The 72,089-nt window shown below is 42.5% G+C and overlaps 1 pseudogene; it reads right to left on the minus strand.

Moving 5' to 3' along the window:
- Nucleotides 1-39,180: 39,180 nt before the first annotated feature.
- Nucleotides 39,181-41,066, minus strand: LOC147671998 (uncharacterized; annotated as a pseudogene).
- Nucleotides 41,067-72,089: the final 31,023 nt, after the last annotated feature.

The raw sequence follows: 72,089 nt of genomic DNA on the forward strand, positions 1-72,089 counted from the left end.
CGGTCGAAATCCTGAAGTATCCTCATCAACTAAAGGTTTCCTTAAGTGACTTTGTGACACCAAGTACATTCTCTGATGATTGGGACTTTAACAGTATTAATGACATGATGTCTGATTTAGTAATGTCAGCTAGATTCACAGATCATGATTATTTACAAGGTTCATCTAGTTATGAGCAGTTATTCTGTTACACCCACTATGGGGATCATTACTTGCATAAATCTGCACAGCCTAGAAATGTTTTTATGTATAATCAATGGGAACATTGTTCTACACCACCTAAAAGCAGTTCGAAAGCATTTTTTGAGAAATTCAAATACTTTTCAGGTTTTAACACCAGTGATGCAGAAACGTTTTATTATAAACTGTTAGATAAAACAGGAATGAAAACAATGCTGACAAATTCTAAATTGATATATTCAGAAACATTTTATGACAAAATGATGACATTTGGTTTTGATTATTGGAAAAATAATATTGAAACGAAAACCATTTGGGGTACAAAAGATTGGCAGGTGCAAGGCATAGAAGCACTATTTAGAACCTGCATGATACCAGAACAAATGTTATTTTTAAATGACACAATACACCAAACATCTTGTCTTGGCCTAGCTAAGATCAAAGACCTTAAAACACCGTCTATACCAAAGCCAATACCAGAAAATATAACTGCAGATATTGAGTTAGACGTGTCAAACATTTTACATTTCAACAGAACACATCCTGATTGGAAAAAGTGGTTAATCTGGCCTACAGACACAAATAGCTGTCAAGATAGGTTCCTGAATAAAACACAGGGGTTAAAAATGACCAGATTAGACCCTAGATATTCCCAGAGGCAACATCCAGGGATTATAACAACATACAGTGTAGGGAAACTCTGCCTTGAATGGCTAACTACATCCACACTGGCTGAAATTAAACAACACTTGTCTTTGCTAAAAGATGGTGCTGATTTGCGCGATTTCATTCTTGGACCACGCAAACAACGTCAAAAGCGTTTCATAGCGACCAGCATCTATGCTGCTTACAACGAGGCTTGGAAAGTAAAGCAAATTGAAACTGCTGAAAAAATACGAGAAATTGATCGTATTAATTTGGAGAAATCACTTTCTGTGGTAGACAATGGGTTAATGACTCTGTCTTCCAGAATATATTCGTTGGACAATATTGTATCCTCTGCCTTTGATGTGATAGACAGAGATTTGCTAATGTTACAACATGGCCAGTCTCAATTACGCTCTATTATAGAATTAGGCTGGACGCTGCAAAATCTTCGTTCAGGCTATGTGCCTTGGCGTTTAATCAACACAACGTCATTATTTTCCAGTTTTAACCTTACTGATAAACAGATCAGTTTGGCAAAGAAAGGAGCAGACTATACAATCCTGAGCATCGAAAAACTCGAGAGATTATCATTGACAATGTCAGAGAGTCCTGTCATTGAATGGATAATACACGGAATTATCACAATTCCGATAACAACTTTCCGATTTAGATTGGGTAAGGGATATGTAAAATCCGAATGGAAATTACCGTACACTCATTCTTGCTATAGTGACAGTGACAAAAATGTATTTCTTAGTGGTGACAACTGTAAACACTCACTAAGCGGTATACTTTTGTGTCAGGGTATTAATTTACACGGAGCATGTGATGGAAATTCAAACAACCTTTCATGCCACCAGCTAGTCACACCTGCAACTCAGATAGAGCCCTTCTTTATGCAACTCGCAAACGGGAGTTACAGTCTTAGAACGGATCACAGGTGTTGTGGCCTCGCGCCAGGGAAAAGTTATCTAGTACAAGTTACGTCCATGGTCAAATGTTGTATGCAAGCATTGTTCCCGAGCGGGCCTCCAGACATAGTGACTCCCCTCTGGCCTCGTCTGAATCTCTATTCTATACGAATTGATACATTAAGCAAAATGAAATCTGTGCTTTTACAGACAACAGTGCCTATAACGTCATCTAGAGAGACGTATGATCTTCTAGTCGCAAGGACGGCTACTGAAGTCCATGACCTTTTATCAACAAATTGCCTCGTGCATTTCGTAGAAATGTTCAGCCAACTCCTTAACATGTCTAGTGCGACAAGCATCCCAGGCATATTTAAGACAGTCTTTACGGGACTGCTAACACCCTTCCAGGCAATTTTGGGAATATTTCCTAATTTTGTACACTCCATTTTTGGCGGCATACCACTATTTTTGGGACTCGTCGCAGGGATTCTATTTTTGACCCTCCTGCTACGTTATGGCAAGCCTCTGCTCAGACATAGCTCCCATGGGAATGGAAGAGACAATTCTAGCAATGCGCTACAGGGACAGGATAACTAACGTCCTCGGATTGGCCAGGCTGAGAGATCTAAACATGACCTGGTTCCTTTCATTCAGACCGATATGGCAAAATTGCATTTTACCTGTGCTACGGTGTATGCTTTGCGGCGATGAATGCGTGTTGGACATCTGTCTTTCACTTCCATCAGCAGTACCAATGGACGTCGATACTTTGCTCAGTCCAATAACGGCTCACGCATTGTGTTGTCCCCAGCGGCTACCAATCCTGATGACGGCATTCGTGGAGACTTATGTACTACAGCCAAGTGGTAACAGTGGAGCGGGTGACAAAAGCAACATCATCCAGGTACAACGTTCTGTGAGCATTGCTGGTCCTGCCTTCGATGACAGCAATCATTCTCACACCTGCCAAGTTACAGCGCTATCTAATTTGGTTGAACTACCACCTGAATTTGTAGACCAATTCTTTGCGAGCCTGTCTGATACGATGTTCTCACCCATAGAGAAACAATAACTTTTGAGAAGCTTTCCGACACACAGCGTTCCCATGAACTCTGAATTCGGCCTTCAGTTTTGATCAACAAAAACTGCCAGGAGCTTTGGAAATCTATTCCTTTTTTGAATTGGACATTTTTAATAATTCACCCTTTTTGGCACGAACAATTCTTTGCTTAACGTAAAAACTATTCTTAGAGAACAGAAGCTTCGCACTTCTATTTCTAAACACATCTAGAGACATAACAACATTACACCAGCCTCTAGCACACATGTTATTACAATGCATTTTTATGTGATGATTTATCTCGCATTTCTTCTGTCAGAGATACTTCATGTGTAATTCTTTATGCATAATCGTTCATTGATTTCATATGCAATAATTTTTTGAATGATTACTATGCTTTAAAAAACGTACAGTACCTAAATTCCATGTATTACAAGTACGCCTATTTCGAATGCATTTATGTATTTTGGGGTGGGCAATGTTACACATGCATCTTATTGCTTAGTTTTAGTAATTTTGATGGACATGAAAACGTGGAGTGGGTGTTGCGTGCTTATCTAGGTTCCTGATCGATACTGTGACCTTATGCCCCTATTTGGCTATAAATCCCTTTATTCCCTATATTGGCATAACCGTTCAAGTGCGATTTTCTGAAAAGTCATCTCTGGCCTCACACGAACAGAGCCACATTCCAGCATGACTCTCTGCTACTTCCTTTGCGACCAATTAGTGCAATGACAGTGCAGCAGTCACTATCTGATATTCCTAGATAACACTCCGAGTTCTTCAACAAGATAAAAACTTAGCAAACCTGGAAATCCCCGCTTGCCATGTTTTGATTAGTAATGGAACTCTAATGAGCAACTGATAACTGTCACTTCCTAGTGACATCTTTAATTGACGTCTTATGTCCAGCAAACTTGCGTCAAACCCGGCACCTGTCAGGTATAAATATTACCAACGTTGCCTTAAGCAATGTGAGCTGTGAGCTGCAAGCTACTGTTGCTGATGCTGGCTGCCTGCATGACCCTGTGTTGGTAAAAACTAGCACTCTGTCGCTGCAGCCTGCTATCCTGTGGTGGTGAAGCTGCTGATTACCATTATCGCCGCTACAGCGCGGACTATGGTGCAGTACGCTTAAGGAGCTGAGCAGCCGTCCTCTGCGAAGACAACCAGCCGATTCCAGCTGCCCGCGGACGCTGTCCCCCCTCCTTCCTCGACGCGCTGAAGAGAGCCGCTGCCTTTCTCGTGCAGAGAAATCCAGTCCCGGCGCTTCCGGTTTACCCTCGCGGGTGACTGGGATATCGAGAGAGACCCCTGAAGGAGATACCAATCCTCCATCATTCTATTCAGAGGTATGGTGTTGACTAAACCCTTAGACGAGAATTCTTGAAACAAACCTTGGCAAAACCAACTTAACTTAAGCTACTTACTTACTCCCCTTCTCACGTGTTAGGCTTAGGTCAGGCACACTGGGGTAGGCTTAGTTAGAAGCACCAGTTGAGTATGTTAGCCTAATGTATATATGACTGTATATATGTTTTATTACTTTTAAACCATTGTATGGCTAAGAAACCATATCAATGCTTTTACAGTTCTATTTCGCAATACTTTTCTTACTGTACGTACTTTTTATAATAACAGTTATTGCAATTGTGGCAATACATTTCTCTTGTACGAGAAGAAAGACTGTTCAATAAATGTTAACCCTTTATTGACAAACGCCCGTCTCTCTATTCTCTACATCTGTGAAAGTAAACTGCACCAGACTGACTGAGTGAAATCTATGTCTATTGTTTCACACGACCCTAGAGATTGACTCTTGATCTGAGGAGCAAAGTTGTCATGTTGCACCGTTGTTGGAAAACTGAATCCCTTCTTGTCTGTGCCAAGGAAGCTGATCACTTCCTAAGCAGAGAAGAAAGTTTCCAGTGACCTCTGAGCTAGTTGGTAACACAACCCAATTAAGTTTAGCATAGTCAGTGGAGGCCTGGAATATAAGCAGTTCCACGTCGATACTACTGTTTATGTTATTCCAATGCGCAGGGCCTAGTGGGAAACTAGGAACTACACTACAATTTTTGTAATGTTGAGTAAATATTTGTTCCTGTTATTTCCCATTTCAATATTGTCATGAAATGTACCTATTATTTTTGTCAAACATATTGAAATATCTTTATCACAATTTTTGGGGCATTCTAAAAAGTGTTTTCACTCTCTAACTTGAAGCTTCCTAAGAAAAATACTGACGCGCAGTTCCTGGTGTCTCCTAGATCATTTAGCTTTCTCACTAAACAAGCACAATATTGATTTGAGAGAGGTTGTTATTGTAGTCATACGCACTGGGGTTAGTTTAGAAAAGATAAATATAGAACTTCCTTTATCTTTAGAAATATTAAGTGCATAAGTTTATGTTCAATAATTTCAGATAATTTACAGATAAAGATATCAGATAAAGATCCCCTCATTTCTTATATCGTGTGGTATCAAACATCTGCTAGAATTAACAGACTTCTCTTCTAGAAAAATCCAGGTTTGAGAAGGTATTAAATGCGATTATCAACTTTCTGTTATTTTAACACATTTTCTCAGTGCACAGAGTATTTTCCCTACATAGATCACAACATTTCATGCAATGGTCTGTGCTTGAACGTACAATGAAGGGGTAAAAATGTATTTCTACCACAATCCAGAAACCCTTGGGGCTCTGAGGATTACTGTTTCAAAATGAAGCCCTAGCTAAGATGAAATATCCCTTTAAAAGGACGATTTCCCTCACCCACCATAGTTGGCATGCTTCCTTATTGGGAATCTCCATGCACCGTGATACAACCCCCTCACCGAGAGGGAGGAGTTCAGGCATGTTTTGTCGTAAAGAAAGGTATACTAAATACCAAAATAATGAGCTCAGGGTAGTGTGGGCAGCAGAGTTAAAGTTAAAACTTGCTAAAGGGTATGTGGTTTCCATTATTTGTACGCCCCTGGGCCAGGATTAAAAACAGGGCACTGTGGGAGATATGCACTGTTAGAGTCAATAAGAGGTCAACATGTTTCAGCCTATTAACCCTCCAAAGAGGTGTTTGCAGCATTCTTCAGGACTTAATCAAAAGTTCTGCTGCTCAATGTACTCATTCACTAACAAGCATTGGCATAGCCAATAGGTCTCGCCTTTGAGGCCTTATAAGTGTTTAGTCATGCAGATCCAGCAACAATGTAAAATAATTTCTATTAACAAAAAAGAAGACTATAAACTAACTAAGCTAGACGTGAGTTTGTAACTGGTTAATCGAACATTTCTGGGGGTTTAGTATATATAAACAACTCCTTTTTTCTATGGTGTGTCATAAAATTGATGCTCTTAATTTTGGTAAAAGTACATAATGTCAAAAAATTCAATACTGCTTTTAAATCAATTTACTTTTGAAAGCTTGAAGTGAAAGACAATTCTAAGTAGCATTTGCTTATGAGTAGGCGCTAATGACTATTTCCGGATGACAATGCAATTAGCATTTTTTGTCTAAGCTGTGTTAAAAGTATGGGTAGGGAAAATGGCTATTTTGGCCAAAGGCTCCACTTTCTATATGCATGCTAGTTCTAATTTGTACACAGAATCACAAGTTTTTATGTGGTACGCTGTAATGTTAGATGAATCTATTTTACCCTTATGATAAGCAAGGGATGACGATGTACCGTTTTTTCGTCCCTGGTTTTAAACGTATTCAGGTTGGAGCAGACGAGGTGTTGGTTGACTTTGCCTCAGAAAATAGTTGTTTCTTGCATGCTGCTTTCATGCGACTTAAATCCCTTCAGTGGAAGAGGCGGCTGCATGCCTGCAGATCTGGCCAGATCAGTACTCGGCTGTTTTGGTTCTCCAGTTGGGCTAGAATAGAAGCTGGTAAGGGCAGGGGCTTAGCTTCCTTTTAGTGCAGCAGGTGCGGTGGCACCAGGTCCCAGATGCCTTAAAGGCCCACTGAACCCTGATAACTGCTGTTTGTCACAGTTCAAACAGAGGCCTAAGGGGCCAACAGAACAATGAATATTGCTGTTTTCCATAATCCAAACAGAGGGCGGGGGTCACATTTCCTTGCTTACCTTGGGACCCAAGGCATACTGGCTAGGCCACTGGTTAAGGATGCAGAGGAGAAGAGGTGGCAAGATAGATGGATTATTTAAACAGCTCAACAATGACTTCTTGCCTGGATATTAAAGTATTCATCGCAATTAAAGACTGAAGCAGGAATAAATCTCATAATATAGGAAGGCCTATGTAAAAATGCAGCTCGATCAGACAGGTCAGAAACGCCTAATGGCTTTGAACTTGATAAAGCCACATTAATCACTGGTCTTGAAATGCAAATGGCAGCATTAGGCACGCAGAGGTGTAATCTATGTAATCTCATTATGTTCAGGATACGGGAGAGTGTTTAGGGAATAAAGCACTTTGACAAAAACATTTCCGCTACCTTAGATATTCAATCTTCCTTGTCCTACCCTAGTATACAAGTAGTACCACATTCTTTGTATACCTGAATTAAATAGGCACAGAAAATGTACCACATTTAAATATCCAGTTCAGAATTACATGGAAGGTGCACTGTCTCAGACTACACAATGGTGCAGTCTTCGGCGGGTGCTGTCATCCCACACAGGGGGAGTAAACCAAATTATGCCGGAAAAAACATGTGGTGCCCCAACGTAGGCGCAGTTGTAAACCACCAGTCTGCTTACATAGTAAAGCGCCTGGCAGCTATGAGATGAGGAGGCACGTTTCCCCTGCAGGAGGTTGGGGTCTGTCACCATCCTGTCAGGTGGGGGGTACACAATCAATGCGCCTCCTTACTGCTTGTCTCCCTCGGCCACGAAATTTCATCACAGATCTTGTCCCCTTTTGTCTACAGTAGGGTTTTTCAACACTGCCAGTGCCAGACCCTGCTGCAATCCGAACAGGTCTCCCAGTTCTTTCATGGCCATGGCACATAAAGGCAACGTCCAGGACATCATGCCACTGCGTGACCTGCCTATACAACTAGTGCAGCTGCAAAACCTCTTTGTGTCCTGCCAGACACTGACTCACCCTATTGTAGGCAGTATCCAACATATTCTCCAATGAATTAGATTGTGCCAGTGGCAGACCCCTCTCCCTATTCCACCCAGACTTAACAGTGGCGACGGATGTATCACTTCTGGGATGGGAAGGCCATATGGGAGACAGAGACTAGGGAACCCTCGTCACCGGCAGAGACCCAACTCCACAACAAGCTGTTGGAGTTGTGAGCATTTCACTTGGCGGTGAAGGTCTTCCGGCCCACCATCACCGGAGGGCTGGTGCAGCTTCTCACAGACAAGACAGTCAATGACGATGGTCTGATTAGGAAGTGTCACATTTGAACTTGTTTGACAGCGAGCCGAGGATTCACCTGCTGCAGTTGTTTGGTCCGACGAACGGGCGCTGGAACTGCTTAGTTGAATTTGACTTCCTCCCAGGACGCTGCCCCGAGATACAGAAGAATTCTTACTGGGTTGTATTGAATATAGTTGAGAAGCATATTGGAGAGGCGGCGATCTACCATCCTGATGAGACCATGGTTATTAACTGGAACAGTCGAAATATTAACTATACAGGGACAATTTCATATAAATTAAGTCTTCCAAGAATCGCCTTTGCTTAACTTGTATTGTACAAAAGTATTTTCAGCCCTGTTTTTGTGAACAAAATGTGGATCGGACTGTTTTATCATCATATCACTTTCATCTTGAGCACTGCGCAGTCATCACTAAATGCTTTATATATACCCTTGCTGCTGAGAATACAATTAGAATTTTTGGAAATGAAAAGGCCTCATCTGAATTCTAATCATGATAAAAATTGTGAATTAATATCTGCCCAGGGCCTGCATATGTGATACAGGCCTGTGAGATAATTAACTCACAGACCCCTGTATTTGTTCACAGTGCCCATGGGAAGTGCTTCTATGCGTCTACGCTTGTCACTTCTGGAGCAGAATGATGTCGACACTGAGCTGCATGATGTCTCCTACTGCATGCAGCAGGACTGCTATTAAGTTTGAGGGTCCAGTCCGGCGTGTGGGGAATATTCACAAGGTGAGGAATCTGCAGGTAAAGGAGTATCCATCAGAAAGAGCGTTACCAAAGGCAAGTAACTGGCTTGTTATGTTTTCCTGCTGTTGTATATTATCTAATTCTGGGTGGTGAACTCAGCAGAGCTCGCAGGGTTCCTAAAAACTCTCCTCCATGGAGCGTAGCAAGGTTTTTTTCAATGCTCACGCTCTTCAACGTCATGTGCTGGAGCAAGGCAAATCCACCACCTGATGAGATTTTTCCTTGCTCGAGCTCGCCAAGGTCTAGTTGGCAAGCAAAATCAACCTCCTAGCGAGATTTCTCAAAGCGGGTCGTCGGATTTCTCAATGTAAGTGGTCGCGGCCGGTCACAACCGCTCGCATTGGGAAACCTTCCTTCGCATTGACAAAGCTGCTGCTTGAGTAGAAGCAGCTGCACCCTCTTGCGCTACACATGGTGCCTTTCGCGATTATTTTTACAGAGCGGGACAAACACCCCTGGATCAAAATCACCACAAACGGTATGACCCTTACGCACTCCGCTGCTCGCGGAACTCCGAGTAGAGCGCCAGAGTTTTTTTGTCACTTCGCAGAGTTCTTCATTGAGGAACTCCACCTAAGCTTAATCTTATCATGAAAATATATATATCAGTCATATGTTAAGAAACAAAGGTGAGTAGAAACCTTTTGGGTGGAGTAAAATTTAAGACATTAATATTTTGATTTTTTTGGCAATTAGTTGATTTTTGCAAGCACTAACACTTCTCTGTATAAAGTAAAGACATTGAGAGTTTTGTAACTTTTAGATACTCAAATTGTGGATTTTGTTGAAATTAAAAAAATTTTAAGGCCTGAAATTTATTTGGAGGTTGCATGCGGGCAGCCTAAGTTATCCTGCAAGAGTTTCTTGATGAATCCTATTGCAACTAAAATATGTGCTCTCTCATGTAAAATCAGGTTGTTAGTAGCTTTTCTGCAACTCAAGATACGCCTTACTTTTCACCTGGTGTGGATGCATGTCTCATGTTTAGTGAGATCTCCTTTCTGAGTAAGACGTTTCTGGCTTTCCCCTCCTGTATAAGGCTTTAGTCCAGCGCGAATTCTCTCATGTGAAATGACATTGTATTCAAGACTAAACATTATCTGACATTCAGAACACAAATAAGGTTTTTTCTCCCATGTGAGTTTGCTCATGACAAGTGAGAAGTAATTTGTAACCAAAACTTTGCTTGCATTTTGAGCACTCATAAGGTTTTTCCCCCGAGTGGGATCTCTCATGAAGCATAACTCTGTCTTTCAGATTCAAGCTTTTATGGCATAAGGATTTTCTTCAGTGTGGAGCTTCTAAGGGTGAGATAGCGCTTTCTCTGCAGCTTTTCTGGCATTCAGAGCACTCAAGGTTTTTCATCACTCTTGCCCTCCAGCACAGCAGACACTGCACCACATGACTGTGTGGAAGTAATTAATACAGTGACGAAGCCAAGACAAGACTTGACAGACATTGCACTACCAGACCCAGACCTGACACTTTATGTGGACGGTTCATGCATGAGAACAAGCACAGGAGAGTTAGTGGCCGCATATGCAGTGACCACCGATACTGAAGTCATAGAGACACAACGAATTGACACACTGTCAGCACAAGCAGCAGAGCTCATCGCTCTGACACAAGCATGCATACGAGCCAAGAACATGAAAGTAAACATATACACAGATTCACAGTATGCCTTCGGAGTCGTTCACGACTTCGGAGTTTTGTGGCAGGAGAGAGGTTTCCTGACCTCTCATGGGGCCAAAATTCAGCATGGTCCCCTTATTCAGGCTCTGTTAGAAGCTATACACTTGCCTACAGCCATAGCCATCATGAAATGCAAAGCACATACGAAAGACACAGACACCATTTCCCAGGGTAACGACCTGGCAGATCGAACAGCTAAACTTACAGCCCAAACTCCAACAGACATTCCCACAGACACGACAAAGACAGGAGTACCATCACTGACAAATTGCATGACAGTCAGGGATCCCTCACAAGATGTACTCGACATACAGACGCATGCCACTCCAGACGAGATAAAGAAATGGACCGAACAGGGAGGGGTCCAGACTGACCAGGGGTGGATGACTAAAGGCAAAGGTACATGGTTTCTTCCTGACTCCATGGTTCAAGTTATCATAAATACAGCACATAGTCCAGCACACTTAGGAGAAAAGGCTATGTTAGACAGTTTACAGAATATCTGGTTCAACAAGCACCTGCGTGCAGCAGCCAAACAGAAAGTGCGTACCTGCATGATCTGTTGCCAGTTCAATCCAGGTAAAGGCATTCCCGTGGAACAAGGTGGATTTCATCCTCCTGACCACCCTTTTGAGGTACTCCAGATGGATTATATCCAGATGGACAGATGTAGAGGATACAAGTATGTCCTAGTAGTTGTATGTGCACTATATAGATGGACAGAAGCATACCCAGTCCCAGATTACACTGCTGTAACCACTGCCAGGCAGTTGGTTCGAGAATTCTTTCCACGGTACGGCTTGCCCCGTGTCGTGTACTCAGATAACGGTCAGCCATTCTCGTCTGAATTAATGAAACAAGTATCTCTTCTGTTAGGGTACCAGTGGAAGTTCCATTGTGTACGGCACCCAGAGGCAGCAGGCCTTGTCGAAAGGCATAATCAGACACTTAAGACAAAATTAGCGAAAGTCTGTGCAGAAAAAGGCGTGGATTGGATGGTAGCCTTGCCGGTTGCCCTCTTTTACATGAGTATGGTAGCTCATTCCAGAACAGGACTGACCCCGTACGAGGTGGTTTTTGGTAGACCGCCGAATATGTGGGGTACTCCTATGCCAAAAAAGATTACCGATGTTGACAGTAATATGCTGACAGATTACCTGGCTTCCTTGATGTCTGCACTCCTTTCTTGTCATTCACAGGTTGCAGCTGCCTTCCCCGACAACACCCAAGTGAAGGAACATTCTATCGTTCCTGGTGACACCGTATTAGTCCGGAACTTTGATCGTTCAAGTCCTCTCGAGCCCCGCTGGCGAGCACCGAAGCTGGTACTTCTCACAACGAGGACAGCCGTCAAGGTCGAGGGAAGAAAGGGCTGGATTCATGCCCAGCACGTCAAAAGATTCCATGGACACGAAACTATAAACGAAACTAAGGACTGCCCAGATACCAGTGACTCGAAACTCCCTTTGCTAGAAAAAACTCCGCAACAGGAGTACAAATTAAAGCTACGGTCTAGTAAGTCAGACAGCGTTTAATTGTTTAAGTCCACCCTGTGGTGAATCGGTTAGACAGGTTCCTGACAAGTATGAGATCGTAGACCCGAGTAGTAGACAGAGAGATAAGAAAGAGAAATACTGCAAGACTTTACGCAGCAGATGCATAGTAACTCTGATCATTATGTTTTTTCTAAGTATATCGATTATATGTATAAGCTTGACACTACATGTTTTCTTTCCTCCTCTTGGTTTGCATATACATTCCTCCTTCAATGATACTGTAGAGCACACATTCAGTGATCTGCCACCCCATGAGCTGTCATATCGACTAGCACTGCGCAACAATACTTTTATTCGCATGTTACACCATTCTCACCAGACCAGCAATGTAACGAATTGCTGGGTATGTGGCCGACTCCCACCTTATCAGAAAACGAAGGGAGTTCTGCCCCTCTTTCCTTATCCGTTTTCGCACAATGGTTCATGCGGAGCATGGTTTGCTTTAATGTCATCGTTACAAGACAGAAAGTTCACAGAGAATTCCCAGAGCGAATGGACCTGGGGAGATTTTAATATAGTGATGAATAAGGCATGTTTCTCAGACATAAATGGTTTTCCCCAAAGGAAAGGAACAGATCTAGAAAATGAAGTGTATGAACTAGGAAATGTTTCCCTTAACTTCATGATTCTGAATGTCCAATCCGAGACAAATATAGGTTTACCGTTCATAACAGTCTTACCAGTAAAAGGTGAATTATGCGTTAGAAAGAAAGGCTCAGTACATTTAGGACACAGTGATTGTAATACTGTGGTCGAGTTTAATGATAAAGGAAAGTCTACTTTCAAAGCTTCCCGCCATTCCTATTTTATTTGTGGTCAGACAGCCTATGTATGTTTGCCCTTAGACTGGGGTGGGACGTGTTATACAGCGTTCCTACTGCCACCTGTTTTTCTAGCCCCATCCCATTACCATCGAGATTCACGACTAGTACATGTTAGACATAAGAGGGAGACCGAATCCCCTGTTGTCGATCAGACTGAGACAACTCTGGAGCAATATACAGATTTCAATAAAGGATTCTTTTTCTTCATAGGTCCCATCCAAAACAGTAAATTAATAAGCAGGTTAACAAGAACTTTGGAAGCAGTAGTGAATGAGACTACTTCTGCTTTAGGAAACTTGACAGAGGAGCAGTCTGCTATGAGACTTGTTGTTCTTCAGAACCGCCTTGTTCTTGACGTCATCCTGGCAGATAGGGGCGGGGCTTGTAGAGTGATCGGCTCAAGTTATTGCGTGTTTATTCCTAATAACGCGCCATCTGTATACGCAGCAATAACAAGACTCCATAAGATAGCTCACGAGATACACCAACATCCAGGCACATGGACTTGGTCCGGTTGGCTCTGGAGTGTAATATCAGCCTGGGGATGGAAAGTACTGTCGTTCCTAGGAGTAATACTACTAGTCATATTCAGTTGCTGTCTCTGTCTGCAATGTGGCCCAGAGATTTGCGGCTTGTGTGCCACTGCCTGTATTCCCCGTCCACGTTCACGTGTACAAAAGAAAAGAAACGAGCAAATGATGCTGTATGAACAGATAGATGGTATCATGAATATAGACGTGTCCTGAAGGGCACAGTAGGGGACAAGGAGGGAATGAGGAAATAGAAATTTTACGTGGCCAGTGTGTCCCCTACACGCACCCTATGTATGTACCTATGCACCATGTATGTCCATGTCCTCATGTAAATCCCTTCTCATGCCTGTAGTAATAATGCCTCTCCATTTCCGTCCAATATTAGCATGTCAGTTATTAGGCCCTCCTTGAATGAAACGTTAATTCTGCACTGAGGCCTATGTTGCCAATGCATTTACATGGTACCCGTTTAAATATCGAGATGAACACGTTTTCATAGCACAGCCGAGCCAGGACCCGAATTCAGGCTCCGAGCCTCCTGATATTCTGAAAGCTGCAGTTTAGTTATGTATCCCTGACCTCTCACATACTTCCTGCTCAGCCGAGAGATGCCCAGCCTGGCCTGCCAAGACAGTATTTGGCCTATAGTTATCTGTTCAGCTCCACAGAAACACATTCCTGTCTAACGTAAGGGGTAAACATATTCCGCCTGCAGAAGATAGGGCCTAGCCTTGCTGTCTCCATCCAAGTGATTTACTGAACCCGTTTCCATAGAAGGCCCATGGCTCCATGCAATGCATGAAGAAATATATGCACACACTAGCATTTAGTGATGAGCAGCCTTTGCTCGAGCGACCTTTACTTCAGACAATACATCCTCCAAAACACAAGATATCAGATAATGCCAGAGGTGCAGGTCGTTCTGACATCCCAGACTCTTCTACTAGCACTAAAGTCCGCTCCCCCCAGGTCTCCCCAGTTACACGTCAATTCTACGTCATGACCAGTTTTGCGCGCACAAGTAGGGTAAAGGTTCCTGCTGACCATGCAGACCCCCTCTATGCATCCACCCACCTATGACACACCTATGACTCATCAAGTGTACACCCATGTGTACGCCCTTTTTCACGCCCATGTGCTCTTATCTCTCTCTTTCACTTGCTCCACCTGGAGTGCTCCGCCTTCTTTATTCAATTCAATGTATGTTTTAACTATATATAATGTACTCTGTGAATAAAGATTCAGATGACGATCCTTCCTGATCCCTAGTGGAGATGGAACCCGATTCTCCTTTAGCTCGAGCTATTGAATAAAGCCCTTCTGAATCGGACACCACGGACTCTGCCTCTCATTATATGCATGATCCTTGTTAAAGTATAGAAACTCCGATAGGGTAATTTATTATTTACCACAACACTGTGGATCGTTCCAGCCCCATATACCTAGCCTTCATGGACCAGTTCTCAGCATTCAACTGTGTCAATAGGTCCAAGCTGTGGCAGTTGATGTCCTGCATTGGCATTGACAGTAATGCTGTTTTATTTCTGAGGGATCTTCACTGTGATTCAACCGCGGTTGTCCGCTATTCAAAGGATCTGTAAGTGTCCAGTCAGCTTGACATCAAGGGAGGGGTGTGTCAGGGATGCATTTTGGCACCCTTTCTTTTTAACCTATATATTAATTCCTTAGAGAAGGCCCTGTTGGCCACAAATGCGGATTGTCCCCAGGTAGGCAAGCTTAGCCTGAACAATCACTTGGGGGTATAGGGGGAAGGGAATAGGTAAGGCAGCCCCCCACTCATACAGTATTTAAACAATTGGAGCCTCACCTATATGTATACACATCCACATAAAAAACCAACAGGAGTAGGGACCCCTCCTTATTAGTGTCCCCAGGGATTTGTCAATGACATAGATCCAATGGTTAGGATGTGTGGAGATACTAAAAATCACACAGGACCACTCAACTTCATCCACCAGAAAAGTGTGAAAGATAGAGAGAGTACCTCACGGTAGCACCACCCGAGGGGGTTCCCGGTTAGTAATTGCCGGTATACCCACTTCTCATCATTGGCCACTCTCTCTATGTGAAAAGACATACCTATATATTAATTCCTTAGAGAAGGCCCTGTTGGCCACAAATGCGGATTGTCCCCAGGCAGGCAAGCTTAGCCTGCCAGTCCTATAGGAGGGCAGCTAGGGGCCTACAACTTCTTCTGAATTCTTTTGCTCTTTTTATGGAGGACTTGGACCTTTCGTTTAATCATTCCAAGTCGTTCATTATGCAGGTGGGACCTCGTAAAGCTAAGCAGTTCACTTTTAAACTTGGACTTTCATCGATGCCGAAGACCAATGTTTTCTCCTGTTTGGGAGTTGTGTTTGACGATTCCCTCAGTTGGTACCCTTTGCTTACTTGGAAGAAAGGGTGTTGGACTTGGCCCTTATGGCAGGTTCACCCCTAATCTTTTTGCTTTTTATATATGAGCTGTGTGGATGATTTTTGGTCTCTGCGCACATTTCTCCCTGTGTCCCAGAGTAAAGTGCGTGCATGTAGTTAGGCTGGCCTGCTCTCCCATAGGAATGTATGGGGAATGTCTGTGTCCCTGGTAGTTCCTGATGAGTGGGGAGTGCAGACTCGAATTTGGTATGTGCGGACTCGTGAGAATGAATGCTTCGCAATGATGTATGTGGCATGAGTGTGTCTTGTGCAGAAGTGCCACTTCTAGGAGTTGGCATATTAATGTAAAATATGCCTGGTGTGTGATTGGCTGGAGCTGGCTGGTGAGCCTGGCTCCAGGAAGGCTGGATGGGTCTGCCCGGAGGTGAGTGTGACATTAGCATGTTGATGGCTGGGGAAGAGTGCACCTGGTCCTGAATGAGGCTGGGTTTTCCCCACACAGTGCTGGCTCCGCCCCCTGTGGTGCGACTGATGACCCTAGCACTGCCAGTGAATGAAATGGGTGGTTGAGCCATCAAGGGTACTTCAAAACCAGCTGCAACTGGTTTCTCCCCCACCCTGCACCTACAGACAAAGGAATTTACAGTATAAGAAGGGCTGTGTCCCCATACAATTTGTTCTGTTCTGCTTTTGGATCCTTGCCAGAGGGGGCTGCTGCTGTTGCTGGGGCCAGGAGAACCGCCACTTGGATTTTCTCCCTGCCTGGAGACACAGTGAGCTGGCTCTGGGCCCAGCCTTGCCCCCCTGCCTACCTCCAGACCTGGCTGGAGATTTGTCCTTGTCCCCAGCGCTTGGGAGCGCTGTGCTTTTGACCCCTAGCGCTGTGGGTGCTTGATTCTGTCCCCTGGCGCTTGGGAGCACTTTCCTCTCTCTGCTAGAGCTGGGGAGCGCTTTACTTTGCTCATAGCGCCTGGGAGCGCTTTATTCGGCCCCTAAGCGCTTGGGAGCGCTTTTTGCACAGCCGGTGCCCACCCGGCGTTTGCCCGTCTACTTTTGCCGATTTGGGAATCCCCTGGCAGGTGCCCACCCCGCCAGGGACCTTGCCGCTATCTGCGCGGCCCGACTGAGTGCCCACCTCGCTTTCTATTTTTAATTAGAGGCCGGTGCCCACCCGGCATTGCCCCCGAGGGATTGTGAATAGCGAGTTCACCGCCGCAGCCCAGGAGACCCTGCCGGGCTGCCGCGCTGCAGACGGCGACCCGGAAGTCCTGCCTCTATACCTCCAGGGCCGCGCTGCCATTGGCGGCCCTGAATCGGAAGTCAGGCGGATGGTAGCGCAACGAGGCCAGGCCAGAGAAGCAGGAAGCAGCCTGCATTGGCCGTCCCGAGGCTCCCGAGAGAAGGGAGAGCCCCGGGAGAAGAGAGCCATCCCGCCAGCGAGGCCCCGAGGAAGAGGAGCCCCGCCGCAGCCCAGGAGAAGTGCCGCCCGAGGAGCAGCTTGTCCTAGTAGCCGGTGAGTGCCTCGAGGGAGGGAAGCTCCCTGTGTACTCCAGTGCCTGCGAGAGGCACCACGGTGATTGAAGCCCACAGGGGCTCCGGGGGCATCACTTCCTTTCGAGTCCCCCGTGAGGGACTCCAACATTCCGCATCTCTGTGTTTAGGAGCCCCGAGGCTCCTGGGGACAATCGGTGTATTTCGAGCCCCGAGAGGCTTTTACGAGCCTGAGAGGCTCTAGGGGCATTTAATTGTTTTAGAGCGTAGAAGCTCTTAATCGCCATTTTGTTTATTTGGAGCCCAGCGAGGCTCTTGGGGACACGAGTGCTTTGGATCAGAGCCCTGCGAGGCTCCCAAGTGGTTTTCCACCCCAGTGTGTTCTTGAGCCCACGAGGCTCCAACATTGGCATCATCTGTTTTCACAACTGTCCAGCACTTAGTGGGCAGTTGCTACGTTTAGGTTTGTGTTCTGTGCTGCCTGCGCAGCCTTTCCTGACAATTTGGACTCAGGGCATTTCAGCCCTTGCGAGGCCAGTTGGCCTGAGGGACAGTTCTAGTGTTGTGCTACATGCACCCTGCGCATTGTAATTTTCTTGCTGGTATGATTCCTGCGCAAATGTTCTGCCTGCACCTCTGAATGTGTTTTAATACCTCATGTGCAATGTGTTTTATGTTTTATCCCCTTTGCTAAAAGTGACCTGTTTAGAGGATTGTTGATGTCCCATTACCTTTGCTAAAAGTGACCTGCTTAGGTATTTTATGTTTTATCCCCTTTGCTAAAAGTGACCTGCTTAGAGGATTGTTGATGTCCCATTACCTTTGCTAAAAGTGACCTGCTTAGGTATTTTATGTTTTATCCCCTTTGCTAAAAGTGACCTGCTTAGAGGATTGTTGATGTCCCATAACCTTTGCTAAAAGTGACCTGCTTAGGTATTTTATGTTTTATCCCCTTTGCTAAAAGTGACCTGCTTTGAGGATTGTTGATGTCCCATTACCTTTGCTAAAAGTGACCTGCTTAGGTATTTTATGTTTTAAACTCTTTGCTAAAAGTGACCTGCTTAGAGGATTGTTTATGTAATAACTTTGCTAAATGTGACCTGCTTAGGTATTTTATGTTTTATCCCCTTTGCTAAAAGTTACCTGCTTAGAGGATTGTTGATGTCCCATTACCTTTGCTAAAAGTGACCTGCTTAGGTATTTTATGTTTTAACCTCTTTGCTAAAAGTGACCTGCTTTGAGGATTGTTGATGTCCCATTACCTTTCCTAAAAGTGACCTGCTTAGGTATTTTATGTTTTATCCCCTTTGCTAAAAGTGACCTGCTTTGAGGATTGTTGATGTCCCATTACCTTTGCTAAAAGTGACCTGCTTAGGTATTTTATGTTTTAAACTCTTTGCTAAAAGTGACCTGCTTAGAGGATTGTTTATGTAATAACTTTGCTAAATGTGACCTGCTTAGGTATTTTATGTTTTATCCCCTTTGCTAAAAGTTACCTGCTTAGAGGATTGTTGATGTCCCATTACCTTTGCTAAAAGTGACCTGCTTAGGTATTTTATGTTTTAACCTCTTTGCTAAAAGTGACCTGCTTTGAGGATTGTTGATGTCCCATTACCTTTGCTAAAAGTGACCTGCTTAGGTATTTTATGTTTTATCCCCTTTGCTAAAAGTGACCTGCTTAGAGGATTGTTGATGTCCCATTACCTTTGCTAAAAGTGACCTGCTTAGGTATTTTATGTTTTAACCTCTTTGCTAAAAGTGACCTGCTTTGAGGATTGTTGATGTCCCATTACCTTTGCTAAAAGTGACCTGCTTAGGTATTTTATGTTTTAACCTCTTTGCTAAAAGTGACCTGCTTAGAGGATTGTTGATGTCTCAGTACCTTTGCTAAAAGTGACCTGCTTAGGTGATATTTTATGTTTCTTCCCCTTTGCTAAAAGTGACCTGCTTAGAGGATTGTTGATGTCCCAGTACCTTTGCTAAAAGTGACCTGCTTAGGTATTTTATGTTTTAACCTCTTTGCTAAAAGTGACCTGCTTAGAGGATTGTTGATGTCCCAGTACCTTTGCTAAAAGTCACCTGCTTAGAGGATTGTTTATGTAATACCTTTGCTAAAAGTGACCTGCTTAGAGGATTGTTGATGTCCCATTACCTTTGCTAAAAGTGACCTGCTTAGGTATTTTATGTTTTATCCCCTTTGCTAAAAGTGACCTGCTTAGAGGATTGTTGATGTCCCATTACCTTTGCTAAAAGTGACCTGCTTAGGTATTTTATGTTTTATCCCCTTTGCTAAAAGTGACCTGCTTTGAGGATTGTTGATGTCCCATTACCTTTGCTAAAAGTGACCTGCTTAGGTATTTTATGTTTTATCCCCTTTGCTAAAAGTGACCTGCTTTGAGGATTGTTGATGTCCCATTACCTTTGCTAAAAGTGACCTGCTTAGGTATTTTATGTTTTATCCCCTTTGCTAAAAGTGACCTGCTTAGAGGATTGTTGATGTCCCATTACCTTTGCTAAAAGTGACCTGCTTAGGTATTTTATGTTTTATCCCCTTTGCTAAAAGTGACCTGCTTAGAGGATTGTTGATGTCCCATTACCTTTGCTAAAAGTGACCTGCTTAGGTGTTTTATGTTTTATCCCCTTTGCTAAAAGTGACCTGCTTAGAGGATTGTTGATGTCCCATTACCTTTGCTAAAAGTGACCTGCTTAGGTGTTTTATGTTTTATCCCCTTTGCTAAAAGTGACCTGCTTAGAGGATTGTTGATGTCCCATTACCTTTGCTAAAAGTGACCTGCTTAGGTGTTTTATGTTTTATCCCCTTTGCTAAAAGTGACCTGCTTAGAGGATTGTTGATGTCCCATTACCTTTGCTAAAAGTGACCTGCTTAGGTATTTTATGTTTTATCCCCTTTGCTAAAAGTGACCTGCTTAGGTGATTGTTTAGGTTTCCTTTCCTTTTGCTGAAAGTGACCTGCTTAGGTGATTATTTTCCTTCTATAGGTCCTGATGATAAGGTCCTAGTTCCCTGCGTGATTTTCCTACAGTGTTTAGGGTTGCGTAGGAGGTATTTACCCTTTACCAGTAATTACTGGTTGTGTGCTACATTTACTATTTTGGTGCTACAGTCATTATATGTTTTTGTGCTAAGTGTTATACCTACAAGTATTATTCCTAACAAGTGCCGTCCCCTGACAGTGGTCCATGGGGCCCTGTCCTGTACATAATCCCTTGTAAATTCTGCCTGTGCCTGTTGGCACATTGTAAAGTGTGTGTGTTTTCTAATGTGTTTTTATTATAATACAAAGGCTATTTTTTTATATAACCTTGTGTGAAGTTTCCTTTGTGGTGGGCCTTGGGTGTTGTTGCTGGGTGCGCGCGCAAACGCTTTACACATCGCCTCTGAGATTAGCCTTGCTGCTCGCGCCACCTTACCTAGAGGGTGAGCAGGGGTTATCTTGGTGTGTAACTCCCTTGCCCTGACTTAGACATGGTGATCTCTGACTGACTTTGGCATGAGCCTTGGCCAGCCGGGGTCCCGGGTCTAACATTGGTGGCAAGCGGTGAGGATAAGGATTTGTGACATGCGTTTGCGCTGTACCACAGTGGCGACAGGCCGCACTTCAAAACTCTAAATTTTTAGATAACCACATTTTGGGGATTATTGTTTTTTAGGTGAAGTTCAGTATTGCTTCTCCTGAAAGGTGTCATTTTGTATTTCTGTCCAGTACCTTGTTCCCCGCCCTGCTCCCAGATTGGTACCTGTGTCGCTTATGATCAGGTTGAGAAATCAGGGGTGGTAGAAACTGCCTTACCGAGGGGGGGGGGGTGTGAATGAGTGGTGTGTTACACTGGACAGAGGAGTGCAAGTTCTCTGAGATAGGAATCTTGCTGAATTTTGATAATTGTGTACTCCTGTTTAGCTCAGACCCCCAGGTTCTCTGTGTCAAACTTTACTTGAGAACGTCTGCCAAAATGGAGCCTGCTTTTGATCTCTGTGGTCTTTTTAGATACAGTAGGTTAGAGCTGGTCAGATTCTGTGAAAAGGGAGGCATAGAGGTGAGTGAGTCGGATACTCAGTCCCAGCTTAGGGACAGCCTGATCCTATGGCAAAAGGATCAGTGGGACTGTGAGCACCGTGAGAGAGATAGGGCCCAGGCCGCACGCCATGAGGGTGGTGAGTCTGAGGAGAGCCCTGAAGAATGTGAGTTTGATAATGATGACAGTGGATGGGCACCAGCAGATAGTGAGGACCCCATAGATAGTGAGTCCCTTGCCGGGTACAGTGTCAGTACCAGCACCCCATCCCTTTCCCTGTCCCCAGAGGAGTGGTTGGATAGATAGAAAGGAAGAGAGGGAGCATCAGCTAGCGATGGAACAGCTCAGGTTAGAGCATGCCAAGCTAGAGGCTGAGAGGGCCTTGTTCAGGGAGAAGGTAGCCCTAGAGAGTAGGTTATCCCCTGAGTGCAGTTGTAATTGTCTGGATTCCCCAGGGAGGGTGGAGTCCAGTGGTGGCAGCGATTTAAGTGTCAGTGTGGACAGTCCCACTCCCAGTTCCCCGAGTATAGTACCTGTTTCCCGAGAAGAGGAGTATCGGTTGCAGTTCAGGAACTTTAGAAAATTGCCTCACCAGTCTTGGGAAGATTTTCAGAGTGACTGTTGTGGAGCACTGTGGGCTTGGGTACAGGTTAACACGGACGATGATTTTGACATATTGTTTGATATGGTTTTCAAGGAGCAGTTGGTCAGTGTTGTGTGTCCAGAGTTGCGCCAGCACCTGTTGAGGTTAGAAGATTTTAGTCCTTGGGACTTTTCAGAGGAAGCAGATCGCTGGGACAGTGCGAGAGGTTCTTTAGAGTCACTAGTGAGTGATTCCAACAATAGTGGGTCAGGTGTCCTTCAACCCAGCGTGGTGGAGGAGGGTGAGAGTAGCCCAGCTAGGTCCCAGTATAGTGAGGAGGGTGTAGGGGCTTACTGCCTGTCTCAGTGGAGTGGGAGTGAGTGTGAGACCGAGAGTCCCCAGATGCCCGAAGCCCTGCCTCAGAGCCTGGATGGTTTCTTTAGGGAACACCAGGGTGGGGACCTAAGCTTACCTGTTAGTTCACTTGAGGGAGATTGTAGTGGGCTGGTCCCACAGGTTCTGGTGTAGATATGAAGACACCGTAGACCAAATCAGGTACATGTAGAAGATGTTAATTAGTTCTTCAGATGCAGGTATCATGGTCAAGATAACAGCCCCATCGGGAGCAGCCTACTAGCCGCTCAGCCCATCCTTAACTGAAACTATCATGCATCCAACATTCCACCCACACTAAGATTCTAATGAGAATACTCATACTGGGCTGAGCAGCTAGATACAAGAACATACATACAACACGAGGATACCACATTATCCTCTCCCTTTAATAATTGAAAACAAAAGAACAAAAGACTAAGCAAAGGAAAACTATGCACAAGAAGAATATACAACTTCCAAGAAATCTGTAACCCAGGGATGAATAAGAAAAAGCATCACGAGAGGGAAAACAGACATCCAAATTATTAAAGAAGGAAGAAAGCGAAAAGAAAGAATTAAACCAACACCATCCTCCTCCTTCAATAACAAACAAATTGAAATTAGAAAGGCATATATTAATGGCTCACAAAAGCTCACAATATTTAGTAAACAAGCGGGGACAACAAGACCCCAAACAAATCCATAATGGGAGAAACAAAATCAAAGAAAGCACTTCTAGCATTAGAAGACTGTGGCAAAATATAAATAAAACCACCACCCCTCTTGTAAGGAAACACTGTGGGACTAAACCCACGTGCCAAACTGTTTGCGACTAGAACCCAAAAGTCACAACAAAGGTGGGACTAAAACCCCCTTAAAACAAAGGTGGGACTAAAACGCCCTCACTAAAATGATAAAATCCCAAGGCAGGGATTAAAAACTTTTTGAGGTAATGGGACTAATAACCCACACCAAACTGTAATGCGTGAACAAGGGAACATGGGACTCAAAACCCACTCCCATCCAAAAGCAAGGATAACACGTGTGAACAAAGGGTAATGGGACTAAAACCCACACCAAAATGTATCGCGAGCAAGGGAACATGGGACTCGGAACCCACTCCCATCCGAAAGGATAACACGGGTCATGGGACTTGGAACCCACCCCAATCCCAAAAGGATAACACGGGTCATGGGACTTAAACCCACCCCAATCCCACAACAGGGATGAATGCTATAAAAATGGGGTGATGGGACTTAAAACCCTCCCCCAACTTCAGAAAAGGAAAAACATGTTCCTAAAAGGAAATGGGACTATAAACCCAACCCTATGTTAACACCACCTTTAAAGTTAACATTTTAAAGAAAAGCGAGCATACAGTAGAAAAACATAAACAGTGTGCAGAAACTTAAATACGAGTTAAATAAAACGTTACACTGTAAAAATATTTTTTCAAATAAGAAACTAAAACATTCTCAATAGCCCTTTTGCTTTGTTAGAGCTTAAAATGACAGAGGTGTGCCTGTCACCGGAAAGAGGCAGACAGGCAGGTTTTATTAAAATAGAACACCATTTCCTTTAAGTCAAGGGTGTGCCTGTCACCGAGTAAAGCAGCAGACAGGCAAGTTTTGTTAAAAAAAAATATAACACAATTTCTTTTAAGTCAATGGTGTGCCTGTCACAGTGTAATGATGCAGGCAAACACGATGTGCGAGTGGGACATAGCAGAGCTCCAAAAGAATAGACGATGTTTGAATCGCAGATGAAAGCACAAACAGTCATGTATGAAATAATCGAATATGCCAAAGAAAACTTTTTACCTCATGTCGACGGTCACCAACAACATTAAACATAGAGGCTACTGCTTCTGAGGAGAAAATGGCGGCACGTTGTTTACGCCGAGCCGGATGGCTCGCGGTGCGTTGCTCCTCGCCGGCGTCACCCTGCAGCTGAATCCAATGAGCCAGAAAAGAAGTCACTAATGGAAAAGCTGTCCTCCGCGCGACCAAAGGAACACTGAGGAGAGCGTGACTGTTTCAAAAATTCAAACTTAAAGTAAGCGTTAGTGCCAAATACATTTACGTAATAAATTGTACTTTAAAATATGCTGTAATTGTCAAATAAAACAACAACAAAAAACAAATAACTTCGTTGGTACCTCTGGTAACTGTCCAAAACAGATCTATTTGCGGTTTGATGCAAATACTGACTCGAAAAGAAAATGGAAAAGATGAGCAAACTTTGCTTCATACACGTTTACTTTTCTGCACAAGCCATTCGCAGATAAAAGTACTTTAAACACTCCCTTCCAACACCGCAAACCGCATTCCTGTTTTTCAAAGGGAAGTTGAAGAAAACCTCGAGCGTGCGCAGTTTGCTCTGACGATAATAGTCCTTGAGACTTTTAACTGCCTCTCACTAAAGGACAAATTAGCTCCTCTCCGGTGGGCAAAGATACACAAAGTCAAATGAATTTCATTCTTTTCTTTAAAAATAGACACATTTCGTTTTAAAGTTGGCACGCATGGAGGCTTAAAAAAAAAAATCTCTTTCTGTTTCATATGTGGTTTGTTAATTACATTTTCTTTTTAAAAATACCCAGACTAGGCTCACCTGCACGGGGGCTGTCCGTTGTGATGGACACTGATGGGGCAAGCAGGTCGTTATGGTCTGGAAGCATGTCAATGATCTTTTTCCTTAAGTTGCAAACCTCATAATGCGCTTCTTCTTCATTTCTTTTCATCTTGTTACGTTTTAAGTTACTGCTTTTCCTTTCAAGAAGATGCTAAGTTGTTTGACAGTTATTATTAGCTTACTTGTTAGACTCAAGATGCACTTCATCGTTTAAAATTGTAGGTTTGTTGATCCATCGTCGCAAAAATGTAGTGGGCTGGTCCCACAGGTTCTGGTGTAGATATAAAGACACCGTAGACCAAATCAGGTACATGTAGAAGATGTTTATTAGTTCTTCAGATGCAGGTATCTTGGTCAAGATAACAGCCCAATCAGGAGCAGCCTACTAGCCGCTCAGCCCATCCTTAACTGAAACTATCATGCATCCAACATTCCACCCACACTAAGATTCTAATGAGAATACTCACACTGGGCTGAGCAGCTAGATACAAGAACATACATACAACATGAGGATATCACAGAGATCTCCTAGTGTGTGGAGGACCTAGAGCATCTGTAAGCGGAGATTCTATGGTTATAGAGTCTGGCAGTACTGCTCCAGTAGGGAGGGTACAGAAGTCCAGCGAAAAGAGTGATAGGGGGATAGGATGTGAGTCCCCAGACGTCCTGGAGTGCCAGGCAGTGATTCCACCAAAGGTTCTAGACCGGAGGTTGGAGATCCCGGTTCAGGATTTGCCTGACCTGAAGGGTGGGAATAATGTAATCAGTGTCCTGACCAGTTCTTCCTCCAGATGTACCGCCCCGGTTGGGAGGGAGCAGAACTCTGGAAGGGGGTGCAGAGGGTGGTAGAGCCCACCTCTGACCCCGGTACCACCTGAGGGGTTAAACCCTAGGTTGGGAGAATGGTGTTTTGAGGGTACCCCTCGCAGGAGGAGGAGGAACCCTAGGGGAAGAGGTAGGGGGAGGAGAGCCTTCCCTGAGACTCCTGGTCCACCTAAGGTTGTAGACCCTAGGATGGAGAGCCAGTGGCAGTCTAGCCCTGTCTTACAGACAGGAAGAGTGGAGAATGGCTATTATGTGCCAGGGGTTACTACCCCCCACTTTGTGAGTAGGCAGGAGCCAGTGGCACCTGGGTGGCCTAGGGCCTGGTCCTGGCCGAGGGCAGCTGGAGAGTACCAGTGGGGTAGCCCAGTTAGTCCCTACAGTAGTTTTAGAAAGAACCCCAGGGGTTCAGCGTGGCGTAAAACAGGAGGGTGTCCCTGCAGTTGCGGGCCCGCGTCCGTGTTTTTTCGCCCCAAGCAGGGAAGCCCATCACGGTGGTGATTGGTCTACCCTGCGTTCTGGCTGGAAGGGGGTTGTGTTGGACTTGGCCCTTATGGCAGGTTCACCCCTAATCTTTTTGCTTTTTATATATGAGCTGTGTTGATGATTTTTGGTCTCTGCGCACTTTTTCCCTGTGTCCCAGAGTAAAGTGCGTGCATGTAGTTAGGCTGGCCAGCTCTCCCATAGGAATGCATGGGGAATGTCTGTGTCCCTGGTAGTTCCTGATGCGTGGGGAGCGCAGACTCGAATTTGGTATGGGCGAACTCGTGAGAATGAATGCTTCACAATGATGTATGTGGCATGAGTGTGTCTTGTGCAGACGTACCTCTTCTAGGAGTTGGCATATTAATGTAAAATATGCCTGGCATGTGATTGGCTGGAGCTGGCTGGTGAGCCTGGCTCCAGGAAGGCTGGATGGGTCTGCCCGGTGGTGAGTGTGAAATTAGCATTTTGATGGCTGGGTTGGAGTGCACCTGGTCCTGAATGAGGTTGGGTTTTCCCCACACAATGCTGGCTCCGCCCCCTGTGGTGCGACTGATGACCCTTGCCCTGCCAGTGAATGAAATGAGTGGTTGAGCCATCAAGGGTACTTCAAAACCAGCTGCGACTGGTTTCTCCCCCACCCTGCACCTACAGACAAAGGAATTTACAGTATAAGAAGGGGCTGTGTCCCCAAACAATTTGTTCTGTTCTGCTTTTGGATGCTTGCCAGAGGGGGCTGCTGCTGTTGCTGGGGCCAGGAGGACCGCCACTTGGATTGTCTCCCTGCCTAGAGACCCAGTGAGCTGGCTCTGGGCCCTGCCTTGCCCCCCTGCCTGCCTTCAGACCTGGCTGGAGCTTTGTCCTGGTCCCCAGCGCTTGGGAGAGCTGTGCTTTTGACCCCTAGCACTGTGGGTGCTTGATTCTGTCCCCTGGCGCTTGGGAGCGCTTTCCTCTCTATGCTAGCGCTGGGGAGCTCTTTACTTTGCTCATAGCGCCTGGGAGCGCTTTATTCGGCCCTTAAGCGCTTGGGAGTGCTTTTTGCACAGCCGGTGCCCACCCGGCGTTTGCCCATCTACTTTTGCCGATTTGGGAATCCCCTGGCAGGTGCCCACCCCGCCAGGGACCTTGCCGCTATCTGCGCGGCCCGACCAAGTGCCCACCTCGCTTTCTATTTTTAATTAGAGGCCGGTGCCCACCCGGCATTGCCCCCGAGGGATTGTGAATAGCGACTTCACCGCCGCAGCCCAGGAAACCCTGCCGGGCCGCCCGCTGCTGACGGCAACCCGGAACTCCCGCCTCTATACCCCCAGGGCCGCGCTGCCATTGGCAGCCCCGAAGAGGAAGTCAGGCGGATGGAAGCGTGACGAGGCCAGGCCGGAGAAGCAGGAAGCAGCCTGCATTGGCCGTCCCGAGGCTCCAGATCGAAGAGAGCCCCGGGAGAAGACAGCCGTCCCGCCAGCGAGGCCCCGAGGAAGAAGAGCCCAGCTGCAGCCCAGGAGAAGTGCCGCTTGTCCTGTAGCCAGTGAGTGCCGCGAGGGAGGGAAGCTCCCTGTGTGCTCCGGTGCCTGCGAGAGGCACCATGGTGATTGAAGCCCACAGGGGCTCCGGGGGCATCACTTCCTTTCGACTCCTCTGTGAGGGACTCCAACGTTCCGCATCTCTGTGTTTAGGAGCCCCGAGGCTCCTGGGGACAATCGGTGTATTTCGAGCCCCGAGAGGCTCACAGCCGCAGTTGATTTACGAGCCTGAGAAGCTGTAGGGGCATTTAAATGTTTTAGAGCGTAGAAGCTCTTAATCGCCATTTTGTTTATTTGGAGCCCAGTGAGGCTCTTGGGGACACGAGTGCTTTGGATCAGAGCCCTGCGAGGCTCCCAAGTGGTTTTCCACCCCAGTGTGTTCTTGAGCCCACGAGTCTCCAACGTTGGCATCATCTGTATTCACAACTGTCCAGCATTTAGTGGACAGTTGCTACGTTTAGGTTTGTGTTCTGTGCTGCCTGCGCAGCCTTCCCTGACAATTTGGACTCAGGGCATTTCAGCCCTTGCGAGGCCAGTTGGCCTGAGGGACAGTTCTAGTGTTGTGCTACATGCACCCTGCACATTGTAATTTACTTGCTGGTGTGATTCCTGCGCAAATGTTCTGCCTGCATCTCTGAATGTGTTTTAATACCTCATGTGCAATGTGTTTTATGTTTTATCCCCTTTGCTAAAAGTGACCTGTTTAGAGGATTTTTGATGTCCCATTACCTTTGCTAAAAGTGACCTGCTTAGGTATTTTATGTTTTATCCCCTTTGCTAAAAGTGACCTGCTTAGAGGATTGTTGATGTCCCATTACCTTTGCTAAAAGTGACCTGCTTAGGTATTTTATGTGTTATCCCCTTTGCTAAAAGTGACCTGCTTTGAGGATTGTTGATGTCCCATTACCTTTGCTAAAAGTGACCTGCTTAGGTATTTTATGTGTTATCCCCTTTGCTAAAAGTGACCTGCTTTGAGGATTGTTGATATCCCATTACCTTTGCTAAAAGTGACCTGCTTAGGTATTTTATGTTTTATCCCCTTTGCTAAAAGTAACCTGCTTAGAGGATTGTTGATGTCCCATTACCTTTGCTAAAAGTGACCTGCTTAGGTATTTTATGTTTTAACCTCTTTGCTAAAAGTGACCTGCTTAGAGGATTGTTGATGTCCCATTACCTTTGCTAAAAGTGACCTGCTTAGGTATTTTATGTTTTATCCCCTTTGCTAAAAGTAACCTGCTTTGAGGATTGTTGATGTCCCATTACCTTTGCTAAAAGTGACCTGCTTAGGTATTTTATGTTTTAACCTCTTTGCTAAAAGTGACCTGCTTAGAGGATTGTTGATGTCCCAGTACCTTTGCTAAAAGTGACCTGCTTAGAGGATTGTTTATGTAATACCTTTGCTAAAAGTGACCTGCTTAGGTATTTTATGTTTTATCCCCTTTGCTAAAAGTGACCTGCTTAGAGGATTGTTGATGTCCCATTACCTTTGCTAAAAGTGACCTGCTTAGGTATTTTATGTTTTAACCTCTTTGCTAAAAGTGACCTGCTTAGAGGATTGTTTATGTAATACCTTTGCTAAAAGTGACCTGCTTAGGTATTTTATGTTTTATCCCCTTTGCTAAAAGTGACTTGCTTAGAGGATTGTTGATGTCCCATTACCTTTGCTAAAAGTGACCTGCTTAGGTATTTTATGTTTTATCCCCTTTGCTAAAAGTGACCTGCTTAGAGGATTGTTTATGTAATACCTTTGCTAAATGTGACCTGCTTAGGTGATTGTTTAGGTTTCCTTCCCTTTGCTAAAAGTGACCTGCTTAGGTGATGGTTTTCCTTCTATAGGTCCTGATGATAAGGTCCTAGTTCCCTGGGTGATTTTCCTACATTTTTTAGGGTTGCGTAGGAGGTATTTACCCTTTACCAGTAATTACTGGTTGTGTGCTACATTTACTATTTTGGTGCTACAGTCATTATATGTTTATGTGCTAAGTGTTATACCTACAAGTATTATTCCTAACAAGTGCCGTCCCCTGACAGTGGTCCATGTGGCCCTGTCCTGTACATAATCCCTTGTAAATTCTGCCTGTGCCTGTTGGCACATTGTAAAGTGTGTGTGTTATCTAATGTGTTTTTATTATAATACAAAGGCTATTTTTTTATATAACCTTGTGTGGAGTTTCCTTTGTGGTGGGCCTTGGGTGTTGTTGCTGGGTGCACGCGCAAACGCTTTACACATCGCCTCTGAGATTAGCTTTGCTGCTCGCGCCACGTTACCTAGAGGGTGAGCAGGGGTTATCTTGGTGTGTAACTCCCTTGCCCTGACTTAGACATGGTGATCTCTGACTGACTTTGGCATGAGCCTTGGCCAGCCAGGGTCCCGGGTCTAACAAAGGGGATCTAGGGAAAGCTTTTGCAGCTATTTTTAACTTTGCCAACAGAGTCAGAGGGAAGCCAATAGGGGCACCTTTGAAGATATATGAAGCCGAAAATATCTCAAAGGTTAGTTATTGGCGTGAGATATTGGGCCACATTGGGGTAGGGGCAGTGCAAAGTGCTGAAAACTCTTTTGTGCGATGGCCCTTTCTGTCCCACAAAGCACCCCGTTTTATGTCGTGCACGAAGAATTGGGGATGCCTTTCCTCTCAGATTTACTGGCTTTCCGTTCCCTGGATTTGTGGCTTAATATTTGGGCTAAGCAAGAAAATACACGTAGCAAAGACTTCCTACGGGAATGCCTTTCACTTGACCATGTCTCAAGCATCCGATGGCTCCACTATATAAGAGTTGGCCTCTCCAGGGTAGGTAGGAACTATTTATTAACCCTAAGCGCATATGTAAGAGGGACCTTTCTCTGGTCAAAGAGTGTTTTTTAAGAATAAGCCGCTGTGATAGCGAGGGAAATGAGTGGTGTAAGCCTAGTGTGCTTAAGTACATTGTGTTGAACACTGTAGCAACCACCGAACCTTATCTTCTAGGGCTTAAAAGCATCCATGATCGTTTTCTATTGACCCGGTTTTGGCTCAACCTCTTCCATTACCTCTTGGCACACCCTTGTGGCTCCCACAGAGGCCTGAGCCGCATGTCCTGTGGCTGCAACGGTGAGTCTCCTCAGGAAATGATGCACTTTATAATGTTTTGTAGTTTTTATGCTGTCCCAAGAAAGTTATTTATTATTCCCATTCTCAAAAAAGTGGGTTTTAGGCTGGTGAGACCAGTTCTTATCTTTTTACAACTCCTCTCTAATGACACGGTTTTGCATACACGTAACTTTTTACGGTTCGCTGTTAGACTTAGGTCAAACTGCAATTAACTTCTGTACTCTAATTCATGAATTTGTATCTTAAGTTCTGATTAACTTGGACATATTGTATTTGTCAATCTGTAACTTGGAAGATGTTTGATCATTTTATGTATGACTTTTATGGTTTTCTTTTATAAAACCGAATAAAGTTTGTTGATAATAATCACTAGGGGATTCATTTACAGGGTAGCATGGCATCCCTCACAATAACTCCAGGAGTCACAGTCCACACAATGTACATGCTTTGTTCCCCCTACTCTAACCTTACATATACCACCAATCACCTGTTCAAACCTCTCCCTGCTGATGTCAATGTAGTCCTCCGTCAACCCGCAGACCATATTTTTGGCCCCTTTGAAACTGCCCATACAATAAAACTGCTGCAGTTGTAAATACATATCAACAACCATTTGTTGTGTTTTTTAAACATTTTATTGAATAATAAGATCTAATAATCATAAGCTGATTATTAAAGCAAAACAATCACTTGCTATACACATGAGACAAAAGTTGTACATAAAAATCAACATACTGTAACACAGCAAAGTTATGTAGAGCACAATTCTTAATTTTGGGCAATCTTTAAAGTTCAAAAATAGAAACATTCATGAAGAACAGGAAAGGAACGAAGGTGGGATACAGTGGTTTCATTAATGTAATTCTTCCTACATATAGAAAACCAAATTCAAATTATTTTCCTTAAGCAATAAAGTCCGCACATTAAAATACTAAGAAATATATTGAACAATGAACATTTCATGCGTAATTAGAATTCAATTTGAATATTTTCACCTCCTCAGCATTATTTGACTCATGATTACAACCTGAATGCTTTCTGGAAAGGAACCGGCTCATGGGGTTCAAAATCACATCTTTTGCAACAATAGGATTAAAATGATAAACTTGAATTTAAATTCAATTTACTGATTTAGGCCTTTTTGGAGATCAACAATTTTAAATATATACAAAATCCACACGCTTTTGCTAAATTGTCACCTAAACTTGAATTCAATCCACCTTTAGATTAAACACTTCCCATTCCAGCAAGCATCACAGGACCACTTGATGTTATCTTCCTAATTAGTGATAATGTTTCGGATGGCAACAATAATAAATATGTTTAGAATGTTACCTCCAAAAGCAAAAATATGCCATTTCTGAATCATGGTGCACAATAAAATGTAGGAACAGAAAGGCATCTTTAGGTGTACCATTCATTAAGGTTTGACCAGGCTTGAAACTAGAATTCCTGAACTTTTGGATTTAAATGTCATATTTTAAAAGAGTTCAAACAGACCCAGCACGAGCTCCGCGAAAAATAGAAGATGACTGAATTGTACTTAGAGAAAATGTGCTGATAAGTAATCTATTGATGTAAAATACAGTGGTCAGGCAATGCTTGTGGATCTAATCTATTCAGATTTTAACTCCATAGTTTGTTCAATAAGTTGACTGAGCATAATACTTGAAGGTCCATCTCTCAGATCAGTTCTATTACAGTTTTAGTTGCGATTACACTAATAGAGATCATTGATAAATAGATTCTAAAAGCCATGGGTGGGATTGACCCTTGCTCTAAATCTAGATTATTGTCAGCAGTAGAAACCAGCACAAACAGATCAAATCTGAAAGGATTGAATATGTTTATTTTAGTGGTTTGGAGTAAACTCAGAAGACACACATTGTTCCTGAAACTCAGAAAATGTATCAACAGATTATGAATACATCCTATTTTATGTCCAGAGACTGCTTTAGCTGCTTTCCTGTTTAAGTGACGACATTTGCAAATATATTTAATAAAGCATTAAAGCAGGATGTCAGAAATTCTGTCTTTAAGTATTGTGTAAGAGTTATGTGTGATAGTTTTTATTTGATCTGAAGCAACACTAACACTAAATAGGTACGTGCACTGGTTATCATTCAACTTACATTATTAGTAAACTTAATTTGGAGGGAATTGATAAAAAATGGCCTCATGTACCAAGGGTTTTATTGTTTACAAAATCCACTGGTTCGGTAATTCACAGAGTTTGTAAATGCTAAACCCCTTTTTTAAATGTACTAAGCCCATTTAACAATTCAGAATTTGGAAGGGGAATGTTAATAGTTTCCCTTCTGAGTATTTAATACATCCTTAAGGTATGTATTAAGCTTTGAAACCATATGTGGGCTCAAAAACAGTAACAGGAGGTAGTAACCCAAGGGGACATTTGTAAATCTGAAAGTAAAATGGTGTGCATTAAAAAATGTCTTTGTTTAAAAGCAATCACAGACACAGTAGTGTGCTGACCCTACAAGCAACTACTTGTTTACCAAATGGATTATTAGTGCAAGAACTTCAGTATTTCCTATATTTCTAATATTTTTGTAATGTTGAGTAAATATTTGTTCCTGTTATTTCCCATTTCAATATTGTCATGAAATGTACCTATTATTTTTGTCAAACATATTGAAATATCTTTATCACAATTTTTGGGGCATTCTAAAAAGTGTTTTCACTCTCTAACTTGAAGCTTCCTAAGAAAAATACTGACGCGCAGTTCCTGGTGTCTCCTAGATCATTTAGCTTTCTCACTAAACAAGCACAATATTGATTTGAGAGAGGTTGTTATTGTAGTCATACGCACTGGGGTTAGTTTAGAAAAGATAAATATAGAACTTCCTTTATCTTTAGAAACATTAAGTGCATAAGTTTATGTTCAATAATTTCAGATAATTTACAGATAAAGATATCAGATAAAGATCCCCTCATTTCTTATATCGTGTGGTATCAAACATCTGCTAGAATTAACAGACTTCTCTTCTAGAAAAATCAAAATCCAGGTTTGAGAAGGTATTAAATGCGATTATCAACTTTCTGTTATTTTAACACATTTTCTCAGTGCACAGAGTATTTTCCCTACATAGATCACAACATTTCATGCAATGGTCTGTGCTTGAACGTACAATGAAGGGGTAAAAATGTATTTCTACCACAATCCAGAAACCCTTGGGGCTCTGAGGATTACTGTTTCAAAATGAAGCCCTAGCTAAGATGAAATATCCCTTTAAAAGGACGATTTCCCTCACCCACCATAGTTGGCATGCTTCCTTATTGGGAATCTCCATGCACCGTGATACAACCCCCTCACCGAGAGGGAGGAGTTCAGGCATGTTTTGTCGTAAAGAAAGGTATACTAAATACCACAATAATGAGCTCATGGTAGTGTGGGCAGCAGAGTTAAAGTTAAAACTTGCTAAAGGGTATGTGGTTTCCATTATTTGTACGCCCCTGGGCCAGGATTAAAAACAGGGCACTGTGGGAGATATGCACTGTTAGAGTCAATAAGAGGTCAACATGTTTCAGCCTATTAACCCTCCAAAGAGGTGTTTGCAGCATTCTTCAGGACTTAATCAAAAGTTCTGCTGCTCAATGTACTCATTCACTAACAAGCATTGGCATAGCCAATAGGTCTCGCCTTTGAGGCCTTATAAGTGTTTAGTCATGCAGATCCAGCAACAATGTAAAATAATTTCTATTAACAAAAAAGAAGACTATAAACTAACTAAGCTAGACGTGACTTTGTAACTGGTTAATCGAACATTTCTGGAGGTTTAGTATATATAAACAACTCTTTTTTTCTATGGTGTGTCATAAAATTGATGCTCTTAATTTTGGTAAAAGTACATAATGTCAAAAAATTCAATACTGCTTTTAAATCAATTTACTTTTGAAAGCTTGAAGTGAAAGACAATTCTAAGTAGCATTTGCTTATGAGTAGGCGCTAATGACTATTTCCGGATGACAATGCAATTAGCATTTTTTGTATAAGCTGTGTTAAAAGTATGGGTAGGGAAAATGGCTATTTTGGCCAAAGGCTCCACTTTCTATATGCATGCTAGTTCTAATTTGTACACAGAATCACAAGTTTTTATTTGGTACGCTGTAATGTTAGAGGAATCTATTTTACCCTTATGATAAGCAAGGGATGACGATGTACCGTTTTTTCGTCCCTGGTTTTAAACGTATTCAGGTTGGAGCAGAGCAGACGAGGTGTTGGTTGACTTTGCCTCAGAAAATAGTTGTTTCCCGCATGCTGCTTTCATGCGACTTAAATCCCTTCAGTGGAAGAGGCGGCTGCATGCCTGCAGATCTGGCCAGATCAGTACTCGGCTGTTTTGGTTCTCCAGTTGGGCTAGAATAGAAGCTGGTAAGGGCAGGGGCTTAGCTTCCTTTTAGTGCAGCAGGTGCGGTGGCACCAGGTCCCAGATGCCTTAAAGGCCCACTGAACCCTGATAACTGCTGTTTGTCACAGTTCAAACAGAGGCCTAAGGGGCCAACAGAACAATGAATATTGCTGTTTTCCATAATCCAAACAGAGGGCAGGGGTCACATTTCCTTGCTTACCTTGGGACCCAAGGCACACTGGCTAGGCCACTGGTTAAGGATGCAGAGGAGAAGAGGTGGCAAGATAGATGGATTATTTAAACAGCTCAACAATGACTTCTTGCCTGGATATTAAAGTATTCATCGCAATTAAAGACTGAAGCAGGAATAAATCTCATAATATAGGAAGGCCTATGTAAAAATGCAGCTCGATCAGACAGGTCGGAAACGCCTAATGGCTTTGAACTTGATAAAGCCACATTAATCACTGGTCTTGAAATGCAAATGGCAGCATTAGGCACGCAGAGGTGTAATCTATGTAATCTCATTATGTTCAGGATACGGGAGAGTGTTTAGGGAATAAAGCACTTTGACAAAAACATTTCCGCTACCTTAGATATTCAATCTTCCTTGTCCTACCCTAGTATACAAGTAGTACCACATTCTTTGTATACCTGAATTAAATAGGCACAGAAAATGTACCACATTTAAATATCCAGTTCAGAATTACATGGAAGGTGCACTGTCTCAGACTACACAATGGTGCAGTCTTCGGCGGGTGCTGTCATCCCACACAGGGGGAGTAAACCAAATTATGCTGGAAAAAACATGTGGCGCCCCAACGTAGGCGCAGTTGTAAACCACCAGTCTGCTTACATAGTAAAGCGCCTGGCAGCTATGAGATGAGGAGGCACGTTTCCCCTGCAGGAGGTTGGGGTCTGTCACCATCCTGTCGGGTGGGGGGTACACAATCAATGCGCCTCCTTACTGCTTGTCTCCCTCGGCCACGAAATTTCATCACAGATCTTGTCCCCTTTTGTCTACAGTAGGGTTTTTCAACACTGCCAGTGCCAGACCCTGCTGCAATCCGAACAGGTCTCCCAGTTCTTTCATGGCCATGGCACATAAAGGCAACGTCCAGGACATCATGCCACTGCGTGACCTGCCTATACAACTAGTGCAGCTGCAAAACCTCTTTGTGTCCTGCCAGACACTGACTCACCCTATTGTAGGCAGTATCCAACATATTCTCCAATGAATTAGATTGTGCCAGTGGCAGACCCCTCTCCCTATTCCACCCAGACTTAACAGTGGCGACGGATGTATCACTTCTGGGATGGGAAGGCCATATGGGAGACAGAGACTAGGGAACCCTCGTCACCGGCAGAGACCCAACTCCACAACAAGCTGTTGGAGTTGTGAGCATTTCACTTGGCGGTGAAGGTCTTCCGGCCCACCATCACCGGAGGGCTGGTGCAGCTTCTCACAGACAAGACAGTCAATGACGATGGTCTGATTAGGAAGTGTCACATTTGAACTTGTTTGACAGCGAGCCGAGGATTCACCTGCTGCAGTTGTTTGGTCCGACGAACGGGCGCTGGAACTGCTTAGTTGAATTTGACTTCCACCCAGGACGCTGCCCCGAGATACAGAAGAATTCTTACTGGGTTGTATTGAATATAGTTGAGAAGCATATTGGAGAGGCGGCGATCTACCATCCTGATGAGACCATGGTTATTAACTGGAACAGTCGAAATATTAACTATACAGGGACAATTTCATATAAATTAAGTCTTCCAAGAATCGCCTTTGCTTAACTTGTATTGTACAAAAGTATTTTCAGCCCTGTTTTTGTGAACAAAATGTGGATCGGACTGTTTTATCATCATATCACTTTCATCTTGAGCACTGCGCAGTCATCACTAAATGCTTTATATATACCCTTGCTGCTGAGAATACAATTAGACTTTTTGGAAATGAAAAGGCCTCATCTGAATTCTAATCATGATAAAAATTGTGAATTAATATCTGCCCAGGGCCTGCATATGTGATACAGGCCTGTGAGATAATTAACTCACAGACCCCTGTATTTGTTCACAGTGCCCATGGGAAGTGCTTCTATGCGTCTACGCTTGTCACTTCTGGAGCAGAATGATGTCGACACTGAGCTGCATGATGTCTCCTACTGCATGCAGCAGGACTGCTATTAAGTTTGAGGGTCCAGTCCGGCGTGTGGGGAATATTCACAAGGTGAGGAATCTGCAGGTAAAGGAGTATCCATCAGAAAGAGCGTTACCAAAGGCAAGTAACTGGCTTGTTATGTTTTCCTGCTGTTGTATATTATCTAATTCTGGGTGGTGAACTCAGCGGAGCTCGCAGGGTTCCTAAAAACTCTCCTCCATGGAGCGTAGCAAGGTTTTTTTCAATGCTCACGCTCTTCAACGTCATGTGCTGGAGCAAGGCAAATCCACCACCTGATGAGATTTTTCCTTGCTCGAGCTCGCCAAGGTCTAGTTGGCAAGCAAAATCAACCTCCTAGCGAGATTTCTCAAAGCGGGTCGTCGGATTTCTCAATGTAAGTGGTCGCGGCCGGTCACAACCGCTCGCATTGAGAAACCTTCCTTCGCATTGACAAAGCTGCTGCTTGAGTAGAAGCAGCTGCACCCTCTTGCGCTACACATGGTGCCTTTCGCGATTATTTTTACAGAGCGGGACAAACACCCCTGGATCAAAATCACCACAAACGGTATGACCCTTACGCACTCCGCTGCTCGCGGAACTCCGAGTAGAGCGCCAGAGTTTTTTTGTCACTTCGCGGAGTTCTTCATTGAGGAACTCCACCTAAGCTTAATCTTATCATGAAAATATATATATCAGTCATATGTTAAGAAACAAAGGTGAGTAGAAACCTTTTGGGTGGAGTAAAATTTAAGACATTAATATTTTGATTTTTTTGGCAATTAGTTGATTTTTGCAAGCACTAACACTTCTCTGTATAAAGTAAAGACATTGAGAGTTTTGTAACTTTTAGATACTCAAATTGTGGATTTTGTTGAAATTAAAAAAAATTTAAGGCCTGAAATTTATTTGGAGGTTGCATGCGGGCAGCCTAAGTTATCCTGCAAGAGTTTCTTGATGAATCCTATTGCAACTAAAATATGTGCTCTCTCATGTAAAATCAGGTTGTTAGTAGCTTTTCTGCAACTCAAGATACGCCTTACTTTTCACCTAGTGTGGATGCATGTCTCATGGTTAGTGAGATCTCCTTTCTGAGTAAGACGTTTCTGGCTTTCCCCTCCTGTATAAGGCTTTAGTCCAGCGCGAATTCTCTCATGTGAAATGACATTGTATTCAAGACTAAACATTATCTGACATTCAGAACACAAATAAGGTTTTTTCTCCCATGTGAGTTTGCTCATGACAAGTGAGAAGTAATTTGTAACCAAAACTTTGCTTGCATTTTGAGCACTCATAAGGTTTTTCCCCCGAGTGGGATCTCTCATGAAGCATAACTCTGTCTTTCAGATTCAAGCTTTTATGGCATAAGGATTTTCTTCAGTGTGGAGCTTCTAAGGGTGAGATAGCGCTTTCTCTGCAGCTTTTCTGGCATTCAGAGAACTCAAGGTTTTTCATCAGTACGGAGTCGTTTTTGGTTACTGAGGCTGTGCCTATCAAATAGGAATTTCTGGCATTCACAGCGTTGGTAATGTTTTTGCCATGTGTGCGCCTGCTCATGTAGAGTGAGATTGCGCTTAAAATTGATGTTTTTCTGGCGTTCTGAGCACTGAATTGTTTTGATGGTGTGTTTTCTTATGGCGCTTGTATCCATCTCTACCTCTGAATCTTTTCTGAAATTTAGAGCACTGATAATTTTATTCACCAGTCTGGATTTTCACACGTTCAGTGAGATTAGATTTTTGGCTGAAACACTTTTGGAATTCGGGAACACTGATAAGGTTTTTCCCCAGTGTGGATTCTTATATGGTGAGCGAGAGTCCTTCTTTTACTGAAACATTTCTGGCATTCGGAGCACTGATAAGGTTTTTCCCCAGTGTGGGTTCTTATATGCTGACTGAGACCGCTTTTTTCACTGAAACATTTGTGGCATTCAGAGCACTGATAAGGCTTTTCCCCAGTGTGGATTCTTATATGCTGAGTGAGACCGCTTTTTTCACTGAAACATTTGTGGCATTCAGAGCACTGATAAGGCTTTTCCCCAGTGTGGATTCTTATATGCTGAATGAGATTTGTTTTTACACTGAAACATTTGTGGCATTCAGAGCACTGGTAAGGTTTTTCCCCAGTGTGGAATCTCACATGTGCAGTTAGAAGTGATTTAAGTGTGAAATCTTTTGGGCATTCAGAGCACTGATAAGGTTTTTCCCCAGTGTGGGTTCTTATATGCTGAATGAGACTGAGTTTGTTTATGAAACATTTCTGACATTCAGAGCATGGATAAGGTTTTTTCCCTGTGTGGGTTATTGTATGTCGAGAAAGACTTCTTTTGTTTTGGAAATTTTTCTGGCATTCAGAGCACTGATAAGGTTTTTCCTCAGTGTGGGTTCTTATATGCTGACTGAGACCGCTTTTGTCACTGAAACATTTGTGGCATTCAGTGCACTGATAAGGCTTTTCCCCAGTGTGGGTTCTTATATGCTGACTGAGAACGCTTTTTTCACTGAAACATTTGTGGCATTCAGTGCACTGATAAGGCTTTTCCCCAGTGTGGGTTCTTATATGCTGACTGAGAACGCTTTTTTCACTGAAACATTTGTGGCATTCAGTGCACTGATAAGGCTTTTCCCCAGTGTGAATCTTTCTATGCCGTGTGAGACTACGTTTTACACTGTAATATTTCTGGCATTCAGAGCACTGATAAGGTTGTTCCACAGAATGGGTTATTGCATGTTGAGAAAGGCTTTGTTTGTTACAAAACCTTTCCTCGCAATCCGTGCACTGATAAGGTTTTTCCCCAGTGTGGATTCTTATATGTTCAGTGAGTCTGATTTTGTAACTGAAACATTTCTGGCATTCAGAGCACTGAAAAGGTTTATACCCAGTGTGGGTTCTTGTATGCTGATTAAGCTTGTTTTTGTCAATGAAACATTTTTGGCATTCAGCGCACCGATAAGGTTTTTCCACAGATAGGCTCGCTTTGTTACAAAACCTTTTCTGGCATTCAGAGCACTGATAAGGTTTTTCCCCAGTGTGGATTCTCATATGTTCAGTGAGTTTTGATGTATGGCCGAAACTTTTTTGGCATTCAGCACACTGGTAAGGTTTTTCCCCAGAGTGGGTTAATGCATGTAGATATAGACTCGGTTTGCTACTAAACCTTTTCTGGCATTCAGAGCACTGATAAGGTTTTTCCCCAGTGTGGATTCTCATATGCTCAGTAAGATAAGATTTACGCCTGAAACTTTTTTGGCATACTTTGCACGGAGAGTGGTTTTCCCCAGTGTGGATTCTCATATGTTCAGTGAGAGAAGATTTATGCCTAAAACTTTTTTGGCATACATTGCACTGAAAGTGGTTTCCCCCAGTGTTCATTCTGTCAAATTCAGTGAGATAAGATTTATGGCTGTATCTTTTTTGGCACATGTAACTTTTTTCCCCAACTTAGGTTATTTTACCTTGATTGAGGCGGTTTTGAACACTGAATTTGTTCTCACAGGTCGTGTTTTTATAAGGTGTATTCCTAGAGTTAATATCTCTATGTTTAGTTTTCTCTTGCTTATATGCCACAGTAAGAGTGAACCCGATTTTAGAGCTGGGCTTGTTTAGATGATGCTAAGCATTTATCTCTAAAAGAAATTGTGTGTAATCTTCTTAACACTTGAATTGACCAAAATATGTCTGGAAGCAGCCCTGTAACACATGTCGAAATGTTTCTAGTAGATAATAGTCTTTAGGTTATAGCCTATCTGGCAGCAACTTATTTTGTGACTGAAGTTTTTCTCAAATCTATTTGTATAGGTTCTTAGTAATGCAGTGATAAGGTGTTAGTCTGATATTTAATGATTAAACTGATAAGTACCTTTTTGCACTGACGTAATGGCAGTAACTGAAGGCGTTAGAACATGCACCGTACTATTGTGGATCATTAGTCGCAGAACATCAGTTCCTTTTACCCTTTCTATGTTTGGTGTAAGGTTAAGATTTGTAGTTCTGAAGACGAGGATTTATTCACATTACCTATAGCTCAACGGTGCTCCTTTAATCCATTTTTATATTTAACAGTTTTACATATCCCTCATGCACAGCAGATAATGTTGAGGTGATTTACATAGAATTAGAGAACAGTACACAATAAAAAGGAAACTATCTGAGATGGTTATGAACACAATAAAGTGGTGAATTTTTAAGGTTTTCGCAAGAGTGAGCAGAGTGGGTCGTGGTTTTCTACCCAGAGGCAGATAGTCTCAAACTTGTGTAACTGGTTAAAAACGATGTTGAACAAATGTTATTTTCCAATCTTTTGGTTGTTAACGTGTCAGCTTCGGAGTCTTCTCTCAGCGTCTTTTCTTTGATGGTCGGCAGAAGAAACTTTTTGTTTGCCCGTCTACTTTTGCCGATTTGGGAATCCCCTGGCAGGTGCCCACCCCGCCAGGGACCTTGCCGCTATCTGCGCGGCCCGACCAAGTGCCCACCTCGCTTTCTATTTTTAATTAGAGGCCGGTGCCCACCCGGCATTGCCCCCGAGGGATTGTGAATAGCGACTTCACCGCCGCAGCCCAGGAAACCCTGCCGGGCCGCCCGCTGCCGACGGCAACCCGGAACTCCCGCCTCTATACCACCAGGGCCGCGCTGCCATTGGCAGCCCCGAAGAGGAAGTCAGGCGGATGGAAGCGTGACGAGGCCAGGCCGGAGAAGCAGGAAGCAGCCTGCATTGGCCGTCCCGAGGCTCCAGATCGAAGAGAGCCCCGGGAGAAGACAGCCGTCCCGCCAGTGAGGCCCCGAGGAAGAAGAGCCCAGCTGCAGCCCAGGAGAAGTGCCGCTTGTCCTGTAGCCAGTGAGTGCCGCGAGGGAGGGAAGCTCCCTGTGTGCTCCGGTGCCTGCGAGAGGCACCATGGTGATTGAAGCCCACAGGGGCTCCGGGGGCATCACTTCCTTTCGAGTCCTCCGTGAGGGACTCCAACGTTCCACATCTCTGTGTTTAGGAGCCCCGAGGCTCCTGGGGACAATCGGTGTATTTCGAGCCCCGAGAGGCTCACAGCCGCAGTTGATTTACGAGCCTGAGAAGCTGTAGGGGCATTTAAATGTTTTAGAGCGTAGAAGCTCTTAATCGCCATTTTGTTTATTTGGAGCCCAGTGAGGCTCTTGGGGACACGAGTGCTTTGGATCAGAGCCCTGCGAGGCTCCCAAGTGGTTTTCCACCCCAGTGTGTTCTTGAGCCCACGAGGCTCCAACGTTGACATCATCTGTATTCACAACTGTCCAGCATTTAGTGGACAGTTGCTACGTTTAGGTTTGTGTTCTGTGCTGCCTGCGCAGCCTTCCCTGACAATTTGGACTCAGGGCATTTCAGCCCTTGCGAGGCCAGTTGGCCTGAGGGACAGTTCTAGTGTTGTGCTACATGCACCCTGCACATTGTAATTTACTTGCTGGTGTGATTCCTGCGCAAATGTTCTGCCTGCACCTCTGAATGTGTTTTAATACCTCATGTGCAATGTGTTTTATGTTTTATCCCCTTTGCTAAAAGTGACCTGTTTAGAGGATTGTTGATGTCCCATTACCTTTGCTAAAAGTGACCTGCTTAGGTATTTTATGTTTTATCCCCTTTGCTAAAAGTGACCTGCTTAGAGGATTGTTGATGTCCCATTACCTTTGCTAAAAGTGACCTGCTTAGGTATGTTATGTGTTATCCCCTTTGCTAAAAGTGACCTGCTTTGAGGATTGTTGATGTCCCATTACCTTTGCTAAAAGTGACCTGCTTAGGTATTTTATGTGTTATCCCCTTTGCTAAAAGTAACCTGCTTAGAGGACTGTTGATGTCCCATTACCTTTGCTAAAAGTGACCTGCTTAGGTATTTTATGTTTTATCCCCTTTGCTAAAAGTGACCTGCTTAGAGGATTGTTGATGTCCCATTACCTTTGCTAAAAGTGACCTGCTTAGGTATTTTATGTTTTATCCCCTTTGCTAAAAGTAACCTGCTTAGAGGACTGTTGATGTCCCATTACCTTTGCTAAAAGTGACCTGCTTAGGTATTTTATGTTTTATCTAAGCATGGGCGGAAAATCCGTTTCGCTCGCGGATTTTGCGGATTTTCGGGAAATTCGCAATCCGCGAGATTCGCTATTCTCCCGCAAAATCCGCAAATCCGCGAGCAGCGGATTTTGCTCGCACTGCTCGCACTGTTCGCGTGAGTTCGCGTGAGTTCGCGCCCCGCGAATAAGTGCAAAATTGCAGAAATACGATTTTAGCAAACTGAAAGTAACTACTTACCAGGTTCAAAAGTTCAGGCTCATCATTAGTAGCCATTTCCTGTAGTGCTTGCTGAGGGGCCCCTCCAGAGTTCAGTTGCCAGTTGCAACTATTATGTGACCCTGCTCTGAACCTCAGAATAGTTACACATATGCCACAAAGGTCCTGAATTACAGCTAAGGGAGACAAGCAGGAGCCAGGCTGGCAGTTCAAATCCATTAATCAGCCCCTAATTCATTATTGTCAGTTGGGGCAGGGCAGGTGTTGTAACTAATTTTGCAACAATGAAAGCACTTAGCAAGTGCAAAAGTTCACTAATCAGGAAGCACTAAGGAAGCAGGTGCCAGCTAAAAAAATATTCTGTGACACATTAATCAGCCCCAAATTAATTCAGGTCACTTGAGGCAGGGAAGGTGTGCTTGCGTTGCCACAATAATGTACACTGACTGGACAACCAGAGGGTGCTGTGATGAAACAGAGGGTGGCATGGGTGGGCCAGAGGGTGGCATGAGTAGTCAGAGAGTGGCAGTGGTGACAGAGAGTGGCAGTGATGAAGAAGAGTGTCCCAAACAGGCTGGACACGTAGAAACAACAAGTTCGCGAAACTTGCGACCCGACAAGTAAGTTCGCAATTTGCGACATTGTACAAAACCCTCGCGAACTGGCAGAAACCCGCGCAAACACACAAAAAAAAATCCGCAAATTCGCGAGAATTCGCGGATTTTGCGGATTGCGAGTTCGCAAATCCGCAAAATTCGCGAACGCGAGATTCGCAAAATTCGCCCATGCTTAGTTTTATCCCCTTTGCTAAAAGTGACCTGCTTAGAGGATTGTTGATGTCCCATTACCTTTGCTAAAAGTGACCTGCTTAGGTATTTTATGTTTTATCCCCTTTGCTAAAAGTGACCTGCTTTGAGGATTGTTGATATCCCATTACCTTTGCTAAAAGTGACCTGCTTAGGTGTTTTATGTTTTATCCCCTTTGCTAAAAGTGACCTGCTTTGAGGATTGTTGATATCCCATTACCTTTGCTAAAAGTGACCTGCTTAGGTGTTTTATGTTTTATCCCCTTTGCTAAAAGTGACCTGCTTAGAGGATTGTTGATGTCCCATTACCTTTGCTAAAAGTGACCTGCTTAGGTGTTTTATGTTTTATCCCCTTTGCTAAAAGTGACCTGCTTTGAGGATTGTTGATATCCCATTACCTTTGCTAAAAGTGACCTGCTTAGGTATTTTATGTTTTATCCCCTTTGCTAAAAGTAACCTGCTTAGAGGATTGTTGATGTCCCATTACCTTTGCTAAAAGTGACCTGCTTAGGTATTTTATGTGTTATCCCCTTTGCTAAAAGTGACCTGCTTTGAGGATTGTTGATGTCCCATTACCTTTGCTAAAAGTGACCTGCTTAGGTATTTTATGTTTTATCCCCTTTGCTAAAAGTGACCTGCTTAGAGGATTGTTGATGTCCCAGTACCTTTGCTAAAAGTGACCTGCTTAGGTATTTTATGTTTTATCCCCTTTGCTAAAAGTAACCTGCTTAGAGGATTGTTGATGTCCCATTACCTTTGCTAAATGTGACCTGCTTAGGTATTTTATGTTTTATCCCCTTTGCTAAAAGTGACCTGCTTTGAGGATTGTTGATGTCCCATTACCTTTGCTAAAAGTGACCTGCTTAGGTATTTTATGTTTTAACCTCTTTGCTAAAAGTGACCTGCTTTGAGGATTGTTGATGTCCCATTACCTTTGCTAAAAGTGACCTGCTTAGGTATTTTATGTTTTATCCCCTTTGCTAAAAGTGACCTGCTTAGAGGATTGTTGATGTCCCATTACCTTTGCTAAAAGTGACCTGCTTAGGTATTTTATGTTTTATCCCCTTTGCTAAAAGTAACCTGCTTAGAGGATTGTTGATGTCCCATTACCTTTGCTAAAAGTGACCTGCTTAGGTATTTTATGTTTTATCCCCTTTGCTAAAAGTGACCTGCTTAGAGGATTGTTGATGTCCCATTACCTTTGCTAAAAGTGACCTGCTTAGGTATTTTATGTTTTATCCCCTTTGCTAAAAGTGACCTGCTTTGAGGATTGTTGATGTCCCATTACCTTTGCTAAAAGTGACCTGCTTAGGTATTTTATGTTTTATCCCCTTTGCTAAAAGTGACCTGCTTAGAGGATTGTTGATGTCCCATTACCTTTGCTAAAAGTGACCTGCTTAGGTATTTTATGTTTTAACCTCTTTGCTAAAAGTGACCTGCTTAGAGGATTGTTTATGTAATACCTTTGCTAAATGTGACCTGCTTAGGTGATTGTTTAGGTTTCCTTCCCTTTGCTAAAAGTGACCTGCTTAGGTGATGGTTTTCCTTCTATAGGTCCTGATGATAAGGTCCTAGTTCCCTGGGTGATTTTCCTACATTTTTTAGGGTTGCGTAGGAGGTATTTACCCTTTACCAGTAATTACTGGTTGTGTGCTACATTTACTATTTTGGTGCTACAGTCATTATATGTTTATGTGCTAAGTGTTATACCTACAAGTATTATTCCTAACAAGTGCCGTCCCCTGACAGTGGTCCAGGTGGCCCTGTCCTGTACATAATCCCTTGTAAATTCTGCCTGTGCCTGTTGGCACATTGTAAAGTGTGTGTGTTATCTAATGTGTTTTTATTATAATACAAAGGCTATTTTTTTATATAACCTTGTGTGGAGTTTCCTTTGTGGTGGGCCTTGGGTGTTGTTGCTGGGTGCGCGCGCAAACGCTTTACACATCGCCTCTGAGATTAGCTTTGCTGCTCGCGCCACGTTACCTAGAGGGTGAGCAGGGGTTATCTTGGTGTGTAACTCCCTTGCCCTGACTTAGACATGGTGATCCCTGACTGACTTTGGCATGAGCCTTGGCCAGCCAGGGTCCCGGGTCTAACAAAGGGGATCTAGGGAAAGCTTTTGCAGCTATTTTTAACTTTGCCAACAGAGTCAGAGGGAAGCCAATAGGGGCACCTTTGAAGATATATGAAGCCGAAAATATCTCAAAGGTTAGTTATTGGCGTGAGATATTGGGCCACATTGGGGTAGGGGCAGTGCAAAGTGCTGAAAACTCTTTCGTGCGATGGCCCTTTCTGTCCCACAAAGCACCCCGTTTTATGTCGTGCACGAAGAATTGGGGATGCCTTTCCTCTCAGATTTACTGGCTTTCCGTTCCCTGGATTTCTGGCTTAATATTTGGGCTCAGCAAGAAAATACACGTAGCAAAGACTTCCTACGGGAATGCCTTTCACTTGACCATGTCTCAAGCATCCGATGGCTCCACTATATAAGAGTTGGCCTCTCCAGGGTAGGTAGGAACTATTTATTAACCCTAAGCGCATATGTAAGAGGGACCTTTCTCTGGTCAAAGAGTGTTTTTTAAGAATAAGCCGCTGTGATAGCGAGGGAAATGAGTGGTGTAAGCCTAGTGTGCTTAAGTACATTGTGTTAAACACTGTAGCAACCACCGAACCTTATCTTCTAGGGCTTAAAAGCATCCATGATCGTTTTCTATTGACCCGGTTTTGGCTCAACCTCTTCCATTACCTCTTGGCACACCCTTGTGGCTCCCACAGAGGCCTGAGCCGCATGTCCTGTGGCTGCAACGGTGAGTCTCCTCAGGAAATGATGCACTTTATAATGTTTTGTAGTTTTTATGCTGTCCCTAGAAAGTTATTTATTATTCCCATTCTCAAAAAAGTGGGTTTTAGGCTGGTGAGACCAGTTCTTATCTTTTTACAACTCCTCTCTAATGACACGGTTTTGCATACACGTAACTTTTTACGGTTCGCTGTTAGACTTAGGTCAAACTGCAATTAACTTCTGTACTCTAATTCATGAATTTGTATCTTAAGTTCTGATTAACTTGGACATATTATATTTGTCAATCTGTAACTTGGAAGATGTTTGATCATTTTATGTATGACTTTTATGGTTTTCTTTTACAAAAACCGAATAAAGTTTGTTGATAATAATCACTAGGGGATTCATTTACAGGGTAGCATGGCATCCCTCACAATAACTCCAGGAGTCACAGTCCACACAATGTACATGCTTTGTTCCCCCTACTCTAACCTTACATATACCACCAATCACCTGTTCAAACCTCTCCCTGCTGATGTCAATGTAGTCCTCCGTCAACCCGCAGACCATATTTTTGGCCCCTTTGAAACTGCCCATACAATAAAACTGCTGCAGTTGTAAATACATATCAACAACCATTTGTTGTGTTTTTTAAACATTTTATTGAATAATAAGATCTAATAATCATAAGCTGATTATTAAAGCAAAACAATCACTTGCTATACACATGAGACAAAAGTTGTACATAAAAATCAACATACTGTAACACAGCAAAGTTATGTAGAGCACAATTCTTAATTTTGGGCAATCTTTAAAGTTCAAAAATAGAAACATTCATGAAGAACAGGAAAGGAACAAAGGTGGGATACAGTGGTTTCATTAATGTAATTCTTCCTACATATAGAAAACCAAATTCAAATTATTTTCCTTAAGCAATAAAGTCCGCACATTAAAATACTAAGAAATATATTGAACAATGAACATTTCATGCGTAATTAGAATTCAATTTGAATATTTTCACCTCCTCAGCATTATTTGACTCATGATTACAACCTGAATGCTTTCTGGAAAGGAACCGGCTCATGGGGTTCAAAATCACATCTTTTGCAACAATAGGATTAAAATGATAAACTTGAATTTAAATTCAATTTACTGATTTAGGCCTTTTTGGAGATCAACAATTTTAAACATATACAAAATCCACACGCTTTTGCTAAATTGTCACCTAAACTTGAATTCAATCCACCTTTTGATTAAACACTTCCCATTCCAGCAAGCATCACAGGACCACTTGATGTTATCTTCCTAATTAGTGATAATGTTTCGGATGGCAACAATAATAAATATGTTTAGAATGTTACCTCCAAAAGCAAAAACATGCCATTTCTGAATCATGGTGCACAATAAAATGTAGGAACAGAAAGGCATCTTTAGGTGTACCATTCATTAAGGTTTGACCAGGCTTGAAACTAGAATTCCTGAACTTTTGGATTTAAATGTCATATTTTAAAAGAGTTCAAACAGACCCAGCACGAGCTCCGCGAAAAATAGAAGATGACTGAATTGTACTTAGAGAAAATGTGCTGATAAGTAATCTATTGATGTAAAATACAGTGGTCAGGCAATGCTTGTGGATCTAATCTATTCAGATTTTAACTCCATAGTTTGTTCAATAAGTTGACTGAGCATAATACTTGAAGGTCCATCTCTCAGATCAGTTCTATTACAGTTTTAGTTGCGATTACACTAATAGAGATCATTGATAAATAGATTCTAAAAGCCATGGGTGGGATTGACCCTTGCTCTAAATCTAGATTATTGTCAGCAGTAGAAACCAGTACAAACAGATCAAATCTGAAAGGATTGAATATGTTTATTTTAGTGGTTTGGAGTAAACTCAGAAGACACACATTGTTCCTGAAACTCAGAAAATGTATCAACAGATTATGAATACATCCTATTTTATGTCCAGAGACTGCTTTAGCTGCTTTCCTGTTTAAGTGACGACATTTGCAAATATATTTAATAAAGCATTAAAGCAGGATGTCAGAAATTCTGTCTTTAAGTATTGTGTAAGAGTTATGTGTGATAGTTTTTATTTGATCTGAAGCAACACTAACACTAAATAGGTACGTGCACTGGTTATCATTCAACTTACATTATTAGTAAACTTAATTTGGAGGGAATTGATAAAAAATGGCCTCATGTACCAAGGGTTTTATTGTTTAAAAAATCCACTGGTTCGGTAATTCACAGAGTTTGTAAATGCTAAACCCCTTTTTGAAATGTACTAAGCCCATTTAACAATTCAGAATTTGGAAGGGGAATGTTAATAGTTTCCCTTCTGAGTATTTAATACATCCTTAAGGTATGTATTAAGCTTTGAAACCATATGTGGGCTCAAAAACAGTAACAGGAGGTAGTAACCCAAGGGGACATTTGTAAATCTGAAAGTAAAATGGTGTGCATTAAAAAATGTCTTTGTTTAAAAGCAATCACAGACACAGTAGTGTGCTGACCCTACAAGCAACTACTTGTTTACCAAATGGATTATTAGTGCAAGAACTTCAGTATTTCCTATATTTCTAATATTTTTGTAATGTTGAGTAAATATTTGTTCCTGTTATTTCCCATTTCAATATTGTCATGAAATGTACCTATTATTTTTGTCAAACATATTGAAATATCTTTATCACAATTTTTGGGGCATTCTAAAAAGTGTTTTCACTCTCTAACTTGAAGCTTCCTAAGAAAAATACTGACGCGCAGTTCCTGGTGTCTCCTAGATCATTTAGCTTTCTCACTAAACAAGCACAATATTGATTTGAGAGAGGTTGTTATTGTAGTCATACGCACTGGGGTTAGTTTAGAAAAGATAAATATAGAACTTCCTTTATCTTTAGAAACATTAAGTGCATAAGTTTATGTTCAATAATTTCAGATAATTTACAGATAAAGATATCAGATAAAGATCCCCTCATTTCTTATATCGTGTGGTATCAAACATCTGCTAGAATTAACAGACTTCTCTTCTAGAAAAATCAAAATCCAGGTTTGAGAAGGTATTAAATGCGATTATCAACTTTCTGTTATTTTAACACATTTTCTCAGTGCACAGAGTATTTTCCCTACATAGATCACAACATTTCATGCAATGGTCTGTGCTTGAACGTACAATGAAGGGGTAAAAATTTATTTCTACCACAATCCAGAAACCCTTGGGGCTCTGAGGATTACTGTTTCAAAATGAAGCCCTAGCTAAGATGAAATATCCCTTTAAAAGGACGATTTCCCTCACCCACCATAGTTGGCATGCTTCCTTATTGGGAATCTCCATGCACCGTGATACAACCCCCTCACCGAGAGGGAGGAGTTCAGGCATGTTTTGTCGTAAAGAAAGGTATACTAAATACCACAATAATGAGCTCATGGTAGTGTGGGCAGCAGAGTTAAAGTTAAAACTTGCTAAAGGGTATGTGGTTTCCATTATTTGTACGCCCCTGGGCCAGGATTAAAAACAGGGCACTGTGGGAGATATGCACTGTTAGAGTCAATAAGAGGTCAACATGTTTCAGCCTATTAACCCTCCAAAGAGGTGTTTGCAGCATTCTTCAGGACTTAATCAAAAGTTCTGCTGCTCAATGTACTCATTCACTAACAAGCATTGGCATAGCCAATAGGTCTCGCCTTTGAGGCCTTATAAGTGTTTAGTCATGCAGATCCAGCAACAATGTAAAATAATTTCTATTAACAAAAAAGAAGACTATAAACTAACTAAGCTAGACGTGACTTTGTAACTGGTTAATCGAACATTTCTGGAGGTTTAGTATATATAAACAACTCCTTTTTTCTATGGTGTGTCATAAAATTGATGCTCTTAATTTTGGTAAAAGTACATAATGTCAAAAAATTCAATACTGCTTTTAAATCAATTTACTTTTGAAAGCTTGAAGTGAAAGACAATTCTAAGTAGCATTTGCTTATGAGTAGGCGCTAATGACTATTTCCGGATGACAATGCAATTAGCATTTTTTGTATAAGCTGTGTTAAAAGTATGGGTAGGGAAAATAGCTATTTTGGCCAAAGGCTCCACTTTCTATATGCATGCTAGTTCTAATTTGTACACAGAATCACAAGTTTTTATTTGGTACGCTGTAATGTTAGAGGAATCTATTTTACCCTTATGATAAGCAAGGGATGACGATGTACCGTTTTTTCGTCCCTGGTTTTAAACGTATTCAGGTTGGAGCAGACGAGGTGTTGGTTGACTTTGCCTCAGAAAATAGTTGTTTCCCGCATGCTGCTTTCATGCGACTTAAATCCCTTCAGTGGAAGAGGCGGCTGCATGCCTGCAGATCTGGCCAGATCAGTACTCGGCTGTTTTGGTTCTCCAGTTGGGCTAGAATAGAAGCTGGTAAGGGCAGGGGCTTAGCTTCCTTTTAGTGCAGCAGGTGCGGTGGCACCAGGTCCCAGATGCCTTAAAGGCCCACTGAACCCTGATAACTGCTGTTTGTCACAGTTCAAACAGAGGCCTAAGGGGCCAACAGAACAATGAATTTTGCTGTTTTCCATAATCCAAACAGAGGGCAGGGGTCACATTTCCTTGCTTACCTTGGGACCCAAGGCACACTGGCTAGGCCACTGGTTAAGGATGCAGAGGAGAAGAGGTGGCAAGATAGATGGATTATTTAAACAGCTCAACAATGACTTCTTGCCTGGATATTAAAGTATTCATCGCAATTAAAGACTGAAGCAGGAATAAATCTCATAATATAGGAAGGCCTATGTAAAAATGCAGCTCGATCAGACAGGTCGGAAACGCCTAATGGCTTTGAACTTGATAAAGCCACATTAATCACTGGTCTTGAAATGCAAATGGCAGCATTAGGCACGCAGAGGTGTAATCTATGTAATCTCATTATGTTCAGGATACGGGAGAGTGTTTAGGGAATAAAGCACTTTGACAAAAACATTTCCGCTACCTTAGATATTCAATCTTCCTTGTCCTACCCTAGTCTACAAGTAGTACCACATTCTTTGTATACCTGAATTAAATAGGCACAGAAAATGTACCACATTTAAATATCCAGTTCAGAATTACATGGAAGGTGCACTGTCTCAGACTACACAATGGTGCAGTCTTCGGCGGGTGCTGTCATCCCACACAGGGGGAGTAAACCAAATTATGCTGGAAAAAACATGTGGTGCCCCAACGTAGGCGCAGTTGTAAACCACCAGTCTGCTTACATAGTAAAGCGCCTGGCAGCTATGAGATGAGGAGGCACGTTTCCCCTGCAGGAGGTTGGGGTCTGTCACCATCCTGTCGGGTGGGGGGTACACAATCAATGCGCCTCCTTACTGCTTGTCTCCCTCGGCCACGAAATTTCATCACAGATCTTGTCCCCTTTTGTCTACAGTAGGGTTTTTCAACACTGCCAGTGCCAGACCCTGCTGCAATCCGAACAGGTCTCCCAGTTCTTTCATGGCCATGGCACATAAAGGCAACGTCCAGGACATCATGCCACTGCGTGACCTGCCTATACAACTAGTGCAGCTGCAAAACCTCTTTGTGTCCTGCCAGACACTGACTCACCCTATTGTAGGCAGTATCCAACATATTCTCCAATGAATTAGATTGTGCCAGTGGCAGACCCCTCTCCCTATTCCACCCAGACTTAACAGTGGCGACGGATGTATCACTTCTGGGATGGGAAGGCCATATGGGAGACAGAGACTAGGGAACCCTCGTCACCGGCAGAGACCCAACTCCACAACAAGCTGTTGGAGTTGTGAGCATTTCACTTGGCGGTGAAGGTCTTCCGGCCCACCATCACCGGAGGGCTGGTGCAGCTTCTCACAGACAAGACAGTCAATGACGATGGTCTGATTAGGAAGTGTCACATTTGAACTTGTTTGACAGCGAGCCGAGGATTCACCTGCTGCAGTTGTTTGGTCCGACGAACGGGCGCTGGAACTGCTTAGTTGAATTTGACTTCCTCCCAGGACGCTGCCCCGAGATACAGAAGAATTCTTACTGGGTTGTATTGAATATAGTTGAGAAGCATATTGGAGAGGCGGCGATCTACCATCCTGATGAGACCATGGTTATTAACTGGAACAGTCGAAATATTAACTATACAGGGACAATTTCATATAAATTAAGTCTTCCAAGAATCGCCTTTGCTTAACTTGTATTGTACAAAAGTATTTTCAGCCCTGTTTTTGTGAACAAAATGTGGATCGGACTGTTTTATCATCATATCACTTTCATCTTGAGCACTGCGCAGTCATCACTAAATGCTTTATATATACCCTTGCTGCTGAGAATACAATTAGAATTTTTGGAAATGAAAAGGCCTCATCTGAATTCTAATCATGATAAAAATTGTGAATTAATATCTGCCCAGGGCCTGCATATGTGATACAGGCCTGTGAGATAATTAACTCACAGACCCCTGTATTTGTTCACAGTGCCCATGGGAAGTGCTTCTATGCGTCTACGCTTGTCACTTCTGGAGCAGAATGATGTCGACACTGAGCTGCATGATGTCTCCTACTGCATGCAGCAGGACTGCTATTAAGTTTGAGGGTCCAGTCCGGCGTGTGGGGAATATTCACAAGGTGAGGAATCTGCAGGTAAAGGAGTATCCATCAGAAAGAGCGTTACCAAAGGCAAGTAACTGGCTTGTTATGTTTTCCTGCTGTTGTATATTATCTAATTCTGGGTGGTGAACTCAGCGGAGCTCGCAGGGTTCCTAAAAACTCTCCTCCATGGAGCGTAGCAAGGTTTTTTTCAATGCTCACGCTCTTCAACGTCATGTGCTGGAGCAAGGCAAATCCACCACCTGATGAGATTTTTCCTTGCTCGAGCTCGCCAAGGTCTAGTTGGCAAGCAAAATCAACCTCCTAGCGAGATTTCTCAAAGCGGGTCGTCGGATTTCTCAATGTAAGTGGTCGCGGCCGGTCACAACCGCTCGCATTGAGAAACCTTCCTTCGCATTGACAAAGCTGCTGCTTGAGTAGAAGCAGCTGCACCCTCTTGCGCTACACATGGTGCCTTTCGCGATTATTTTTACAGAGTGGGACAAACACCCCTGGATCAAAATCACCACAAACGGTATGACCCTTACGCACTCCGCTGCTCGCGGAACTCCGAGTAGAGCGCCAGAGTTTTTTTGTCACTTTGCGGAGTTCTTCATTGAGGAACTCCACCTAAGCTTAATCTTATCATGAAAATATATATATCAGTCATATGTTAAGAAACAAAGGTGAGTAGAAACCTTTTGGGTGGAGTAAAATTTAAGACTGTAATATTTTGATTTTTTTGGCAATTAGTTGATTTTTGCAAGCACTAACACTTCTCTGTATAAAGTAAAGACATTGAGAGTTTTGTAACTTTTAGATACTCAAATTGTGGATTTTGTTGAAATTAAAAAAAATTTAAGGCCTGAAATTTATTTGGAGGTTGCATGCGGGCAGCCTAAGTTATCCTGCAAGAGTTTCTTGATGAATCCTATTGCAACTAAAATATGTGCTCTCTCATGTAAAATCAGGTTGTTAGTAGCTTTTCTGCAACTCAAGATACGCCTTACTTTTCACCTGGTGTGGATGCATGTCTCATGGTTAGTGAGATCTCCTTTCTGAGTAAGACGTTTCTGGCTTTCCCCTCCTGTATAAGGCTTTAGTCCAGCGCGAATTCTCTCATGTGAAATGACATTGTATTCAAGACTAAACATTATCTGACATTCAGAACACAAATAAGGTTTTTTCTCCCATGTGAGTTTGCTCATGACAAGTGAGAAGTAATTTGGAACCAAAACTTTGCTTGCATTTTGAGCACTCATAAGGTTTTTCCCCCGAGTGGGATCTCTCATGAAGCATAACTCTGTCTTTCAGATTCAAGCTTTTATGGCATAAGGATTTTCTTCAGTGTGGAGCTTCTAAGGGTGAGATAGCGCTTTCTCTGCAGCTTTTCTGGCATTCAGAGCACTCAAGGTTTTTCATCAGTACGGAGTCGTTTTTGGTTACTGAGGCTGTGCCTATCAAATAGGAATTTCTGGCATTCACAGCGTTGGTAATGTTTTTGCCGTGTGTGCGCCTGCTCATGTAGAGTGAGATTGCGCTTAAAATTGATGTTTTTCTGGCGTTCTGAGCACTGAATTGTTTTGATGGCGTGTTTTCTTATGGCGCTTGTATCCATATCTACCTCTGAATCTTTTCTGAAATTTAGAGCACTGATAATTTTATTCACCAGTCTGGATTCTCACACGTTCAGTGAGATTAGATTTTTGGCTGAAACACTTTTGGAATTCGGGAACACTGATAAGGTTTTTCCCCAGTGTGGATTCTTATATGGTGAGCGAGAGTCCTTCTTTTACTGAAACATTTCTGGCATTCGGAGCACTGATAAGGTTTTTCCCCAGTGTGGGTTCTTATATGCTGACTGAGACCGCTTTTTTCACTGAAACATTTGTGGCATTCAGAGCACTGATAAGGCTTTTCCCCAGTGTGGATTCTTATATGCTGAGTGAGACCGCTTTTTTCACTGAAACATTTGTGGCATTCAGAGCACTGATAAGGCTTTTCCCCAGTGTGGATTCTTATATGCTGAATGAGATTTGTTTTTACACTGAAACATTTGTGGCATTCAGAGCACTGGTAAGGTTTTTCCCCAGTGTGGAATCTCACATGTGCAGTTAGAAGTGATTTAAGTGTGAAATCTTTTGGGCATTCAGAGCACTGATAAGGTTTTTCCCCAGTGTGGGTTCTTATATGCTGAATGAGACTGAGTTTGTTTATGAAACATTTCTGACATTCAGAGCATGGATAAGGTTTTTTCCCTGTGTGGGTTATTGTATGTCGAGAAAGACTTCTTTTGTTTTGGAAATTTTTCTGGCATTCAGAGCACTGATAAGGTTTTTCCCCAGTGTGGGTTCTTATATGCTGACTGAGACCGCTTTTGTCACTGAAACATTTGTGGCATTCAGTGCACTGATAAGGCTTTTCCCCAGTGTGGGTTCTTATATGCTGACTGAGAACGCTTTTTTCACTGAAACATTTGTGGCATTCAGTGCACTGATAAGGCTTTTCCCCAGTGTGGGTTCTTATATGCTGACTGAGAACGCTTTTTTCACTGAAACATTTGTGGCATTCAGTGCACTGATAAGGCTTTTCCCCAGTGTGAATCTTTCTATGCCGTGTGAGACTACGTTTTACACTGTAATATTTCTGGCATTCAGAGCACTGATAAGGTTGTTCCACAGAATACGTTATTGCATGTTGAGAAAGGCTTTGTTTGTTACAAAACCTTTCCTCGCAATCCGTGCACTGATAAGGTTTTTCCCCAGTGTGGATTCTTATATGTTCAGTGAGTCTGATTTTGTAACTGAAACATTTCTGGCATTCAGAGCACTGAAAAGGTTTATACCCAGTGTGGGTTCTTGTATGCTGATTAAGCTTGTTTTTGTCAATGAAACATTTTTGGCATTCAGCGCACCGATAAGGTTTTTCCACAGAGTGGGTGAATGCATGGCGAGATAGGCTCGCTTTGTTACAAAACCTTTTCTGGCATTCAGAGCACTGATAAGGTTTTTCCCCAGTGTGGATTCTCATATGTTCAGTGAGTTTTGATTTATGGCCGAAACTTTTTTGGCATTCAGCACACTGGTAAGGTTTTTCCCCAGAGTGGGTTAATGCATGTAGATATAGACTCGGTTTGCTACTAAACCTTTTCTGGCATTCAGAGCACTGATAAGGTTTTTCCCCAGTGTGGATTCTCATATGCTCAGTAAGATAAGATTTACGCCTGAAACTTTTTTGGCATACTTTGCACGGAGAGTGGTTTTCCCCAGTGTGGATTCTCATATGTTCAGTGAGAGAAGATTTATGCCTAAAGCTTTTTTGGCATACATTGCACTGAAAGTGGTTTCCCCCAGTGTTCATTCTGTCAAATTCAGTGAGATAAGATTTATGGCTGTATCTTTTTTGGCACATGTAACTTTTTTCCCCAACTTAGGTTATTTTACCTTGATTGAGGCGGTTTTGAACACTGAATTTGTTCTCACAGGTCGTGTTTTTATAAGGTGTATTCCTAGAGTTAATATCTCTATGTTTAGTTTTCTCTTGCTTATATGCCACAGTAAGAGTGAACCCGATTTTAGAGCTGGGCTTGTTTAGATGATGCTAAGCATTTATCTCTAAAAGAAATTGTGTGTAATCTTCTTAACACTTGAATTGACCAAAATATGTCTGGAAGCAGCCCTGTAACACATGTCGAAATGTTTCTAGTAGATAATAGTCTTTAGGTTATAGCCTATCTGGCAGCAACTTATTTTGTGACTGAAGTTTTTCTCAAATCTATTTGTATAGGTTCTTAGTAATGCAGTGATAAGGTGTTAGTCTGATATTTAATGATTAAACTGATAAGTACCTTTTTGCACTGACGTAATGGCAGTAACTGAAGGCGTTAGAACGTGCACCGTACTATTGTGGATCATTAGTCGCAGAACATCAGTTCCTTTTACCCTTTCTATGTTTGGTGTAAGGTTAAGATTTGTAGTTCTGAAGACGAGGATTTATTCACATTACCTATAGCTCAACGGTGCTCCTTTAATCCATTTTTATATTTAACAGTTTTACATATCCCTCATGCACAGCAGATAATGTTGAGGTGATTTACATAGAATTAGAGAACAGTACACAATAAAAAGGAAACTATCTGAGATGGTTATGAACACAATAAAGTGGTGAATTTTTAAGGTTTTCGCAAGAGTGAGCAGAGTGGGTCGTGGTTTTCTACCCAGAGGCAGATAGTCTCAAACTTGTGTAACTGGTTAAAAACGATGTTGAACAAATGTTATTTTCCAATCTTTTGGTTGTTAACGTGTCAGCTTCGGAGTCTTCTCTCAGCGTCTTTTCTTTGATGGTCGGCAGAAGAAACTTTTTGTTTGCCCGTCTACTTTTGCCGATTTGGGAATCCCCTGGCAGGTGCCCACCCCGCCAGGGACCTTGCCGCTATCTGCGCGGCCCGACCAAGTGCCCACCTCGCTTTCTATTTTTAATTAGAGGCCGGTGCCCACCCGGCATTGCCCCCGAGGGATTGTGAATAGCGACTTCACCGCCGCAGCCCAGGAAACCCTGCCGGGCCGCCCGCTGCCGACGGCAACCCGGAACTCCCGCCTCTATACCCCCAGGGCCGCGCTGCCATTGGCAGCCCCGAAGAGGAAGTCAGGCGGATGGAAGCGTGACGAGGCCAGGCCGGAGAAGCAGGAAGCAGCCTGCATTGGCCGTCCCGAGGCTCCAGATCGAAGAGAGCCCCGGGAGAAGACAGCCGTCCCGCCAGTGAGGCCCCGAGGAAGAAGAGCCCAGCTGCAGCCCAGGAGAAGTGCCGCTTGTCCTGTAGCCAGTGAGTGCCGCGAGGGAGGGAAGCTCCCTGTGTGCTCCGGTGCCTGCGAGAGGCACCATGGTGATTGAAGCCCACAGGGGCTCCGGGGGCATCACTTCCTTTCGAGTCCTCCGTGAGGGACTCCAACGTTCCGCATCTCTGTGTTTAGGAGCCCAGAGGCTCCTGGGGACAATCGGTGTATTTCGAGCCCCGAGAGGCTCACAGCCGCAGTTGGTTTACGAGCCTGAGAAGCTGTAGGGGCATTTAAATGTTTTAGAGCGTAGAAGCTCTTAATCGCCATTTTGTTTATTTGGAGCCCAGTGAGGCTCTTGGGGACACGAGTGCTTTGGATCAGAGCCCTGCGAGGCTCCCAAGTGGTTTTCCACCCCAGTGTGTTCTTGAGCCCACGAGGCTCCAACGTTGACATCATCTGTATTCACAACTGTCCAGCATTTAGTGGACAGTTGCTACATTTAGGTTTGTGTTCTGTGCTGCCTGCGCAGCCTTCCCTGACAATTTGGACTCAGGGCATTTCAGCCCTTGCGAGGCCAGTTGGCCTGAGGGACAGTTCTAGTGTTGTGCTACATGCACCCTGCACATTGTAATTTACTTGCTGGTGTGATTCCTGCGCAAATGTTCTGCCTGCACCTCTGAATGTGTTTTAATACCTCATGTGCAATGTGTTTTATGTTTTATCCCCTTTGCTAAAAGTGACCTGCTTAGAGGATTGTTGATGTCCCATTACCTTTGCTAAAAGTGACCTGCTTAGGTATTTTATGTGTTATCCCCTTTGCTAAAAGTAACCTGCTTAGAGGACTGTTGATGTCCCATTACCTTTGCTAAAAGTGACCTGCTTAGGTATTTTATGTTTTATCCCCTTTGCTAAAAGTGACCTGCTTTGAGGATTGTTGATGTCCCATTACCTTTGCTAAAAGTGACCTGCTTAGGTATTTTATGTTTTATCCCCTTTGCTAAAAGTAACCTGCTTAGAGGACTGTTGATGTCCCATTACCTTTGCTAAAAGTGACCTGCTTAGGTATTTTATGTTTTATCTAAGCATGGGCGGAAAATCCGTTTCGCTCGCGGATTTTGCGGATTTTCGGGAAATTCGCAATCCGCGAGATTCGCGAATCTCCCGCAAAATCCGCAAATCCGCGAGCAGCGGATTTTGCTCGCACTGCTCGCACTGTTCGCGTGAGTTCGCGTGAGTTCGCGCCCCGCGAATAAGTGCAAAATTGCAGAAATACGATTTTAGCAAACTGAAAGTAACTACTTACCAGGTTCAAAAGTTCAGGCTCATCATTAGTAGCCATTTCCTGTAGTGCTTGCTGAGGGGCCCCTCCAGAGTTCAGTTGCCAGTTGCAACTATTATGTGACCCTGCTCTGAACCTCAGAATAGTTACACATATGCCACAAAGGTCCTGAATTACAGCTAAGGGAGACAAGCAGGAGCCAGGCTGGCAGTTCAAATCCATTAATCAGCCCCTAATTCATTATTGTCAGTTGGGGCAGGGCAGGTGTTGTAACTAATTTTGCAACAATGAAAGCACTTAGCAAGTGCAAAAGTTCACTAATCAGGAAGCACTAAGGAAGCAGGTGCCAGCTAAAAAAATATTCTGTGACACATTAATCAGCCCCAAATTAATTCAGGTCACTTGAGGCAGGGAAGGTGTGCTTGCGTTGCCACAATAATGTACACTGACTGGACAACCAGAGGGTGCTGTGATGAAACAGAGGGTGGCATGGGTGGGCCAGAGGGTGGCATGAGTAGTCAGAGAGTGGCAGTGGTGACAGAGAGTGGCAGTGATGAAGAAGAGTGTCCCAAACAGGCTGGACACGTAGAAACAACAAGTTCGCGAAACTTGCGACCCGACAAGTAAGTTCGCAATTTGCGACATTGTACAAAACCCTCGCGAACTGGCAGAAACCCGCGCAAACACACAAAAAAAAATCCGCAAATTCGCGAGAATTCGCGGATTTTGCGGATTGCGAGTTCGCAAATCCGCAAAATTCGCGAACGCGAGATTCGCAAAATTCGCCCATGCTTAGTTTTATCCCCTTTGCTAAAAGTGACCTGCTTAGAGGATTGTTGATGTCCCATTACCTTTGCTAAAAGTGACCTGCTTAGGTATTTTATGTTTTATCCCCTTTGCTAAAAGTGACCTGCTTTGAGGATTGTTGATATCCCATTACCTTTGCTAAAAGTGACCTGCTTAGGTGTTTTATGTTTTATCCCCTTTGCTAAAAGTGACCTGCTTAGAGGATTGTTGATGTCCCATTACCTTTGCTAAAAGTGACCTGCTTAGGTGTTTTATGTTTTATCCCCTTTGCTAAAAGTGACCTGCTTTGAGGATTGTTGATATCCCATTACCTTTGCTAAAAGTGACCTGCTTAGGTATTTTATGTTTTATCCCCTTTGCTAAAAGTAACCTGCTTAGAGGATTGTTGATGTCCCATTACCTTTGCTAAAAGTGACCTGCTTAGGTATTTTATGTGTTATCCCCTTTGCTAAAAGTGACCTGCTTTGAGGATTGTTGATGTCCCATTACCTTTGCTAAAAGTGACCTGCTTAGGTATTTTATGTTTTATCCCCTTTGCTAAAAGTGACCTGCTTAGAGGATTGTTGATGTCCCAGTACCTTTGCTAAAAGTGACCTGCTTAGGTATTTTATGTTTTATCCCCTTTGCTAAAAGTAACCTGCTTAGAGGATTGTTGATGTCCCATTACCTTTGCTAAATGTGACCTGCTTAGGTATTTTATGTTTTATCCCCTTTGCTAAAAGTGACCTGCTTTGAGGATTGTTGATGTCCCATTACCTTTGCTAAATGTGACCTGCTTAGGTATTTTATGTTTTATCCCCTTTGCTAAAAGTGACCTGCTTTGAGGATTGTTGATGTCCCATTACCTTTGCTAAAAGTGACCTGCTTAGGTATTTTATGTTTTATCCCCTTTGCTAAAAGTAACCTGCTTAGAGGATTGTTGATGTCCCATTACCTTTGCTAAAAGTGACCTGCTTAGGTATTTTATGTTTTATCCCCTTTGCTAAAAGTGACCTGCTTAGAGGATTGTTGATGTCCCATTACCTTTGCTAAAAGTGACCTGCTTAGGTATTTTATGTTTTATCCCCTTTGCTAAAAGTAACCTGCTTAGAGGATTGTTGATGTCCCATTACCTTTGCTAAAAGTAACCTGCTTAGGTATTGTATGTTTTATCCCCTTTGCTAAAAGTGACCTGCTTAGGTATTTTATGTTTTATCCCCTTTGCTAAAAGTAACCTGCTTAGAGGATTGTTGATGTCCCATTACCTTTGCTAAAAGTGACCTGCTTAGGTATTTTATGTTTTATCCCCTTTGCTAAAAGTGACCTGCTTTGAGGATTGTTGATGTCCCATTACCTTTGCTAAAAGTGACCTGCTTAGGTATTTTATGTTTTATCCCCTTTGCTAAAAGTGACCTGCTTAGAGGATTGTTGATGTCCCATTACTTTTTCTAAAAGTGACCTGCTTAGAGGATTGTTGATGTCCCATTACCTTTGCTAAAAGTGACCTGCTTAGGTATTTTATGTTTTATCCCCTTTGCTAAAAGTGACCTGCTTTGAGGATTGTTGATGTCCCATTACCTTTGCTAAAAGTGACCTGCTTAGGTATTTTATGTTTTATCCTCTTTGCTAAAAGTGACCTGCTTTGAGGATTGTTGATGTCCCATTACCTTTGCTAAACGTGACCTGCTTAGGTATTTTATGTTTTATCCCCTTTGCTAAAAGTGACCTGCTTAGAGGATTGTTGATGTCCCATTACCTTTGCTAAACGTGACCTGCTTAGGTATTTTATGTTTTATCCCCTTTGCTAAAAGTGACCTGCTTAGAGGATTGTTGATGTCCCATTACCTTTGCTAAAAGTGACGTGCTTAGGTATTTTATGTGTTAACCTCTTTGCTAAAAGTGACCTGCTTAGAGGATTGTTTATTTAATACCTTTGCTAAATGTGACCTGCTTAGGTGATTGTTTAGGTTTCCTTCCCTTTGCTAAAAGTGACCTGGTTTGAGGATTGTTGATGTCCCATTACCTTTGCTAAAAGTGACCTGCTTAGGTATTTTATGCTTTATCCCCTTTGCTAAAAGTGACCTGCTTAGAGGATTGTTGATGTCCCATTACCTTTGCTAAAAGTGACCTGCTTAGGTATTTTATGTTTTAACCTCTTTGCTAAAAGTGACCTGCTTTGAGGATTGTTGATGTCCCATTACCTTTGCTAAAAGTGACCTGCTTAGGTGATATTTTATGTTTCCTCCCCTTTGCTAAAAGTCACCTGCTTAGAGGATTGTTGATGTCCCATTACCTTTGCTAAAAGTGACCTGCTTAGGTATTTTATGTTTTAACCTCTTTGCTAAAAGTGACCTGCTTAGAGGAATGTTGATGTCCCATTACCTTTGCTAAAAGTGACCTGCTTAGGTATTTTATGGTTTAACCTCTTTGCTAAAAGTGACCTGCTTAGAGGATTGTTGATGTCCCATTACCTTTGCTAAAAGTGACCTGCTTAGGTATTTTATGTTTTAACCTCTTTGCTAAAAGTGACCTGCTTTGAGGATTGTTGATGTCCCATTACCTTTGCTAAAAGTGACCTGCTTAGGTATTTTATGTTTTATCCCCTTTGCTAAAAGTGACCTGCTTAGAGGATTGTTGATGTCTCAGTACCTTTGCTAAAAGTGACCTGCTTAGGTGATATTTTATGTTTCTTCCCCTTTGCTAAAAGTGACCTGCTTAGGTATTTTATGTTTCTTCCCCTTTGCTAAAAGTGACCTGCTTAGAGGATTGTTGATGTCCCATTACCTTTGCTAAAAGTGACCTGCTTAGGTATTTTATGTTTTAACCTCTTTGCTAAAAGTGACCTGCTTTGAGGATTGTTGATGTCCCATTACCTTTGCTAAAAGTGACCTGCTTAGGTATTTTATGTTTTATCCCCTTTGCTAAAAGTGACCTGCTTAGAGGATTGTTGATGTCCCATTACCTTTGCTAAAAGTGACCTGCTTAGGTATTTTATGTGTTATCCCCTTTGCTAAAAGTGACCTGCTTAGAGGATTGTTGATGTCCCATTACCTTTGCTAAAAGTGACCTGCTTAGGTATTTTATGTTTTAACCTCTTTGCTAAAAGTGACCTGCTTTGAGGATTGTTGATGTCCCATTACCTTTGCTAAAAGTGACCTGCTTAGAGGATTGTTGATGTCCCAGTACCTTTGCTAAAAGTGACCTGCTTAGGTATTTTATGTTTTATCCCCTTTGCTAAAAGTGACCTGCTTAGAGGATTGTTGATGTCCCAGTACCTTTGCTAAAAGTGACCTGCTTAGGTATTTTATGTTTTAACCTCTTTGCTAAAAGTGACCTGCTTAGAGGATTGTTGATGTCCCATTACCTTTGCTAAAAGTGACCTGCTTAGGTATTTTATGTTTTATCCTCTTTGCTAAAAGTGACCTGCTTTGAGGATTGTTGATGTCCCATTACCTTTGCTAAAAGTGACCTGCTTAGGTGATATTTTATGTTTCTTCCCCTTTGCTAAAAGTGACCTGCTTAGAGGATTGTTGATGTCCCATTACCTTTGCTAAAAGTGACCTGCTTAGGTATTTTATGTTTTATCCCCTTTGCTAAAAGTGACCTGCTTAGAGGTTTGTTGATGTCCCAGTACCTTTGCTAGAAGTCACCTGCTTAGAGGATTGTTGATGTCCCATTACCTTTGCTAAAAGTGACCTGCTTAGGTATTTTATGTTTTAACCTCTTTGCTAAAAGTGACCTGCTTAGAGGAATGTTGATGTCCCATTACCTTTGCTAAAAGTGACCTGCTTAGGTATTTTATGGTTTAACCTCTTTGCTAAAAGTGACCTGCTTAGAGGATTGTTGATGTCCCAGTACCTTTGCTAAAAGTCACCTGCTTAGAGGATTGTTGATGTCCCATTACCTTTGCTAAAAGTGACCTGCTTAGGTATTTTATGTTTTAACCTCTTTGCTAAAAGTGACCTGCTTTGAGGATTGTTGATGTCCCATTACCTTTGCTAAAAGTGACCTGCTTAGGTATTTTATGTTTTAACCTCTTTGCTAAAAGTGACCTGCTTAGAGGATTGTTGATGTCTCACTACCTTTGCTAAAAGTGACCTGCTTAGGTGATATTTTATGTTTCTTCCCCTTTGCTAAAAGTGACCTGCTTAGAGGATTGTTGATGTCCCATTACCTTTGCTAAAAGTGACCTGCTTAGGTATTTTATGTGTTATCCCCTTTGCTAAAAGTAACCTGCTTAGAGGACTGTTGATGTCCCATTACCTTTGCTAAAAGTGACCTGCTTAGGTATTTTATGTTTTATCTAAGCATGGGCGGAAAATCCGTTTCGCTCGCGGATTTTGCGGATTTTCGGGAAATTCGCAATCCGCGAGATTCGCGAATCTCCCGCAAAATCCGCAAATCCGCGAGCAGCGGATTTTGCTCGCACTGCTCGCACTGTTCGCGTGAGTTCGCGTGAGTTCGCGCCCCGCGAATAAGTGCAAAATTGCAGAAATACGATTTTAGCAAACTGAAAGTAACTACTTACCAGGTTCAAAAGTTCAGGCTCATCATTAGTAGCCATTTCCTGTAGTGCTTGCTGAGGGGCCCCTCCAGAGTTCAGTTGCCAGTTGCAACTATTATGTGACCCTGCTCTGAACCTCAGAATAGTTACACATATGCCACAAAGGTCCTGAATTACAGCTAAGGGAGACAAGCAGGAGCCAGGCTGGCAGTTCAAATCCATTAATCAGCCCCTAATTCATTATTGTCAGTTGGGGCAGGGCAGGTGTTGTAACTAATTTTGCAACAATGAAAGCACTTAGCAAGTGCAAAAGTTCACTAATCAGGAAGCACTAAGGAAGCAGGTGCCAGCTAAAAAAATATTCTGTGACACATTAATCAGCCCCAAATTAATTCAGGTCACTTGAGGCAGGGAAGGTGTGCTTGCGTTGCCACAATAATGTACACTGACTGGACAACCAGAGGGTGCTGTGATGAAACAGAGGGTGGCATGGGTGGGCCAGAGGGTGGCATGAGTAGTCAGAGAGTGGCAGTGGTGACAGAGAGTGGCAGTGATGAAGAAGAGTGTCCCAAACAGGCTGGACACGTAGAAACAACAAGTTCGCGAAACTTGCGACCCGACAAGTAAGTTCGCAATTTGCGACATTGTACAAAACCCTCGCGAACTGGCAGAAACCCGCGCAAACACACAAAAAAAAATCCGCAAATTCGCGAGAATTCGCGGATTTTGCGGATTGCGAGTTCGCAAATCCGCAAAATTCGCGAACGCGAGATTCGCAAAATTCGCCCATGCTTAGTTTTATCCCCTTTGCTAAAAGTGACCTGCTTAGAGGATTGTTGATGTCCCATTACCTTTGCTAAAAGTGACCTGCTTAGGTATTTTATGTTTTATCCCCTTTGCTAAAAGTGACCTGCTTTGAGGATTGTTGATATCCCATTACCTTTGCTAAAAGTGACCTGCTTAGGTGTTTTATGTTTTATCCCCTTTGCTAAAAGTGACCTGCTTAGAGGATTGTTGATGTCCCATTACCTTTGCTAAAAGTGACCTGCTTAGGTGTTTTATGTTTTATCCCCTTTGCTAAAAGTGACCTGCTTTGAGGATTGTTGATATCCCATTACCTTTGCTAAAAGTGACCTGCTTAGGTATTTTATGTTTTATCCCCTTTGCTAAAAGTAACCTGCTTAGAGGATTGTTGATGTCCCATTACCTTTGCTAAAAGTGACCTGCTTAGGTATTTTATGTGTTATCCCCTTTGCTAAAAGTGACCTGCTTTGAGGATTGTTGATGTCCCATTACCTTTGCTAAAAGTGACCTGCTTAGGTATTTTATGTTTTATCCCCTTTGCTAAAAGTGACCTGCTTAGAGGATTGTTGATGTCCCAGTACCTTTGCTAAAAGTGACCTGCTTAGGTATTTTATGTTTTATCCCCTTTGCTAAAAGTAACCTGCTTAGAGGATTGTTGATGTCCCATTACCTTTGCTAAATGTGACCTGCTTAGGTATTTTATGTTTTATCCCCTTTGCTAAAAGTGACCTGCTTTGAGGATTGTTGATGTCCCATTACCTTTGCTAAATGTGACCTGCTTAGGTATTTTATGTTTTATCCCCTTTGCTAAAAGTGACCTGCTTTGAGGATTGTTGATGTCCCATTACCTTTGCTAAAAGTGACCTGCTTAGGTATTTTATGTTTTATCCCCTTTGCTAAAAGTAACCTGCTTAGAGGATTGTTGATGTCCCATTACCTTTGCTAAAAGTGACCTGCTTAGGTATTTTATGTTTTATCCCCTTTGCTAAAAGTGACCTGCTTAGAGGATTGTTGATGTCCCATTACCTTTGCTAAAAGTGACCTGCTTAGGTATTTTATGTTTTATCCCCTTTGCTAAAAGTAACCTGCTTAGAGGATTGTTGATGTCCCATTACCTTTGCTAAAAGTAACCTGCTTAGGTATTGTATGTTTTATCCCCTTTGCTAAAAGTGACCTGCTTAGGTATTTTATGTTTTATCCCCTTTGCTAAAAGTAACCTGCTTAGAGGATTGTTGATGTCCCATTACCTTTGCTAAAAGTGACCTGCTTAGGTATTTTATGTTTTATCCCCTTTGCTAAAAGTGACCTGCTTTGAGGATTGTTGATGTCCCATTACCTTTGCTAAAAGTGACCTGCTTAGGTATTTTATGTTTTATCCCCTTTGCTAAAAGTGACCTGCTTAGAGGATTGTTGATGTCCCATTACTTTTTCTAAAAGTGACCTGCTTAGAGGATTGTTGATGTCCCATTACCTTTGCTAAAAGTGACCTGCTTAGGTATTTTATGTTTTATCCCCTTTGCTAAAAGTGACCTGCTTTGAGGATTGTTGATGTCCCATTACCTTTGCTAAAAGTGACCTGCTTAGGTATTTTATGTTTTATCCTCTTTGCTAAAAGTGACCTGCTTTGAGGATTGTTGATGTCCCATTACCTTTGCTAAACGTGACCTGCTTAGGTATTTTATGTTTTATCCCCTTTGCTAAAAGTGACCTGCTTAGAGGATTGTTGATGTCCCATTACCTTTGCTAAACGTGACCTGCTTAGGTATTTTATGTTTTATCCCCTTTGCTAAAAGTGACCTGCTTAGAGGATTGTTGATGTCCCATTACCTTTGCTAAAAGTGACGTGCTTAGGTATTTTATGTTTTAACCTCTTTGCTAAAAGTGACCTGCTTAGAGGATTGTTTATTTAATACCTTTGCTAAATGTGACCTGCTTAGGTGATTGTTTAGGTTTCCTTCCCTTTGCTAAAAGTGACCTGGTTTGAGGATTGTTGATGTCCCATTACCTTTGCTAAAAGTGACCTGCTTAGGTATTTTATGTTTTATCCCCTTTGCTAAAAGTGACCTGCTTAGAGGATTGTTGATGTCCCATTACCTTTGCTAAAAGTGACCTGCTTAGGTATTTTATGTTTTAACCTCTTTGCTAAAAGTGACCTGCTTTGAGGATTGTTGATGTCCCATTACCTTTGCTAAAAGTGACCTGCTTAGGTATTTTATGTTTTATCCCCTTTGCTAAAAGTGACCTGCTTAGAGGATTGTTGATGTCCCATTACCTTTGCTAAAAGTGACCTGCTTAGGTGATATTTTATGTTTCCTCCCCTTTGCTAAAAGTCACCTGCTTAGAGGATTGTTGATGTCCCATTACCTTTGCTAAAAGTGACCTGCTTAGGTATTTTATGTTTTAACCTCTTTGCTAAAAGTGACCTGCTTTGAGGATTGTTGATGTCCCATTACCTTTGCTAAAAGTGACCTGCTTAGGTGATATTTTATGTTTCTTCCCCTTTGCTAAAAGTGACCTGCTTAGAGGATTGTTGATGTCCCATTACCTTTGCTAAAAGTGACCTGCTTAGGTATTTTATGTTTTAACCTCTTTGCTAAAAGTGACCTGCTTAGAGGTTTGTTGATGTCCCAGTACCTTTGCTAGAAGTCACCTGCTTAGAGGATTGTTGATGTCCCATTACCTTTGCTAAAAGTGACCTGCTTAGGTATTTTATGTTTTAACCTCTTTGCTAAAAGTGACCTGCTTAGAGGAATGTTGATGTCCCATTACCTTTGCTAAAAGTGACCTGCTTAGGTATTTTATGGTTTAACCTCTTTGCTAAAAGTGACCTGCTTAGAGGATTGTTGATGTCCCAGTACCTTTGCTAAAAGTCACCTGCTTAGAGGATTGTTGATGTCCCATTACCTTTGCTAAAAGTGACCTGCTTAGGTATTTTATGTTTTAACCTCTTTGCTAAAAGTGACCTGCTTTGAGGATTGTTGATGTCCCATTACCTTTGCTAAAAGTGACCTGCTTAGGTATTTTATGTTTTAACCTCTTTGCTAAAAGTGACCTGCTTAGAGGTTTGTTGATGTCCCAGTACCTTTGCTAGAAGTCACCTGCTTAGAGGATTGTTGATGTCCCATTACCTTTGCTAAAAGTGACCTGCTTAGGTATTTTATGTTTTAACCTCTTTGCTAAAAGTGACCTGCTTAGAGGAATGTTGATGTCCCATTACCTTTGCTAAAAGTGACCTGCTTAGGTATTTTATGGTTTAACCTCTTTGCTAAAAGTGACCTGCTTAGAGGATTGTTGATGTCCCAGTACCTTTGCTAAAAGTCACCTGCTTAGAGGATTGTTGATGTCCCATTACCTTTGCTAAAAGTGACCTGCTTAGGTATTTTATGTTTTAACCTCTTTGCTAAAAGTGACCTGCTTAGAGGATTGTTGATGTCCCATTACCTTTGCTAAAAGTGACCTGCTTAGGTATTTTATGTTTTAACCTCTTTGCTAAAAGTGACCTGCTTAGAGGATTGTTGATGTCCCATTACCTTTGCTAAAAGTGACCTGCTTAGGTATTTTATGTGTTATCCCCTTTGCTAAAAGTGACCTGCTTAGAGGATTGTTGATGTCCCATTACCTTTGCTAAAAGTGACCTGCTTAGGTATTTTATGTTTTAACCTCTTTGCTAAAAGTGACCTGCTTTGAGGATTGTTGATGTCCCATTACCTTTGCTAAAAGTGACCTGCTTAGGTATTTTATGTTTTAACCTCTTTGCTAAAAGTGACCTGCTTTGAGGATTGTTGATGTCCCATTACCTTTGCTAAAAGTGACCTGCTTAGGTATTTTATGTTTTATCCCCTTTGCTAAAAGTGACCTGCTTAGGTATTTTATGTTTTAACCTCTTTGCTAAAAGTGACCTGCTTTGAGGATTGTTGATGTCCCATTACCTTTGCTAAAAGTGACCTGCTTAGGTATTTTATGTTTTAACCTCTTTGCTAAAAGTGACCTGCTTTGAGGATTGTTGATGTCCCATTACCTTTGCTAAAAGTGACCTGCTTAGGTATTTTATGTTTTAACCTCTTTGCTAAAAGTGACCTGCTTAGAGGATTGTTGATGTCCCATTACCTTTGCTAAAAGTGACCTGCTTAGGTGTTTTATGTTTCTTCCCCTTTGCTAAAAGTGACCTGCTTAGAGGATTGTTGATGTCCCATTACCTTTGCTAAAAGTGACCTGCTTAGGTATTTTATGTTTTAACCTCTTTGCTAAAAGTGACCTGCTTAGAGGATTGTTGATGTCCCATTACCTTTGCTAAAAGTGACCTGCTTAGGTATTTTATGTTTTATCCCCTTTGCTAAAAGTGACCTGCTTAGAGGATTGTTGATGTCCCATTACCTTTGCTAAAAGTGACCTGCTTAGGTATTTTATGTTTCTTCCCCTTTGCTAAAAGTGACCTGCTTAGAGGATTGTTGATGTCCCATTACCTTTGCTAAAAGTGACCTGCTTAGGTATTTTATGTTTTAACCTCTTTGCTAAAAGTGACCTGCTTAGAGGATTGTTGATGTCCCATTACCTTTGCTAAAAGTGACCTGCTTAGGTATTTTATGTTTTATCCCCTTTGCTAAAAGTGACCTGCTTAGAGGATTGTTGATGTCCCATTACCTTTGCTAAAAGTGACCTGCTTAGGTATTTTATGTTTTATCCTCTTTGCTAAAAGTGACCTGCTTAGAGGAATGTTGATGTCCCATTACCTTTGCTAAAAGTGACCTGCTTAGGTATTTTATGTTTTAACCTCTTTGCTAAAAGTGACCTGCTTTGAGGATTGTTGATGTCCCATTACCTTTGCTAAAAGTGACCTGCTTAGGTATTTTATGTTTTATCCCCTTTGCTAAAAGTAACCTGCTTAGAGGATTGTTGATGTCCCATTACCTTTGCTAAAAGTGACCTGCTTAGGTATTTTATGTTTTAACCTCTTTGCTAAAAGTGACCTGCTTAGAGGATTGTTGATGTCCCAGTACCTTTGCTAAAAGTGACCTGCTTAGGTATTTTATGTTTTAACCTCTTTGCTAAAAGTGACCTGCTTTGAGGATTGTTGATGTCCCATTACCTTTGCTAAAAGTGACCTGCTTAGGTATTTTATGTTTTATCCCCTTTGCTAAAAGTGACCTGCTTAGAGGATTGTTGATGTCCCAGTACCTTTGCTAAAAGTGACCTGCTTAGGTATTTTATGTTTTAACCTCTTTGCTAAAAGTGACCTGCTTAGAGGATTGTTGATGTCCCATTACCTTTGCTAAAAGTGACCTGCTTAGGTATTTTATGTTTTATCCCCTTTGCTAAAAGTGACCTGCTTAGAGGATTGTTGATGTCCCATTACCTTTGCTAAAAGTGACCTGCTTAGGTATTTTATGTTTTATCCTCTTTGCTAAAAGTGACCTGCTTAGAGGAATGTTGATGTCCCATTACCTTTGCTAAAAGTGACCTGCTTAGGTGTTTTATGTTTTAACCTCTTTGCTAAAAGTGACCTGCTTAGAGGATTGTTGATGTCCCATTACCTTTGCTAAAAGTGACCTGCTTAGGTATTTTATGTTTTATCCCCTTTGCTAAAAGTGACCTGCTTAGAGGATTGTTGATGTCCCAGTACCTTTGCTAAAAGTGACCTGCTTAGGTGATATTTTATGTTTTATCCCCTTTGCTAAAAGTGACCTGCTTTGAGGATTGTTGATGTCCCATTACCTTTGCTAAAAGTGACCTGCTTAGGTATTTTATGTGTTATCCCCTTTGCTAAAAGTGACCTGCTTAGAGGATTGTTGATGTCCCATTACCTTTGCTAAAAGTGACCTGCTTAGAGGATTGTTGATGTCCCATTACCTTTGCTAAAAGTGACCTGCTTAGGTATTTTATGTTTTATCCCCTTTGCTAAAAGTGACCTGCTTTGAGGATTGTTGATGTCCCATTACCTTTGCTAAAAGTGACCTGCTTAGGTATTTTATGTTTCTTCCTCTTTGCTAAAAGTGACCTGCTTTGAGGATTGTTGATGTCCCATTACCTTTGCTAAA

Source organism: Lissotriton vulgaris, unplaced genomic scaffold, assembly GCF_964263255.1.
Source record: "Lissotriton vulgaris unplaced genomic scaffold, aLisVul1.2 SCAFFOLD_1601, whole genome shotgun sequence".
Taxonomy (NCBI): Eukaryota; Metazoa; Chordata; class Amphibia; order Caudata; family Salamandridae; genus Lissotriton; species Lissotriton vulgaris.